This window comes from Babylonia areolata, chromosome 7 (assembly GCF_041734735.1).
Source record: "Babylonia areolata isolate BAREFJ2019XMU chromosome 7, ASM4173473v1, whole genome shotgun sequence".
NCBI lineage: Eukaryota > Metazoa > Mollusca > Gastropoda > Neogastropoda > Buccinidae > Babylonia > Babylonia areolata.
Window position 1 is genome coordinate 43,678,648 of NC_134882.1, and position 72,089 is coordinate 43,750,736.

The 72,089-nt window shown below is 40.8% G+C and overlaps 3 protein-coding genes across 5 annotated transcripts in view; 2 read left to right on the forward strand and 1 right to left on the reverse strand.

Annotated features, from left to right (window-relative positions):
* Positions 1–12,603, forward strand: part of LOC143284054 (H(+)/Cl(-) exchange transporter 4-like) — a 159,886-nt gene extending 147,283 nt beyond the window's left edge. For all 3 annotated transcript variants that reach the window (XM_076590661.1, XM_076590663.1, XM_076590662.1), the window contains 4 exons: positions 1,579–1,686; positions 3,093–3,214; positions 3,802–3,896; positions 4,482–12,603. In XM_076590661.1, the coding sequence (XP_076446776.1) occupies positions 1,579–1,686; positions 3,093–3,214; positions 3,802–3,896; positions 4,482–4,572 (416 nt within the window). In that variant the 3' untranslated portion in view covers positions 4,573–12,603. The remainder of the gene's footprint in view (positions 1–1,578; positions 1,687–3,092; positions 3,215–3,801; positions 3,897–4,481) is intronic.
* Positions 12,604–29,669: 17,066 nt separating this feature from the next.
* LOC143284055 (START domain-containing protein 10-like) lies at positions 29,670–49,492 on the reverse strand. Its single transcript, XM_076590664.1, has 5 exons — positions 49,189–49,492; positions 46,825–46,972; positions 37,097–37,200; positions 34,449–34,566; positions 29,670–31,477 (listed from the first exon to the last, which is right to left on the reverse strand). The coding sequence occupies exons 1-5, from the start codon at positions 49,348–49,350 to the stop codon at positions 31,206–31,208; spliced, it is 804 nt and encodes a 267-aa protein (XP_076446779.1). The 5' UTR covers positions 49,351–49,492; the 3' UTR covers positions 29,670–31,205.
* Positions 49,493–59,940: 10,448 nt separating this feature from the next.
* LOC143284056 (tyrosine-protein kinase Btk-like) overlaps positions 59,941–72,089 on the forward strand; it is a 50,614-nt gene continuing 38,465 nt past the window's right edge. Inside the window, exon 1 of the mRNA XM_076590665.1 lies at positions 59,941–60,024. The gene's annotated coding sequence lies outside the window, so the exon portion shown is untranslated. The remainder of the gene's footprint in view (positions 60,025–72,089) is intronic.

Genomic DNA, 72,089 nt, shown 5'->3' on the forward strand with positions numbered 1-72,089 from the left:
GTTTGTTCCTACAGACACTTGACAGGGGTTGGTATCTCTGTATAAGGTGTTTGTTCCTACAGACACTTGACAGGGGTTGGTATCTCTGTATAAGGTAAGTGTTTGTTCCTACAGACACTTGACAGGGGTTGGTATCTCTGTATAAGGTGTTTGTTCCTACAGACACTTGACAGGGGTTGGTATCTCTGTATTAGCTAAGTGTTTGTTCCTACAGACACTTGAAAGGGGTTGGTATCTGTATAAGGTGTTTGTTCCTACAGACACTTGACAGGGGTTGGTATCTCTGTATTAGCTAAGTGTTTGTTCCTACAGACACTTGAAAGGGGTTGGTATCTGTATAAGGTGTTTGTTCCTACAGACACTTGACAGGGGTTGGTATCTCTGTATAAGCTAAGTGTTTGTTCCTACAGACACTTGACAGGGGTTGGTATCTCTGTATATGCTAAGTGTTTGTTACTACAGACACTTGACAGGGGTTGGTATCTCTGTATAAGGTAAGTGTTTGTTCCTACAGACACTTGACAGTGGTTGGTATCTCTGTATAAGGTAAGTGTTTGTTCCTACAGACACTTGACAGGGGTTGGTATCTCTGTATTAGCTAAGTGTTTGTTCCTACAGACACTTGACAGGGGTTGGTATCTCTGTATAAGGTAAGTGTTTGTTCCTACAGACACTTGACAGGGGTTGGTATCTCTGTATAAGGTGTTTGTTTGTTCCTACAGACACTTGACAGGGGTTGGTATCTCTGTATAAGGTAAGTGTTTGTTCCTACAGACACTTGACAGGGGTTGGTATCTCTGTATAAGGTAAGTGTTTGTTCCTACAGACACTTGACAGGGGTTGGTATCTCTGTATAAGGTGTTTGTTCCTACAGACACTTGACAGGGGTTGGTATCTCTGTATTAGCTAAGTGTTTGTTCCTACAGACACTTGAAAGGGGTTGGTATCTGTATAAGGTGTTTGTTCCTACAGACACTTGACAGGGGTTGGTATCTCTGTATAAGGTGTTTGTTCCTACAGACACTTGACAGGGGTTGGTATCTCTGTATTAGCTAAGTGTTTGTTCCTACAGACACTTGAAAGGGGTTGGTATCTGTATAAGGTGTTTGTTCCTACAGACACTTGACAGGGGTTGGTATCTCTGTATAAGCTAAGTGTTTGTTCCTACAGACACTTGACAGGGGTTGGTATCTCTGTATATGCTAAGTGTTTGTTACTACAGACACTTGACAGGGGTTGGTATCTCTGTATAAGGTAAGTGTTTGTTCTTACAGACACTTGACAGTGGTTGGTATCTCTGTATATGCTAAGTGTTTGTTCCTACAGACACTTGACAGTGGTTGGTATCTCTGTATTAGCTAAGTGTTTGTTCCTACAGACACTTGACAGGGGTTGGTATCTCTGTATAAGGTAAGTGTTTGTTCCTACAGACACTTGACAGGGGTTGGTATCTCTGTATAAGCTAAGTGTTTGTTCCTACAGACACTTGACAGGGGTTGGTATCTCTGTATAAGCTAAGTGTTAGCCCCAGAGTTCAGAGTTTGGCCATTGTCGACACACTGGTGTGTGTTGTTTCAGAGCACACGCTACAGAGCACCAACCACAACGGGTTCCCTGTGGTGGTGTCCAGGGAGTCACAGTACCTGGTGGGCTTCGTGCTGCGTCGTGACCTCAACCTGGCCATCAGTGAGGGACTGCTCCTCTGCTGTCTGTCTGATTGTGTGTGTTAGGCGGGATGGGTGGGGGGTTGGATGTGTGTGTGGTAGGGGGGGTATGGTATTGTTGACTGCGTGTGGCTGTGGGTGTGTGTTGGGGGGGGGGGGGTTCTTGTGAGTGTGTGTATTTGTGTGTCTGTGTTGCGTGTTGTTATGTCATGTGTGTGGGTGTTTGTAGGTTTGTGTGCTGTGGTTGTGTGTTTTGTTGTCATCATGTGTGTGTGTCTGTCTGTGAGTGTGTTGTGTGTATGTGTATGTTTGTAAGTGTGTGTGTGTTTGCTAGTACATGCTTGCATTTGTTGCTTTTGTTGTAATGTGTTGTTGTTCTATTTGTTTGCAAGTCTGTGAGTGTGTTTGTGTGCATGCGTGCGTGCATGTACACATCTGTTGTAAGAGAGGTTGGTGAGTGTGCCATCACTGATGTCTCTGCTGTCTTTCAGCCAGCAAATGTTGTGTGTTGTGGCCCAAATGACTGATGTGTGTGTTGTGGCCCAAATGACTGATGTGTGTATTGTGGCCCAAATGGCTGGTGTGTGTATTGTGGCCCAAATGACTGATGTGTGTGCTGTGTTGTGGCCCAAATGACCTGATGTGTGCTGTTGTATTGTGGCCCAAATGACTGATGTGTGTGTTGTGGCCCAAATGACTGATGTGTGTGCTGTGTTGTGGCCCAAATGACTGATGTGTGTGTTGTGTTGTGGCCCAAATGGCTGGTGTGTGTATTGTGGCCCAAATGACTGATGTGTGTGCTGTGTTGTGGCCCAAATGACCAATATGTGTGCTGTGTTGTGGCCCAAATGACTGATGTGTGTGTTGTGTTGTGGCCCAAAGGACTGATGTGTGTATTGTGGCCCAAATGACTGATGTGTGTATTGTGGCCCAAATGGCTGGTGTGTGTATTGTGGCCCAAATGACTGATGTGTGTGTTGTATTGTGGCCCAAATGACTGATGTGTGTGTTGTGTTGTGGCCCAAATGACTGATGTGTGTGTTGTATTGTGGCCCAAATGACTGATGTGTGTGTTGTATTGTGGCCCAAATGACTGATGTGTGTGTTGTGGCCCAAATGACTGATGTGTGTGCTGTGTTGTGGCCCAAATGACTGATGTGTGTGTTGTGTTGTGGCCCAAATGACCGATGTGTGTGTGTTGTGGCCCAAATGACTGATGTGTGTGCTGTGTTGTGGCCCAAATGACTGATGTGTGTGTTGTGTTGTGGCCCAAATGACTGATGTGTGTGTTGTGTAGTGGGCCAAATGACCGATGTGTGTGTTGTGTTGTGGCCCAAATGACTGATGTGTGTGTTGTGTTGTGGCCCAAATGACTGATGTGTGTGTTGTGTAGTGGGCCAAATGACCGATGTGTGTGTTGTGTTGCAGCCAATGCGCGGAAGACGTCGGAGGGCATTGTCAGCAACTCTGTGGTCTACTTCACCTCCCATGTCCCAACCATAAGCCCCCACGACCCCGCCCCTCTCAAACTGCGCAAAATTCTTGACATGGTGAGTGATGGTGTGAATGTGTTACAGGTACACATTGGTCTGTGGATATGAATGTGTGTATTTGTATGGGTGAGTGTGTGTGTGTGTGAGGGTGTTGGTGGGGGGAGGGGTGTGAATGAAAGTGTGTGAATGAGAGTGTGTGCCTGTGTGGGTGTGTGAGTGAAAGTTTGTGCCTGTATGTGTGGATGAGTGAATAAGCTGGTGTGTGGTGTGGTGTGGTTTGTGAATGTGTGCGTGCTTGTGTGTGTGTATTGTTTCATTTCTTCAACTGATCAGACACTACCTGTTGAACATGGGAAAAACCTGTGTGTGTGGTGTGGTGTATGAAAGTGTGCATGTGTGTGCGTATGTGTGTAACACTATGCATGTGTGCGTGTAACACTCTGTGTGTGTGTGTGTGTGTATATAACGCTCTGTGTGTGTGTGTGCGCGCGCGCACAACGCTCTGTGTTGTTGTCTTCAGTTTAACGTCTTTCCACTATTAGAAACGCTCTGTGTGTGTGTGTGTGTGTGTATATGTAACACTCTGTGTGTGTGTGTGTGTAACACTGTGTAACACTGTTTGTGTGTGTGTCTCCCTGCTGCAGGCCCCCATCACCATCACAGACCAGACGCCCATGGAGACTGTGGTGGAGATGTTTCGCAAGCTGGGTCTGCGCCAGACGCTGGTAACACACAACGGGTCAGTCAGTCCTCTGGATAGGGGAGAGGGAGGGGGAAGAGGGCCAGTCAATCCTGACAGTACTGACTGTCCACAGACGGTTGATGTCCACATACAGACTGCCCACAGACAGTTGATGTCCACATACTGACTGTCCACAGATGGTTGATGTCCACATACTGACTGTCCACAGACAGTTGATGTCCGCATACAGTTGATATCTACATACTGACAGTCTGCAGATGGTTAATGTCCACATACTGACTGTCCGCAGACAGTTGATGTCCACATACTGACTGTCCAGACATTTGTCCACATACAGTCTGTCCGCAGATGGTTGACGTCCACATACTGACTGTCCACAGACAGTTGATGTCCACATACTGACTGTCCGCAGACAGTTGATGTCCACATACTGACAGTCCGCAGACAGTTGATGTCCACATACTGACAGTCCGCAGACGGTTGATGTCCACATACTGACTGTCCACAGACAGTTGATGTCCGCATACAGTTGATGTCTACATACTGACAGTCCGCAGATGGTTGATGTCCACATACTGACAGTCCGCAGACAGTTGACGTCCACATACTGTCTGTCCACAGACGGCTGCTGGGCATCATCACCAAGAAGGACGTGCTGCGACACATCGCTCAGCTGGACAACCAGGACCCAGAGTCCATCCTCTTCAACTAGACACACAGGCGGCCCACTCCCTGCCTGGGTTCAGTTCTCCGCAGACGTGCAGTCTGGTGCTGATGGAGGCAGTGCTGCCCGTTGCTTCAGCTAGCAGAGACTGTTGGAGGCGTGTGTCTGGGTGGAGAGACGGGTGTTGAGGGATGGTGTGGGGTGGATGGTGTTGTGTGACGACTGACTGCTGCTCCACTGCTGCCCGGACTGTGAAGTGGGGTGGATAAGTACTGGGAGTGTCGGGGGGGGGTAGTGCAGGACAGTGTCAGGGGTGGCAATGTGTCAGAAAGGGAACGGAGGTTTCATTCGTGCTTTGAAACCGGTGGGTGCCCTTCTGTGTGTGAGTGTGTCTGCCCATGTTGCATTCAGTGCATGGGTGAGAGCGTTGGTTTCTGTGTTTTACACTGTCTGTGGGTGCATGTTCATGTGCGTGTGCATCGCTCTTTCATGAGAACTCAGTATGCGCATCTACTCACAAACACACACACACACACACACACACGCACACACACTTCTATACTCAGCACAGTCATGCAGAGAACACACACTACAATACAATTTCTATTTCTTGAGCATCTCGCTTGTTTCTTTTCTCTTCCTCTTCTATTTCTCCTCCTTGAAAACATACCCACACAGTCTTCTCACACAGAACATTAGAACATGTATGCGCCTATTTTATCCTTTGTGCTGACACATGTCCACATCCTGATGCTGTTGTATCCCGGTCGCTGTGAGCGCCGGCAGTCCCATCCATTCATGAGAGGTATATGAAATTGTGTTACTCTTTGACCAAAGGACAGCCACCGTTCAGTGTGGCCAATCTGTTGTGATGGAACCACAGTTTGTTTCCACACAGTGTGGCGTGGTTATATATCATGACAGTGCTATTGTGTTTAGTATTCTGTCGTTTGTCACTGTCGTGGATTTTGGTTATGCTCAAACCTGATTGCATTTTAATATCATGTGTAAAGAGAAGTTTTCTGGATAGAGTGCTGTATAAGTACCATTTGTTATAAGTGTTAGTATTATCATCATTACATTTAACTGCATGTTTAGAGATTGGTGTTATTGATTTTGTGGTATATATTGTTCATGAATTCGTAGAGCCCCCTAGGATAAGTATTTTCTTTATATTGCATCTTCAACTATAGAACTTTTTTTTTCACTTTTCATCAAAACCAAAACCAACAAACAAAACAAATACAAAAAAAAGGGGGGGAAAACTGAAAAGATATTACAATTTCCTGATAAATTGATACATTGAATTGATTCACACTTTTAAATGCTTTGATTCAGAAGATGCTTTTTTTTTCTTTCTTTTTTTTTTTCTTTTTTTTCTTTTTTTTTTGAGAAATGTGGGCATGTTTCATTCTCATCTTGTTTTATGTTGTTAATTTGAAAAAGTGCGCTGAAGCATGGAGAAGCTATCTGTAGTTTTATATCATTATTTTTCAGGTTGTGTGGAGGGGACAGTGAGTGGATGCATGGAGAAGCTATGTGTAGTTGTATATCATTATTTTTCAGGGTGTGGGGAGGGGACAGTGAGTGGATGCGGAGGATGCAGTCAAGAAACGAATAATTAATAGAGTTATTTTACATGAACAAAACTGTATCTATGACTTAGTTTTCCACCCTCCATTTACATCCCTTTGCTGTGCTGTCAGTGGACAGCCTGAACTATAAAAAAAAAAAAATGATAAAATAGAAACATAAAAAGCTAGAAACCTGATGTACATGACATCGTCTGGCCTCTCAGTGCTTTCATAGTTTTATGAGGGATAGACTCAGTGACATTCTATCCCTTGATCAATCTTTTGAAGCAACATGGTGGATGCAGGTCCTTCAGTGAAAGGGACTCGCAGTCAGGTCACTCAACATGGCACTAAGGGTTATAGTATTCAGCATGTAATTTGGATGTTTAAGAATGTAAGGTTGTATCAGTAGTAGTATTCAGCATGTAATTTGGATGTTTAAAAATGTGTTCGTAAGGTCGTATCAGTAGCACAGTCATGACAACAGGATTTTATTTAGAAATAGTTGACATTTGGTTGGTTGACTTCTGGTTTGGTGTATGTGTGTATGTACTTCAGATAGATTATGAACTGGGATCTCTGAAAGCGTTGGGAACATTTAGTTTCATTGCATTTTTATGTCTGCACAAAAAGATATTGTTTGGTGTGTGTTACTGTGTGTGTGTGAGAGAGAGAGAGGTGGCAGATTTTTGTAGGTATGTACATCTGGTATTTATGGAGAGAGTACAACACTGAATGAAATTAGGGCATGCTTGCTTATTTTGACTTCAGCATTCAAGGTCTGTTTCCATGATTTTTCCTGTAATCGTTCCCAATGGTTTTTGGGCTTTGGGTTTTTTTGTTGTTGTTTTTTTTTTTTTGTTTGGGTTTTTTTAACAAAGTGACTGTGATGCCTATTTGAAGATTTGGTTAGAACAGTATTTGCTATTTATTTAATTGTAGTGTTGCATTGTATGTGATTAAAGTTGAATCATTTTCAGTCTCAAAAATACAAAAATAAAACATAAAACTGATTTTGAAAGAACAATATTTGAACTGTTTACAAGTACAACTGAAAGCTGATTGTCTAGATAACATTTGGTGAATCTTTTTTCAAGACAGCATTGGGAGGAAGTGAGGGCCCTAAATAATCTCTGAAATACATTGACTCTTTTTTTTTTCTTTTTTTTTTTTAATCTTCATCAGCTTGTGGCTTTTGTTTTTTTAAACAACGCAGATAAATACAAAGCACACTCAGGTCAGTCAAATGAGATGCCAGATTTTTTTTTTTTTTTTTTTTTTTTTTTTTTCTAAACTGGGATTGTTGGAATTGTGATGTCACAGTATGTGGCCAAAGAGCTTTACAGTTCTTTTTCCTTTTCTTTTTATTATTTTTTTTTCAAAGGAGTAAAGCAGTTAATGTGATAATAGATGTCTTGAGAGTTCTAGGGATGGGATTAAGATTGCATTGTTACCTCATAGTTTTTTGTTGTTTTTTTGAAGTAATAAGAAGAAAGGACTTGTTTTTGTTGCATGCATGCAGGTCGTCCCTAACATTGATTCAAACCAGAAATTGTCGGTTCTTATTGTCATAGTGGATTCAGAATTGAATAAGTATCCAGATGTCATTGTCATTGTGGATTTTTAATGGAATGAGTATCCACGTCATATCACATTGTAATCAATAAAATGACCTGACGGGTTACAAGGATTCCATTTGCCACTGTTGGTATGAAGTGTTCCTTTGGATCTGACGAAATAATGTTCACGTTTTGTGGACCTTCACAATGTTGGTGTCCTTGTGTTGTAGCTGGTGACACTGGTGTTGCTGTGTAGTGTGTAGAAGGATAGACTGAAACACCTGTGTTATTTAGACTGAAACACCTGTGGTGATTAGTCTGAAACACCTGTGTTGTTAATACTGAAACACCTATGTTGTTTAGACTGAAACACCCGTATTGTTTAGACTGAACTACCTGTGTTGTTTAGACTGAACTACCTGTGTTGTTTAGACTGACATAGCAGTGTTGTTCAGACAGACAGACCTGTATGGTGAACAGCAGTGATCTGATTGTTGAATGTGGACAGGTAGCATCTAGTCAGTGACACTCCCCTCACTGTTCCGTCAGTTATGAATTCTAGAGACTGTTGTTGATACAGGTGTGGTTTGAGTCAAAGAACGGGTAATGATAATTTGTGTGTGAGTAGGTGTGATGAAGAAGACGTCTCTTATAGAAGACCGACATTTAGTTGTGCTCCCTTTCCTTTTGGTTTTACTCTTTCCTCTTCAGGACAGGTTGTGTGTGTGTGTGTGTGTGGTTTTGTGGGAGGGGAGGGGAGTTTGATCTGTGCTACAGTAAGATTGAAATTGTATTGTCATGAAGTGAGAGTGAACACCGTATCTTTTGCTTGTAGTTTTAAGTGAAATAAGTTGACATGGTCTGTCGCTCCGGGTGTGGGTGTGTATGTGCACGGTGTGGTGATCTGGACACAAAAGTAGGTGATTAACTGTTCATGACTGATGTCACTGATTTTTCTTTTCTTGGCGCTGTCACTGATGAGACTGTTTAGGTCTTGTTGACTGCTCAGTACAGCTGTGGTAGTGCCACAGGTCTGTGGACTCACTGATGTTCAGCGTATGATATAATCAGTGTATCACATAGTGCATGATGATGATTTGACTGAAGCCATCATCATGATCATTTTGCTGGAGTCAGATGCTGGTTGTTTGGATAGTTGGTCCTGTGTTTCTTTCTCTCTTTTTTTTTTTGTCTTTTCTTTTTTTTCTTTTGTCATGCAGATTGAGAGAATGGGTTTCTATTCAACTGCAGTTGAAAACAAGTGGTGTTTGGATTCTGTGACCTATTTATTTTGTAAAACCAATCTCCAGTCGTGTCTAAATTGCATAATGACAGTAAGATATTAGACGTGGCTTGTGGTTTTATTGTGTGTGTGTGTGTGTGTAAATGTGTATGTGTGTGTGTGTAAATGTGTATATGCATGTGTGTGTGAGAGAGAGAGAGAGAGAGAGAGAGAGAAGCACTCACTTGATGTGATCCTCTAACTTCCCCCTCCCAACCCCTGCCTCCTCCCCCTCCCCCTCCCCCAGCCAGTGCATTACTCCTTGACAGGTTAGACTGGAAATGGTTTAAAACACACCCCGAGTCATGTCATGATCAGATCCAAAATGAAGTGGAAGTAAACCGTGTGTGGTTTGTCCACTTGTTTGTGTGGTCCACCTGTTTGTGTGTGGTCCACCTGTTTGTATGGTCCACCTGTTTGTGTGGTCCTCCTGCCTATGTGCCTGTCCTTTCTGTCAGTGTTGAATTGCTGCCTCCCTGCTGACCAGTTTTGTGTTTTTCCCTGTCTCCTGTGTTTCCAGAGTTTGTACAGCTGTGAGTCGTAGTACCTGTCAGAGCCATTCCACCACACGGGATGAAGGTGTTGGGCCTGCATGTCTGTCACCCTTTTCTTATTCCACGAGTTTTGTTGTTGTCGTTGGTTTTTTTCATGTACAGAATGTTTGGGTAGCAATATGAATTGATGTCTCAGACAAGCGATGTTGGTGATCACAGCTACACCATCAGTCCAGTTCTGACGATGAATGGCGTTGTTTTCTCCGGCTGTTTGTGGCTGAGAGACCAGAGATGAATCACTTACGGACAGGATTATTCAGGATTTCATGAGTATTTATCACACCTCAGTTATAGCTTCTTCTTTCTTTCTTTTGTTAATGTGGAAATGGAACAAATGTGAATATGTTTAATGACCATGTTGTTGATAATGAAAGCATGTTCTTTCTTTGGAGGTGCAGGGCTTTGTGGCAATGTATACGGTAATGTATGTTAAGTGTGCTTGAATGTTTAGAGAATAGTGTTACGTTGGTACAAGTTTCAGTGACATTTGTATTTACGTCTGTGCCCTGTGTTGTGTGTTGATGTCTGGGTTTCCTTGGGTTCTAATGTCTTGTGAAAAAGAAGTCAGTAGTTTTCTTATATAAAAAAAATATGAAAGATTTTCAAGCATGATGAATGCATATGTTATGCATGGACTGACAAGAAACTGCGCAATCTCATATCAGATGATTATGTTGCATGTGTGAACAGTGTGATTGTGTGTGAAAGAACATTTTGTACATATTCTTGTTGAAGCTATGTGTTGTTCCTCTGAAGGTTTCTGTTTGTTTTAAACGTGTATGTAGGAAATGCAATTACTCAGTGCATATATTGCAGTCAGTGTATCAGTGTATATTAGACTGGTGTTGAGTGATTTTTAAGAGTGTGTTAGTTTGTTGGAGGGGAAAGCTACCTGAACAAAATGTCTGTCACCAGTTTTATTTGTGGCAATACTGATATAGCATTCCATGCATTGGTCTCCGTGTCATTTTCCCCCCAGTTGAGTTGACACTGAGTTTGATGCAGTGTTGATGATGTGAACTGGCTGAGAAGTTGGATCTGCCGTCATGTTGTTGTTCAGCATGTTTTTCCTGCAGCACTGGGGCTCATTCTGAACTGTTGAGACACAGCAGCGTTAGGGGGTCTGGCTTCAGTCTTTTGACAATAGTTACCTGTGTTTACCTGCCAGTTGACAGTGTGTGTATTTGCCACCCCTTACAGTAGGAAGATTGGTGCGCTGATATCTTTGTGCCTGATGTTTTCAGTTGTAGTGTTGTCATTAACTGTGTTATCGTTCACAATGTATGTGGGTGACCAACTGCAGTCTCTTAGAATGCTGGTCATCTTGATCTGTCCATGCCTGATGAGGAAGTTAGTGGCATGTTTTCTGAGATTTACACGCACGCACACACACACACACACACACACACAGAGCTATATTTATAAAGCACCATTGTCTCATTTCAAAAGTCTGTACTCTAGTGGACTGTACAGTCAGGATGAATGGGTTTGATGCATATGTCTGGTTTATGCTGGGTTCCATGTGTAGGATTTAGAGAAATGAAATATCTGACACTGACAAAGGCTGGGCACTTTAATTTTAATTTCAAGAATACTGTCCAACGGCTTACAGAGATTCCCCATTCCTCAGCATTTTCTGTTCTTAATGTCCCTCCACCCCACCCCACACCTCCCCTGCTCCACCCCCACCAGTGAAAATATAGAATTACGAAACATTCTGAATCACTTCATTGTTGGAGATAGGGCAATTAACGAAAAACATTCCAGTAGTAGTGAACATTGGAAGATCATCGAATGTTGTAAGGGAAATGATACACAGTGAATACTGTACCTTGTGAGCACCTACTATCTAGTACAACCTCAACCCCCACTTTGGGTTAAGAACTGTACATAGGATGCCTTGTAAGTGCCCACACACTGCTTTGGGGAAAAATAAATAATAACAAAATAGATACATACATACTTTATATCATAACATTTTGTAATGGGAAAAAAACACCACCACCACCACCACCACCACACACACAAAATGAACAGAGGAATGTTGAAATAATAATAATGAGAAGAAGAATAAAAATATCCTGAACTGTTGATAGTTCACTTTGCCATTTGTGAATGTGTTGCTTCACAAAGCCGTGCAGGTTTTGCTGGAGATAGAGAACAGAACGGCTGTATGAGAATTAAGATGTCCATGTGTCATTGAACAACAGAGAAAGAGCATGCATCAGGCTGTGTCATGTGTCATTGAACAGTGTGCACCAGGCAGTGTCATGTGTCATTGAACAGTGTGCATCAGGCAGTGTCATGTGTCATTGAACAGTGTGCATCAGGCAGTGTCATGTGTCATTGAACAGTGTGCATCAGGCAGTGTCATGTGTCATTGAACAGAGCATGCATCAGGCAGTGTCATGTGTCATTGAACAGTGTGCATCAGGCAGTGTCATTGAACAGAGCATGCATTAGGCAGTGTCATGTGTCATTGAATAGAGTGTGCATTAGGCTGTGTCATGTGTCAATGAACAGAATGCACCAGGCAGTGTCATTGAACAGAGCCTGCATCAGGCATTGTCATTGAACAGAGTGCCTCAGGCAGTGTCATTGAACAGAGCATGCCTCAGGCAGTGTCATTGAACAGAGCATGCCTCAGGCAGTGTCAATGAACAGAGTGCCTCAGGCAGTGTCATTGAACAGAGAGTGCCTCAGGCAGTGTCAATGAACAGAGTGCCTCAGGCAGTGTCAATGAACAGAGTGCCTCAGGCAGTGTCATTGAACAGAGCATGCCTCAGGCAGTGTCATTGAACAGAGCATGCATCAGGCAGTGTCATTGAACAGAGCATGCATCAGGCTGTGTCATGTGTCATTGAACAGTGTGCATCAGGCAGTGTCATGTGTCATTGAACAGAATGCATCAGGCAGTGTCATGTGTCATTGAACAGAATGCACCAGGCATTGTCATTGAACAGAGCCTGCATCAGGCAGTGTCAATGAACAGAGTGCCTCAGGCAGTGTCATTGAACAGAGCATGCATCAGGCAGTGTCAGTGAACAGAGTGCCTCAGGCAGTGTCATTGAACAGAGCATGCCTCAGGCAGTGTCATTGAACAGAGCATGCATCAGGCAGTGTCATTGAACAGAGCATGCATCAGGCAGTGTCATTGAACAGAGCATGCATCAGGCAGTGTCATTGAACAGAGCATGCATCAGGCAGTGTCATGTGTCATTGAACAGTGTGCATCAGTCAGTGTCATTGAACAGAGCATGCATCAGGCAGTGTCCTGTGTCATTGAACAGTGTGCATCAGGCAGTGTCATGTGTCATTGAACAGAATGCATCAGGCAGTGTCATGTGTCATTGAACAGCATGCATCAGGCAGTGTCATGTGTCATTGAACAGTGTGCATCAGGCAGTGTCATGTGTCATTGAACAGAATGCATCAGGCAGTGTCATGTGTCATTGAACAGTGCATGCATCAGGCAGTGTCATTGAACAGAGCATGCATCAGGCAGTGTCATTGAACCGTGTGCCTCAGGCAGTGTCATGTGTCAGTAGTTGGCGTTTTGTTCTCACTTCCAGCCCAGCCAGTGCTGTATGGTTACACTAAGAGGAATGGATGGCCCCATATAGGGCAAAGTACCCAGTAAAACGCCAAGCAACCAGCTTTTAGTCAAGAGTGGTAACTCTCTCCATTCACTTGGTATACAATTCCAAGTCAACCAACTGTACCCAGTAAATGCCCAACAGCCAACTTCATGGTGATTTTTTTTTTTTTTTTTTTCAAGGTGGGGGTGTGCATTTCCAAGGTGTTTACAGTACTTACATGGACAGATCTGCTGAATGACTTTCTTGTCCATTCAGGGGAGGTTTGGAGGAAGGGTGGGTGGGTGGGTTCATGCATTCACTTCATTTGATTGGGGAAAGAATTGTCTGGCAGAATCAGTGTCATATGAATATCATTGGAAATCCATGCAGCAGACATATCACAAGTGGAATGACAATGAGATATTGTTGACATCAACAGAAAAAAAAGCAGTCTTGTTACAGATTGTGAAGTATAAAATCAAATGAACACTACTCGGTTTTCAAGAGTACATCAGTGAACTGTTTCAACGATGAATGACAAGCAAACTTAATTGTTCCAAATATTTAGTTATTAGGTTTATGACGAGGCTGACTGTTAATGATGATTCGGATTATTTCTGAGAGTGGAATGCTGCCAGTGTCCCGTATGTTTGCTCTCCCTGTTCTTGTTCTCCCCTCAGTGAATTAGTGCGAAGGGTGAATCATTAATACTGGCGACCAAGTCACATGTCACCATCATTTTTCTGTATACATATATATTCATGTCTTTAAAAAGTTTTGGGGATTTTGTGAGTGAAGCATCATTGACAAGGTTATAATGTTTCATTGACAGTTTGCTTCAGAGATCTGAACGATTGTGTTCATCAAATTAATCTGTACGCCTCTTTCCATTTTGTCCATACTTTCTTGCATTCCTAGTCAGTCTTTTGTCTCTTATTAGATTCATTGTTATTTGTCTCTTTTTCTTTTTTTTTTCCCTTTCTTTTTCTTTTTTTTTTTTTCTTTTTGTCAGTGAATGCTGTGTTGCAGCTTACTGTGTGCTTCAGTGAGTGTGGCTTCCTTCAGCAATTTCCCAGTGAATGCAAACCACAAGCAGAGAGATGTGCAATCAGGCCAATACTGTTTGAGGTGAACCTCAATTCTGTTGGCAGTGAACCTCAACATCGTTGGGGGTGAACCTCAACACTGTTGGGGGGGTGGAGGGGGGGTGAACCTCAATACTGTTGAGGGTGGGGGTGAACCTCAATACCGTTGGCATTGAAATCAAAACGTGAAGAGCCACAAAGAAGCAGAGGAGACCAAGGCAATGACCGCCAACCATTGCAGTGACTGTCCGGGTGTGGGAATGGACTGGTGTGTGTATGAGTGTGCCCTTTGTTACGAGCGGTGTTGTCGATGATGTGTAGGTCCCTAGGGGGGTAGACCCTGTGGCAGTGAACCGACATGTTGTCTGTCGTCACTGCAGTCAGTTACACAGCCTCTGCTCTTCTCAGGCTGTTGCGACTGAAAGTAGGATCCCTAATCATGTGATTAAAGTGTTTTCAGAAAACCAACATTTCGCTGTTTATTGTGATTTTGTCCTCTTCCCTGTACTGGCATTGCTAAAGCCTGGTAATAGTTGAGCCGTGTTTCACATGTGTGTCAGTGCAGAGATGTGTGTGCAGCTGAGGCACTGTTGTTCCAGGCAGTCTTCACTCAGTTTGTCGTCCAAAGCTTGTGTTCACCTGCTAAACAGCAAAAAAAAAAAAAAAAAAAAAAAAAAAAATCCTCAGTGTCATAACAGTTGAGTGGAAGGGTGGCCTAGTGGTAACATGTCTGCCTAGGAAGCAAAAGAATTTTTAAGTGCAAGGGATCGAATCCCACTCTCCAGAATTTCCTTCCCCTCCACTAAACCTTGAGTGGTGGTCCGGATGCTAATCATTTGAATGAGACGGTAAACAGAGGTTCCATGTGCAGCATGTAAAAGAACCAATGGCAACAAAAGGGTTGTCCATGGCGTAATTCTGAAGAAAGATCCACACCGACAGGAAAACAAACGCTTGCAGACAGAAAAAAAGAATGAAGCAAGGGTGGTGCTGTTCTGTGGCATGTGCTGTCACTGGAGAGAGCAGTAAATACAGCACGCTACAAAGGGTGGTGCTGTCACTGGAGAGAGCAGTAAATACAGCACGCTACAAAGGGTGGTGCTGTCACTGGAGAGAGCAGTAAATACAGTACACTACAATTTACACACAGGACACGATGCAAAATAAATCTGCACAATTTCTTCAGTGTTTCTTTATTGTTGTCTTTTTTCATTTTAAATTCTTCTTTTAAGAGAAAAAATACTTGGATTTTTTTTTCCCCAATAAACATACACAAGACCATATAAGATGTTACCAATGAAAGTGCAATGAAATATTTAAACTTACTCCAAAAAAAAAAAAAAAAGTTTGAAAAAAACATGCATATACTATGGCATTTAAAAAAAAGTTTTTACATCTGTCCTGTCCAAAAAACACCACCAACACTGCATGCACACTGCAATCTGAGAAGGTATGGTGACATGAAGAATGGAATTCAGTTTTCCTGCCTTTCAATTTGATAAATAGCAATACTTGTAACGTCTCATGATGAGGACATCCCAACTCACCAAGTAATATGAAATTTTCAAATGGTACTGAATTTGAATGATCTGATTGTGTGCTCACTCAAAAGGTATTTGCCTTAAGCATTTTTTTAAACAGTCTTTTGTAATTAGTGGTTTAGTCAATATTCAACAAGCACAAAACAAAAATGTTGCATGTTAATACATTTCATCTTTCATTTGAGAGCACACAAAAAATATTTTGAAAAAAAAAATTGCTAAATACTCTCAATGTAATCAAAATACAATACACAAAAATGTTCTCAAAATTTGACTGACAACAATCTTAATCCCATTATGAAGAAAGCAGGTTGTCCAACAACTGAATCTAACGGCAAAATGCAATCATTATTCCAACACCCCTCAAATGCTACGATTATGCACCATTTGTGTGGAAGACATTAAGACCACTTCAAAATCTTTTGTGACACACGCACATTTTTTTTCTTCTAAAATTTCTAAACAATAATAGCTTTTTGTACACATTTATCCCACAATTTATTCTGAACTTAAACTACACAGCCCGGCTACAGGAATATTGGGAAATATACAACACACTTTAATCAGGTACTGCACCAGACAAGTCTTATCACTGCCCTTCAAGTGTTTAACAATATGTGCCAGTAAAATGTAACAATAACAATTGAAAACAGATCTGTTGTGCCCTTTTCTTGTGAAACAAAATGGAAACCAACAATGCTGAAACAAAAAGAAGCCAAAAAAGAGAACGCAAAGCTAGCTAGCTGAAAGCAGAAACGAAGACCAGATCTCCACGCCCAGGCAGGTGTTGTGTCCCTCAGGAGGACCTGGAAGACTGGCATCTTCAGCACCGTCCAACAGTAAGACCCCACTGTCCAGATGCCCTGTCCCCAGAACACACTTATCAACAGGAGTCCCAAAGAGTCGCTACTGAAGAGCATCATCCATGAACTTCAAACACAATTCTAGACCTGTTGCCAATGCTGATGCAAAATTCTGAATAGTGATTTTGGCCCAAAACCATCTCCAACACTGACCCCCACAAAAGAAGCTCCATGCTGAGACATCAGCACTCAGGTTGAGAGAAGACAGCGCTGGACAGGCCATGTCCTCAGTGTGTCACCAGATGCACCTCCAGTGGTAAACCTTCACCAGACACATGATAGAAATAGTGTCAGGAAGACTTCAGGAGACACAGGCCATGTCCTCAGTGTGTCACCAGATGCACCTCTAGTAGTAAACCTTCACCAGGCACATGATAGAAACAGTGTAAGGAAGACTTCAGGAGACACTGCAAAGGAAAGTTACAAGAGGAGGAAGAGATTGGCTCAATGTGGGGACAGCTAGCTGAGACAGTGCAGACAGGCAGCAATGGAGACCTGGAGGGACAGCTAGCTGAGACAGTGCAGACAGGCAGCAATGGAGACCTGGAGGGACAGCTAGCTGAGACAGTGCAAGACAGGCAGCAATGGAGACCTGGAGGGACAGCTAGCTGTGACAGTGCAGACAGGCAGCAATGGAGACCTGGAGGGACAGCTAGCTGTGACAGTGCAGACAGACAGCAATGGAGACCTGTGGGGACAGCTAGCTGAGACAGTGCAGACAGGCAGCAATGGAGACCTGTGGGGACAGCTAGCTGAGACAGTGCAGACAGGCAGCAATGGAGACCTGGAGGGACAGCTAGCTGTGACAGTGCAGACAGGCAGCAATGGAGACCTGTGGGGACAGCTAGCTGAGACAGTGCAGACAGGCAGCAATGGAGACCTGGAGGGACAGCTAGCTGAGACAGTGCAAGACAGGCAGCAATGGAGACCTGGAGGGACAGCTAGCTGAGACAGTGCAGACAGGCAGCAATGGAGACCTGGAGGGAAAGCTAGCTGAGACAGTGCAGACAGGCAGCAATGGAGACCTGTGGGGACAGCTAGCTGAGACAGTGCAGACAGGCAGCAATGGAGACCTGGAGGGACAGCTAGCTGAGACAGTGCAGACAGGCAGCAATGGAGACCTGGAGGGACAGCTAGCTGAGACAGTGCAAGACAGGCAGCCATGAAGATCTCTGGTGGCAGTCTTATTTTTAACAGGGCAAGAAGTTGATTAACTGACTGACTGACTAACGATTAAAAGAAAATATCCGATAACAAAATATTCCCGCTTATTTCCTCTGTTGTCATCAGGATTGTTCTTCCAGCCTCTTTGTTCCAACATAGTCATGCATCTACAAGCACTAGCATATGTACACTGCAAGAGAGTGGGGAGCTAAAAAAAAATAAAACGCTTCTCTGTCATAATTCAGAAACTGCAATCCAAACTGCTAGTTGACCTTTCGCTTTGAGCCAAATTGATTATAAAGATCTAATATCAGGTCCAAGAACTTCTGGCAAAAAGTGCACGCCAACCATCCCAATATGTTCCCATAAACACCAACAAATCCGTCAACATCACATCAAAGACTTCAGATATGAATCTTTCAATTAATGAAATGTCCAAACTGTTCCACTTAACCAATAAAGACTGATCTATAGATAAACTCAAGTTATTCTGATGGAGCCAGCCATTCTGCTTTATTTGATCTAATCTCTGATTTTGTAAACAGTAAAACATGGAGGGAAAAAAGCCAAAATTAAAAAACCATAAAGGTAAAGATGATGCAGAATGGTTACGCAGAACCCACAATACCCGCGGTATCATCTCAAGAACTGCTAAAGGAGGTGGGGAGTGGGGGGAGGGGGGTTTCTCGAAAACACGCTGGTCAAATTAACAGCCTGTAAGGCGGACTTGAAAAGAAAAGTGAGAAGAAAAAAAAGTTTTAATGTCAAACAGAACAAACTGTCAACAACACAGCAATATCATTTTAAACTGAAACATGCAACCAAGTATTCTTGAAAGGAACTAGAACTACAGGGGGTAAAATGTGAAATATGTTTTTCTTTCAGTACCTTCTACAAAATAATACAAATGCAATGCGGTGCCTCTTTCTGTTTCCATACAGTTTGCTACTGTCCATAAAGGCACCAGTCTGGACTTCTATACTGTAAACGTGGTGGAGATTTCACTTACACAGTACATAGTTTTGTAATAAAAACATTCCCTCAAAAGTTATCATATTTTAGCACATAAATATACACTGACAGTCATGTTATTCTTGTTGCTTAAAGTCCAGCCGACCGCACAGGGCCATATCAGAACTGTCAAACCATACAAAGGCTCAACCGCGTCAACACAAAACTCACATTTACAAAAAAAACACTAGGACAAACCCACAAAACACAGTTCATGACATAGTATCCCAACCATTTAGCTCTTCATGGCAAGTAAGACTAGGCCATGCTGAGGACACCAGCCATTCCGCTTAATTTATCATCCCCAGATTACAAAAAATCGTAAAAAAGAAAAAAAAAACAATACTTCAAAACCAAACAAAAAATACATAAAAAAGGCCATACAGGCAAATAACACTGCAGAATGGACAGCTGGTGCCCATCCCAGTGTTTACAATCTCACTAAACTAATCGCCAAAGCGTAACAGCACAGATAGTACATCATAGACTGCGGAAAAGAGAAAAAAGTGTCAAGGCTTGCTTGTAAAAAGAAAGGGGAATGGACTGGGAAGGCGGAAAAAGGAGACAACAGTGAAGACAGAAAAAAGGCAGAAACAAAGAGAGTGACAGAAAAGAGGACATTTCTAGCACAGAATTTCCAGAAGGCGAGTATGCTATTTTTCTGAAAGACCCCCAGCATCCCCATGGGGGGGACAGTCATGTAAACTTAAACACTTTCCTGTGATTTTGTACTATTCATACCATACTGTTCATACCATAGTTTAACTCTCTCCATACGAATGGCGAAAGAGACGACGTTAACAGCGTTTCACCCCAATTACCATCATCAAAATATTGCAAGCGGAAGGCTCTTATACTGAAGAGGTGAATGTTGACAAAGAATACCACAATTCTGACGACGGAAGCTAAAGGTTGGGTCATTCAGACACCCACAGGACATCCGAGGGGTCTGTGTAGAGGAGAAGAGAGGACTGGCAGTACTGAGTGAGTTAACAACCCATGAAATGAACGAGGTGATATAAAGAAATATTAGGGAATCCCTTAAGGGTGAGATGATGACTATATATATGAGGGTCATTCAATAAATAAGGTGAATTTTTTGGTATAAGGACTTCTAATACAGATAGAAGCTTACTTTTTTTTTTCTTTTTTTTTTCTTTTTTTTTTCTTTTTTTACTTCTTTTTCACATGGATTTAATTTGTTTTGCAGATTAAAAAAAAGCTTTGAGAGTTTTGGCGATTAACAAAGATGGCTGACCAAGAAGCATGCTCCAGGATTGAACAGCGGTCAGTTATCAAGTTTTTGGTTGCTGAAGGGTGCAAACCAATTGAAATTCATAGGAGAATGTCAACTGTATATGGTGCCACATGTTTCAGCCAAAAAAATGTCTACAAGTGGGCTAAATTAATTAAAGGAGGACGGAGCAGTGTTGAGGATGAAGACAGGCCTGGAAGGCCTACAGAAGTGAGGTCTCCTGAGGTGATCGAATCAGTCAATGACCTCATTCAGTCTGACAGAAGGGTGACAGTGGATGACATTGCAAGGACTTTGAGCTTATCTGCTGGGACAGCACACAAAATTGTCCATGATGACCTTGGCTACTCGAAGGTCAGCTGCCGGTGGGTGCCAAAGATGCTTACTCCAGAGCACAAACAGAGGAGGGTCGAGTTGTCCCAGCAGTGTCTCTGCCGCTATGAGAAGGATGGTGATGAGTTTCTGAAGAAGGTGGTCACATGTGACGAGACATGGGTTTGGCACTATGAGCCTGAGTCCAAACGGCAGTCCATGGAGTGGAAGCACATAGGCTCTCCAGTGACGAAGAAGTTCAAGTCCTAGCGGTCCACGAGGAAGGTGATGCTCACCGTTTTTTGGGATATGCAAGGCCCAATCACCATTTCATTCCTTGAGAAACGAAGCACTGTGAACATGCCAACTACTGTGAACTGCTGAGGCAGATCAAGAAAGACATAAAGAACAAACGCAGGGGTCATCAGTCAGAAAGAGTCATCTTGCATCATGACAACGCAAGGCCTCACACAGCAGCCCGAATGGTGCAGACCATCAACGAGCTGGGCTGGGAACTGCTCCCTCATCCCCCTTACAGCCCAGACCTTGCCCCTTCAGACTTTCACCTGTTTGGTCCCTTGAAAGCGTTCACGAGAGGCACGAAGTTTGAAAGTGACGATGAAGTCAAAAGTGTTGTGAGCGACTGGCTGAGACATCAGTCCAAAGATTTTTACGCTGAGGGAATACGGAAGCTTGTGCACAGATGGGAAAAGTGTGTGACAGTGCTGGGAGACTACGTTGAAAAAAAAAAAAAAAAAAGTAAGCTTCTATCTGTATTAGAAGTCCTTATACCGAAAAATTCATCTTATTTATTGAATGACCCTCATATTTAGCTGGGGTTTTTTTAATACTGTGCACTGCTTAGTGAACCACAAACATGAGTCTCGTTCCTTGACTGGAGTGCGTTATAAAATGAGTATCTGAATGACAATGCAACAATTCAAGATGCTGCAAACAAATCTATTACCAACAGCCAAAAACCTTGTAAATGCATACAGAAATAAATAGTGATGACAGGTCATCTTTCCTTAGTGACAAAAAACTTGTAAACGCATACATAAATAAACAGTGCTTATAACAAATCTTTCCCTGCAAACAAAACCTTGTAAATGGATACATAAATACACAGTACTTATCAGTCATCCTTGTTTCAGACTTTAAAAAATGATAATAAAAAACAACTTTTAAATGCATACAAAAACAAATTATGCAATCTTTTCCTGGAGACAATGCTCATAACTTTCCAAACAAACAAAAACATTACAGGAACAAGCTGCACTGATCAGCAACCTTCCTTTCCTTCATCCAGGTTCAGAGATGGATATTCCAGTAACCAAATAGGTAGGACTACAATATCTGTTGGACAGCTGTACAGAATACTCTTTGTTCAAAGCCTTCTACACTATCAGGAATTTGGTATGACTGCCAGAGGTGAACAGAGCACTCTATTTTAAAAGCCTTCTACATGCAAATACTCAACCAAAAATACTAGTGGGAATTTGTACATGTATTTCTCTGCACCTCCAACATGTCAGTGAGGAAGCCAACAGCAAGAAGCTGGCTACCCCAAGTCTGAAGCTGAGAACACACCTCACCACACCAGTTCACTGTAATGGGAATTCACTTAAAGCTTCGTCTTTTGTGAAAGACAATGATTCTCAAACTAGGAGGCAAGATTGTACTGGGTCTTAGTGCCACAGCCTTGGAGCTAGTTGGCCTTTGGAGACCACCCAAACACCAACTGTCCTTGGCCGAGAGAGTGGGAATGTAATCTGGGCAAGATAATTTCCACTATGATCAAATTCTAGCCCAGGGTAGTTGGACAGATGTTGCATCCTCTGCTGTTCTGGTCATTGTCGGACATATCTATCAGACTACACCTGTTCATCATTTCTTATTTTGGCACTCCCAGCTACTCTTTAGTTTCTATCCGGTTTCTTCAGCCTGAAAATCTATTTCATTCAATAACAAATAGGCATTTTGTAAAGGTTTGATTTTCCAAATGATCACTTTCATTCACTTTGTTTCAATGAAACAAGGAACTGTACGTCGTCTTGCAGCTGCTGTATGCAACCGAGTGTCAGGTTTATCTGTTTTTATGTTGTGCTTCATTTCAAACTTTTTTCTTCTTTTCAAGTGGGCAATCCAAAATGGAAAACTAGACACACCCAAATGAATGAGACAGAAAGTGTTTACCCTGAAAGCAGCAGCAGCAAAGTAAGCCAAACCAAAAGCAATAAACGAATTTTTTAAATAACTGAAATACATGTGACAAGCTACAAGAAGCAGCAAACAAAAAGACCAACTGATTTCTCATTGGATGAGTAACAGTCTAGTAAACATAAGTGATTTGTCGTTAGATAAGAGACAGCTACTACAAAATGCTTTATCACTGAACAAGAGACAATCTACTTCTCAGAAAATTATTTTTCAATGAATTAGAGGCAACGCACAGAAAAGGATTATCACTGGTTAAGAGACATTTTTGTCATTGTCAAAGAGAATATCTACTCTTCCAATGTTTTAGACGGCTGAAAAAATGTGAATGGATGTGACAATCACAATCAAGGTCACTAAAAATGGACAACTCATCTTAATTATGACAATGACCAGTCAACATCAATTCATCCACATCACTCACAGTAAAAGAAAACATCTGAAGATAAACGGATCTGGATTTATCTTTTTTGAAACTACAGTTTGCTCCTCTGCCTGACTGCTCATTTATCTTTTTACACACACGCACAAACGCACACATGCACGCACGCACGCTCTATGAGATAATTTGACAATTCTGCAAGAAAAAGAAATCGAAAAAAATGTAGTCCAATCATACCACGAAATACATGAATTAATCATTTCTTTAATCATACAACACTGAAATCTGTCAAAGACACAATCAGAAAGGTACAGAAAATCATCTCAAAACTACAAACCACTGTCAGTACAACTGCCATGACAGTTTTCTTAGTACAATTACACAGACAGTGCTACAGACCAATTGTGTTGACACTCCATAACAACTATGATACAATGGTAGGCACTGGAGTTTCTCTACACCATTATGGCATGGCAACTATGTTAACAACCTATGGCAATCACAAATCACCAACAGCTGAGTCAAACCAACACAGACTTCCCCAAAACATTCAAAGGTACCGTTTACAGCTTTGTGATCATGGCTTATGGCCAACTTCAAATTAATTAATTTCACAAAGTCCTTAACAAGACCAAGATAACAAAACAAAGCTGTCCAGTGGGCTCTGATGATGTATTTACCGTTCCAAATGTGCAACCTTAGATTGACATTCCAAGGTACTGCTCTGCTTACGGTCATGGGTCGTCATCACATGCCCTAACTGTGAATTCAGCTTGTGGTCGATTTTTTTTTTTTTTTTTTTTTTTTCAGTTTAATTTCACGAAGTGCTCAACATGACAAAGATTGGATCAAGGTTATAGTTAATGATCCCATAGCATTTTGCAGCCATTGGGGCAGAGGATTTTTATCCGCCTTGTCTTGGGATCGGCATAGGTAGGCGGGGCCCAATCCTCTCCATCCCCATGACCGAGATATCAAAACAACAGTATCAGTATCAGTAGCTCAAGGAGGCGTCACTGCGTTCGGACAAATCTATATACGCTACACCACATCTGCCAAGCAGATGCCTGACCAGCAGCGTAACCCAACACGCTTAGTCAGGCCTTGAGAAAAAAAAAAAAAAAAAAGATGTCTAGTGGTCTATGATGATGAATCAACTGTTCCAGTTGTGTGACCTTAAGATAGCTAGAAGTGGTGAGAAACAGGAAGTGGAGCAGCAAGTATTTTCTGTCCTTTATTTCCCCTTCTGAGAAGCCTTTCTGCCTGTGTTTTCTGTGGGAGTTTTTCACTGCAGGGTCTGTCTGAGGGAACACTGTCTCTGCTTTTTGTCTTCCTTCCTGTTGAGCCCGCCACTGTCTTCATTCTGTCAGCAGCCCCTTTTTTTTCCTTCACTTCATCTACTTCTTTCAGGAGATATCTGTCTCGATGCCATCAATTTCCAAACTTGATCTTGTCAGTGATTTTTTTTTTTTTTTTTTTTTTTTTAAATATTTTTTCTCCCACAAAAACTGTTCCAACAGCTTCTTTGAAAACAACTCTCCGGTTGACAATCATATGAAGTTACTGCCATACAGCAAACAGTTACAATGTGTAATACCAGGACACACGCACACACACACACACACACACACACACTTCATCTAACACCTTTTATTCTGCGCTTTCAACCGTCATCTCTTCACATCTCAAGTTTGCATCATTGGGATTTGAAAAGAATTAGCCAATCATGTGAAAAACATGAGTGAACGATTTGCATATGATCCACACTAGTGGGAGGCTGACAGACATCCAGACAGCAGTCGCCATCCTGACAAACCAGTTGTCCCCACACGTGGTTGACACACACACCAATATGACAGCAACATCTCCCACACAATGTTACAATGCAAACAGAAATGCATCACATTAAAGCAGCAATGTTGGAAGCAATGATTACTCGGTTGGAATTCAGTTAAAGCCATACACACAGCAGCACAATGGGAAATTGTTGAATCAACAAATAACCCCACAATGTTGAGTCAGAACCCCACAATGTGGAGTCAGAACCCCACAATGTGGAGTCATAAACATCCTTCATCATCAAAATTAAACCCAAGATGCTACCACAAAAAAAAGCTGATCTACAACCTCTAAAAGATGAAAAAAAAAAAAATTCAGGATGAAGTTCTGCAACAAATTATAATCATAATGACGACCCAACAGCACATAACACAACTGTTGATTCAATCCCTGGTTTAAAAAAAAACAAAAAACTTTTATACTGACCTGACTCAAAATGATGTTGTGGCTTCTGAGAAAGCAATTACTGCAAAATGTTTAATGGGCAACCAAAACAAAAGGAAATATTATTCTGTCCTCTCTAGAATTAGCAGAGGTGGATAATAAAATATGGTTCAACACACACACAAAAAAAAAAGAAAAAAAAAGAAGCTACCATGAATGTATATTACAATGCAAGCTGGAAACTGTTTGTAGTAGTTTTTTGTGACCTCTGAAAACAACTGCAGATCACACAGTCCTCCACTCCTATTTTCCTCTGAACCACTGGGAAACATCTGTTACATTGTAAGCGATTGAACAAAGCATCCAATCTCTACCTTTAACACTCACATTCTTCAACAACCAGACCTACCTTTAACACTCACATTCTTCAACAAACACAGACCTACCATTAACACTCACATTCTTCAACAACCAGACCTACCTTTAACACTCACATTCTTCAACAACCACAGGCCTACCTTTAATACTCACATTCTTCAACAACCAGACCTACCTTTAACACTCACATTCTTCAACAACCACAGACCTACCTTTAACACTCACATTCTTCAACAACCACAGACCTACCTTTAACACTCACATTCTTCAACAACCAGACCTACCTTTAACACTCACATTCTTCAACAACCAGACCTACCTTTAACACTCACATTCTTCAACAACCAGACCTACCTTTAACACTCACATTCTTCAACAACCAGACCTACCTTTAACACTCACATTCTTCAACAACCACAGACCTACCTTTAACACTCACATTCTTCAACAAACACAGACCTACCATTAACACTCACATTCTTCAACAACCAGACCTACCTTTAACACTCCCATTCTTCAACAACCAGACCTACCTTTAACACTCACATTCTTCAACAACCACAGACCTACCTTTAACACTCACATTCTTCAACAACCACACACCTACCTTTAACACTCACATTCTTCAACAACCACACACCTACCTTTAACACTCACATTCTTCAACAACCAAACCTACCTTTAACACTCACATTCTTCAACAACCACAGGCCTACCTTTAACACTCACATTCTTCAACAACCAGACCTACCTTTAACACTCACATTCTTCAACAACCAGACCTACCTTTAACACTCATATTCTTCAACAACCACAGACCTACCTTTAACACTCACATTCTTCAACAACCAGACCTACCTTTAACACTCACATTCTTCAACAAACACAGACCTACCTTTAACACTCACATTCTTCAACAACCACAAACCTACCTTTAACACTCACACTCTTCAACAACCACAAACCTACCTTTAACACTCACATTCTTCAACAACCACACACCTACCTTTAACACTCACATTCTTCAACAACCACAAACCTACCTTTAACACTCACACTCTTCAACAACCACAAACCTACCTTTAACACTCACACTCTTCAACAACCACAAACCTACCTTTAACACTCACATTCTTCAACAACCACAGACCTACCTTTAACACTCACATTCTTCAACAACCAGAACTACCTTTAACACTCACATTCTTCAACAACCACAGACCTACCTTTAACACTCACATTCTTCAACAACCACAGACCTACAAATTAGTTATTTCTCCACTATATATATACACACACACACACTGTATCATGGTGAGGATGATGCCGAAATGAATACGAACACAATGAATATCAAAACGAATGTGCCAATGTAAGTTTTATGAAGCAAATATATGTATTAAAAATGTCCAATTGTTAGGAAGAGACTGATAAGCCAAAAGAAATGAACACAGGAAGAGATCGATAAGCCAAAAAAAGTGAAAACCACAATGGATCTACCCCAACCACCAAACACACAGGAACACTGCAGTATGGACAACACTGCAGTACGGACAACACTGCAGTAAGGACAACACTGCAGTATGGACAACACTGCAGTAAGGACAACACTGCAGTATGGACAACACTGCAGTACGGACAACACTGCAGTATGGACAACACTGCAGTAAGGACAAGGATGTTGATCCAAGCCTCAGGGAAGAACACAACGTCACAGACTGTTGGTGTCACTGGTGATGATTAAAGTGAAAATTGCCCACAATGAACATCTACAAGGAGTATCACAGTTCTGCTCATTGCTTCCACACAAGGATTCCGTCCAGCATGAGTGACATGACTCAATAACAATTGCACACACACACACACACACACACACACACAGAGCAAAAAAGCAAGCCTGCTGAGACCACTTCTTTTTTTTTCCTTAAAAAAGTTTGAATCTAAAGAGAGCAAACAACTGGTAAAGTAAAGCACAAGCTTTGAACAATAACCACGAAACTCAACACACCCATCCACATGCATCATGCATGCTGGTCTTTTAGTGCGGCAAAAAGCTTGTTACAAACTTCATAGTGTCTATGAACAAGTCCACCACAATTCTTGTCCATTTCAGTTTTTTCACTGAATTATGATGACCCTCAAAGTCAATGCTTATGTTCTCCAGCTGACCCCATACTTTTCCAAGTCACCTCTGTTCTCACTCACCTATGTGACTCCTATGTGACAATTACAGTCTACCGATGCAACTATTATATAATCAATTATATAATCAACTATAACATTTAACTCTATAATTACAGAATTACATTAATTTTCCAGTACAGAACATAACGGTAGCCTGTGCAGACAGACTTAACTTGTACGCTCCCAAACAGCACACAGACCTGACCACCTGTTGTGGACGACGCAGCCAAAGCCACCAGCTGACATGGTGTTCACTGCTGCACGGTCAACAGTTGTGCCTGTATTAGGTCATCAACATTATCACGGATACACACAGTGCATGCTGCTTTCAAACCCCAAACACACCCACATCTCGAACTGGTTAAATCTCATCAAAGCAATTTACTTTCAATACTTTCAGAAGGGCACAGGTGTAGGACCTGCAGCTGGTGTTAAGTGCAATGTTTAAATGTTTTGCTTTCTTTTTTTAATTGACTAAAGCACAGATTGCAATATGGTTTGGGTTTTTTTAATTGGCTAAAGCACAGATTGCAATAAGTTTGGGTTTTTTAACCAGCTAAAGCACAGATTGCAATAGGGTTTTTTTTTTTAAACCAGCTAAAGCACAGATTGCAATAGGGTTTTTTTTAACCAGCTAAAGCACAGATTGCAATGGTTTCTTTCTAATTGGCTAAAGCACAGATTGCAATAAGTTTGTTTTTTTAACCAGCTAAAGCACAGATTGCAATAAGTTTTTTTTTAACCCCTAGGCTGCCTGCATGACGAGATAACTCGTCATGGCAAGCATGTATGCTTCGCTGCCTGCATGACGAGATAACTCGTCATCGAAATATTCTGACTTTTCCCTGCTTTGCATTCAGTTCGTTGACAAAAATGCTGGTAGCTTTAGCTTGGGGAATCTTTCTGGATTCTATTCATAGCTAGAAACACCATCTGCGTCATAAGGCAGTCCTTTATTTGAACGTTTTGGTTGGGTTACTGGCCGCAGTCTTTGCCTGGCTCCTCTCCTCGCTCGCTCAACAAAATGTCGGACTGACTCCGTGCTCAAGACATGCGCTCGTGGCGAACTAAATCAACCAAGGTTACTTTCTTCAACTAATGCTCAGAAAGAATTGGAGCATAAATTCGAAGGAGAAGACAGTGGTGAACATTTATAGGACGATTTGATAGAAAATAAAGGGAGCAATCAAGAGAGTGGCCAAGATACAACTATCAGTGAGTGATGCAGGCTGTTCAACTCTAGCAGACGAATTTTTAGCAGGGCACCGTATGAGCTATTTTCTTGGCACTCAGCCAACGCGGTCTGATGAAGTGACGATGTGAGAGGGGTGAAGAGGAGGGGGGTGGAGACTGAGGGGGCGTGGCCTCACATCCATATTATCACTTGCAGAAGTCACAATGCATCTATTTCTTTTTTCAGTTTTTTTATATTGTGGCTGTTCTAGTATGATTTTGTGTGTGCAGATATCCATTTGTCCAGAAAATGATATTTTTGTGCAAATTAACAGACTAATGTTTGTAATGAACAAGTTGAAAATGTGACAAAAAACAAAACACTGATTTCAAAACAACAGCATGTCACTTAAAATGCATAAAATGGGAAAACATCATGTGTTTTGTATTCTTTATTCATTTCCCTTTCAGAAAATATATACTTTTATGGGTCTTTCTCCAATAACAAAGAGCACAGAATTTTTTGAAAATTTATACCCGTTTTTTGTGAAAAAAACCTGGCAAATAGATTTCACTTAAATCTTATTTTCCTGGCAGCGAAAGGGTTAACCAGCTAAAGCACAGATTGCAATAAGTTTGGTTTTTTTAACCAGCTAAAGCACAGACTGCAATAGGGTGTTTTTTTAACCAGCTAAAGCACAGATTGCAATAAGTTTGGTTTTTTTTTTTAACCAGCTAAAGCACAGATTGCAATAGGTTTTTTTTTAACCAGCTAAAGCACAGACTGCAATAAGTTGTTGTTTTTTTAACCAGCTAAAGCACAGACTGCAATAAGTTGTTGTTTTTAACCAGCTAAAGCACAGATTGCAATCACCAAAACCAGTGTGAGAAACAAACAGCAAAAAGAGGAAACATGTTAAGATAAACAAACTGTTGAAGCAAGGGTATGACTATTAGCAGATCACAGAATACAACCAGCAGTGGAACATTGTAACAGCTTGGTTTTAAACATGCACGCACACATGCACACATTTACACATGTATACACACAGACAAACAGACACACACACACACAGTCACACACACACACACACATTCAAATTCACAACATAACACACATATCTATACCTAATTGAAAAAAAACACACACACACATATTCATGCACAGACCTCATGCACCAGCCATCGGTTCCATGAGTACATGCACACAAGTCACACACCTGTGGCCACTTGAACAGTTGTGCTTTACAAACATGATTTCTAATAAATTCTATACTTCCAGTTGAAAGAAGAAATTTCATCCATGAATGACACAGCCTTATTAGCCAACCGAATACCATAGATATGATGAAAACATTACTTCAATATATAACAAATGTTCAACACAAAAAAAAAAACACAAAAAAAACAAGTGTAAATGCAAACTAAAAACAACAAATAAAAAAAACATGGACTTGAGAAAACAAACTTCAGGTCAAATTCACATCAAAGAGAGAAAAAATCAGCACATCACTGTGACAGTGTGACACAGCTTGACAGCTTTAATCACATTACATCACACGGGGATGACAAACTTGAAACACACCATCTACGTCACCTTCAACCCACTCAGGATAAAAACTTTTAAACAGATCCCTAATGGCATTTCCATTCTCTAATGGCATTTCCGATGATATTCCTAATGATATTCCCAATCCCTAGTGACATTCCCATTCCCTAATGACATTCCTAATGACATTTCCTAATAACATTCCCCAGTCCTTACTGACATCCATAATTACATCTCCAAGTTGAATGTGGGACCATTCAGATGACAAACAATCAATATACTATAATGCACTTACCAAAATACCCAATAATCCCACCACAACAAACATAACAGACAGAAAGGATGGTCCTCTCACTGACTGAGAAATTCCCTTTCATTTCAAATGACCTGTCATCCTAAGTAAGTAATATAATATGGAAAATTAATCGGCATGTCGGCCGGTCAATGCTCCTCCCAACCACAAACTGCACAACTGTCCAGCAATGTTGTATAATAAATTATTATAAAAAAAAAAAAAAAACACCACCTCACAATCAATATCTAAACCAAATGACAAAAAAACAACAACTAAGTATGGTCCCAAAGTATGCACACACACACACACTTTTCAACAACGGCATCACAAAGTACCAGACACACAAACTCCCACCCCCTCAAAAAAAAAATCATATTGTTACTCAACATGATCAAAACAAACACCAATTTCAAAAAATACCACATCACTCTTAAAAAAAAAAAAAAAAAAAAAAAGAAATTAAAAAAAAAAAGAGAACATAACAGTAACGCTATACTGGGTTTCATAAATCGTCATCCTTCACATCTCCCTCTTGCATCTCTCCCGTCTCTTCAAGAGAGTCTGACGAGGCGGCCATGTCAAACTCCTCGATGTCAGCAGGGTCGTACCTCGGCAGCTCTGACATCATCTGCTCCGGAAACAGCCAGGGCTTGTACTCGGGTCGATTCTTCTGCTTCCAGGTGCCGTAGTTCTTGGCGGCCTTGTAGATGCGGTTGATGACCTTGGGCGCCATGATTCGGGTCAGCTTGTTGATGGCCCAGGCGGGGAGGTTGCCTGAGAAACAGAGGTTGCTGTGTAAAGTGGACATACAGTCTGTAGAGAAGTGCCACACCACAGTGCCTGAGAAACAGAGGTTGCTGTGTAAAGTGGACACACAGTCTGTAGAGAAGTGTCACACCACAGTGCCTGAGAAATGGAGGTTGCTGTGTAAAGTGGACGTACAGTCTGTAGAGAAGTACCACAATGCCTGAGAAACAGAGGTTGCTGTGTAAAGTGGACGTACAGTCTGTAGAGAAGTGTCACACCACAATGCCTGAGAAACAGAGGTTGCTGTGTAAAGTGGACATACAGTCTGTAGAGAAGTGTCACACCACAGTGCCTGAGAAACATAGGTTGCTGTGTAAAGTGGACGTACAGTCTGTAGAGAAGTGCCACAATGCCTGAGAAACAGAGGTTGCTGTGTAAAGTGGACGTACAGTCTGTAGAGAAGTGTCACAATGCCTGAGAAACAGAGGTGGTTGTGTAAAGTGGACATACAGTCTGTAGAGAAGTGTCACAATGCCTGAGAAACAGAGGTTGCTGTGTAAAGTGGACATACAGTCTGTAGAGAAGTGTCACACCACAGTGCCTGAGAAACAGAGGTTGCTGTGTAAAGTGGACGTACAGTCTGTAGAGAAGTGTCACAATGCCTGAGAAACAGAGGTGGTTGTGTAAAGTGGACGTACAGTCTGTAGAGAAGTGTCACAATGCCTGAGAAACAGAGGTTGCTGTGTAAAGTGGACATACAGTCTGTAGAGAAGTGTCACACCACAGTGCCTGAGAAACAGAGGTTGCTGTGTAAAGTGGACGTACAGTCTGTAGAGAAGTGTCACAATGCCTGAGAAACAGAGGTGGTTGTGTAAAGTGGACATACAGTCTGTAGAGAAGTGTCACAATGCCTGAGAAACAGAGGTTGCTGTGTAAAGTGGACATACAGTCTGTAGAGAAGTGCCACACCACAATGCCTGAGAAATGGAGGTTGCTGTGTAAGGTGGACGTACAGTCTGTAGAGAAGTACCACAATGCCTGAGAAACAGAGGTTGCTGTGTAAAGTGGACACACAGTCTGTAGAGAAGTGTCACACCACAATGCCTGAGAAATGGAGGTTGCTGTGTAAAGTGGACATACAGTCTGTAGAGAAGTGCCACACCACAGTGCCTGAGAAATGGAGGTTGCTGTGTAAAGTGGACATACAGTCTGCACAGAAATGCCACACCACAGTGCCTGAGAAACAGAGGTTGCTGTGTAAGGTGGACATACAGTCTGTAGAGAAGTGCCACACCACAATGCCTGAGAAACAGAGGTTGCTGTGTAAGGTGGACGTACAGTCTGTAGAGAAGTACCACAATGCCTGAGAAACAGAGGTTGCTGTGTAAAGTGGACACACAGTCTGTAGAGAAGTGTCACACCACAGTGCCTGAGAAACAGAGGTTGCTGTGTAAAGTGGACATACAGTCTGTAGAGAAGTGTCACACCACAATGCCTGAGAAACAGAGGTTGCTGTGTAAAGTGGACGTACAGTCTGCAGAGAAATGCCACACCACAGTGCCTGAGAAACAGAGGTTGCTGTGTAAAGTGGACATACAGTCTGTAGAGAAGTGTCACACCACAATGCCTGAGAAACAGAGGTTGCTGTGTAAAGTGGACATACAGTCTGCAGAGAAGTGCCACACCACAGTGCCTGAGAAATGGAGGTTGCTGTGTAAAGTGGACACACAGTCTGTAGAGAAGTGCCACAAAAGGCAGGGTGCGTAGCCCGCTTTCATGGTGGACTTTTCATCGCTCACAGAGCAAGAAGTAGGTCATATGATGACATGCACAGCTCACCACCATACTGGGTTCTCTGGGTGTGCACTGCTTTTGTTCAGACAACTTTTCAGCAGAGTTTATAAATGGATCAGTTCAAATACGTAATGGCAGATACATGACAAGTAAACACAGAAGACAAAAGCAAATAATGGGTGTAATTACGAGCCTATAAAACCAAAAATGGCTTGTAAACTTGCAAAAACAGTCACCGAATATGTTCAAAATTATTTCATCAGAGCTGCAATTTCCACGGCAAAATTTTTGCCTTTCGGTGACCTGGAAAAAAAGGAAATGGAGATGTGCATGCACACACGGTTCTCTCTAAAAATAGCCAGGGAACCCCAATGAAAAACCGATGAAAGCAGGCCTGCACACCTTCCCTAATGCCTGATAAACAGAGACTGCTGTGTGAAGTGGACATGCAGTCTGCAGAATAATGGCACATGGATGAACAGTCAGCAGAGTAATGGCACAATGCATGAGAGACACAGGTTGTTGTGTAAAGTGTTGTTGAGTTGAGAAGTGCCACAATGCAGGCCTTGACAGGCCTGATGAACACAAATGTACCTTTCAATGCACCAACACACACACACACACACACACACACACACACAGAGACTGACACCTACACAGACACAGACACACACGCGCACACACACAACACACACTCACAGACGCACATACAGACACGTGCGCACACACACACACAGATGCACACAAAGACGCACGCACACACACACACACACACACACACACACATGCAAACCTGAGACTGGGTGATTACAGACTTTTGTTAACACACATGAGTCTATAAATAACATAAGTTTCCAGCCTCAATTACCCTTACCCACACACCCCCCCAAAAAAAAAACCACACCCCCACACACACACGCGCGCACACGCACACACACATGCACACACACACACACGCACACACACATATACATATAATCAAGAGCTAGCTCTGACAAAGCAACGAATTACATGTGGCTTTGTTCCTGTGAAGTGAGAGACAGACACAAAAAAAAAGGGAGGGAGAGACAGAGAGAGAGAGAGAGAGACAAAAACAGCAGTCAAGACACCAGGCTGTGGGTTCAGTTGGTGACAGGCGACTGATTGATATCTTGCCTGAGCACTCCCCTCGCTCCCCAGATCCCCACAAAGAAACACAACTCACCTTTGGGGTCTGACTGGGTGACGTAGGTGAGCTGACAGCTGTGGTCGTTAATGTGGCGGATCAGGTAACCTGTCAGGAAGGAGATGCCTCGAATCATCCCCTTCTTCACCGGCCGCTTCTGCCAATATAAAAAAAAGGCAAATGTGTGTCTGTCAATGGAGTCTTCCCTACCACACACAAAAGGTTAACTCTCTCCATACGAATGGCGAAAGAGACGACGTTAACAGCGTTTCACCCCAATTACCATCATCAAAACATTGCAAGTGGAAGGCTCTTATACTGAAGAGGTGAATGTTGACAAAGAATACCACAATTCTGACGACGGAAGCTTAAGGTTGGGTCATTCAGACACCCACTGGACATCCGAGGGGTCTGTGTAGAGGAGAAGAGAGGACTGGCCGTACTGAGTGAGTTAAGTACGTCTCCATCAATGGAGTCATTTCTGCCGACACAAAACTTCAGGCTGAACAGCCTCTCACGTCAATGGAGTGAAAAGGCTGATGCAATAAACAGATCGTATGTAAAAGAAGATGTCTGAGTGCTTGATCAGTGTGTGAGCGTTCAAGGGTTATTTATTGTTCTGGTGTGTGTGAATAAGTGTCAGTGTGTCACGTCAATGGGGTCAAAGGGTGATGCAATAAATAGGTCATATGAAAGAAGGCTGGGTGCTTGATCAGTGTTCGATCATGTGAGTGCATGTATTTTTTTATGATGAGTGTGAATGTGAGCGTGTTGCATATGTTGCATATATTTATCCCACGCTTCAAAGTCTGTTGAACAGTCTCACAGAAATAAGACTAAGAGGCAGAGCTTTTTGTTGTCATCCTTGTTGTTTTCTGATTTTTTCGCTTTTTTGTTTTGTTTTGTTTTGTTTCGCTGTGAGTGTGTGTGTGTGTGTGTCTGTTGTTTTGCTCTGTGTGTGTGTGTGTGTGTGTGTGTGTGTGTGTGTGTGTGTGTGTGTGTGTGTGTCTGTTGTTTTGCTGTGTGTGTGTGTGTGTGTGTGTGTGTGTGTGTGTGTGTGTGTGTGTGTGTGTGTGTGTGTGTGTCTGTGTCTGTGTGTGTGTCACTGTCTGTGTCACTGTCTGTGTGTCTGTGTGTGTGTGTGTGTGTTGTTTTGCTCTGTCTGTGTGTGTGTGTGTTTGTGTGTGTGCGAGTGTCTGTGTGTGTGTGTGTGTGTGTGTGTGTGTGTCACTGTCTGTGTGTGCGTGTGTGTGTGTGTGTCTGTGTGTGTGTGTGTCTGTGTGTGTGTCTGTGTTTGTGTCTGTGTGTGTTGTTTTGCTGTGTGTCTGTGTGTTAGGTTTTTTGTTGTTGTTGTTGTTTTTTTGTGGGGGTGGTTTGGTTGATATGTTGTTGTTTTTTTATACTGTGTGTGTTCCAAATACATAAGGTGTTTTCACACACACACACACACACACACACACACATTCAAATATACAACATAACACACATATATCCATATTTAAAAGCAAACACACACACATATTCATGCATAGAGACCATGCTACTGCCACTAATTCTATGAGTACACACACACACACACACACACACACACACACACACACACACACACACACCCCTCCAGCACCTAAAGTGCCCATCCTACCCTCCCATCCCCACCCCCACCCCCACACACCAACCCATTTTTTCCCCGCCCTGTCCCCAGTTGACAATTCTGAAGCAAGAGCCAGCCAAGCAAGCTGCTGCCTGCCTGCTGTTCTGTGGAGACCACGAACAGGACTGTACACATACCTCCACCCCACTTCCTGTCACAGCTGTCACTGCACTACAAGGGGAGGGAGAAAGAGGGGGAGAGAGAGAGACACACACACACACACACACACACACACAAACACACACACATGCACACTCACACACACACACACACACACACACACACACAAACACACACACAGACATACACACACAACACATGCACACTTATCCATAAACACATACACACACACACATGGACGGACGCACGCAAGCACGCACGCACGCACGCACAAGAACAATGCATGCAAATGAGCACATACATGGGCACAGCTATTTCCCCCACCACCACCTCACTCTCAACTGCACACCCGTACCCACACTTCTTTTCACTAAACACTGCCATTCACAGCTGCATACCTGTACAGAGAACTCCCACTCACTCACTCACTCCCTCTCCCTCTAAGATTCACCCTGATCAAAATTAATAAGTCATAACAAAAACAAAAAAAATGTCATAACAACATACAGGTTTCTGATACTCACAGTATGAATGACAGAGTGATTGAAGATGATTTTCTCATTGCCTCTCTATATATCTCTCTCCGCCCCCCCCTCCCCCCCTCCACACACACACACACACACACACCCCTCTCTCTCTCTCTTTCTAAGATTCATCCCGATAAAAACTAAATAAGTCATAACAAAAACATTAATGAGTCATAACAACATAGACTGGTTTCCAATACTCAAAGCATCATTGACAGAAAGGTTGAACATGATTTTCTAGTTGCCACTCTCCCCCCCCCCCTCCCCCCACACACATACCCCCCCACCAACCCTCTCTCTCTCTCTCTCAGATTCATCCTGATAAACAATAATGTCACAACAACAAAAATTATAAGTCATAAAAACATACACAAGTTTGCAATACTCACAGCATGATTGACGGAGTGATTGAAAATGACCTTCTCGTTGCCCGTGTCTAACCAGGACCGCTGCGTGACAAAATCTCGGTTCTTCAAGGGGGGTGGACATTTGACTGTGGAAGAGACAAAAAAACATATTAATAATGAACCTCCAATATTCCTCAGATGGGGGTTTTCATTCTTGGGCAGCAATGTGTAATTGAATATGTTGTTCGTCCGTCAGCACAACAAGGACCATTTCAGTCATCCTGGGGATGGGGTTGTTGTGGTCAGTGTAAGCACAGATGGCTGGTTAGTAACCACATATCATGATCTACAGACAGGCTCTTTTGTGTGTGTACAGCTGTTTTTACTTTACTTACTTTTTACTGGCAAACTGATTTATACAGCCTCAGTCTGTGCTTGTTATTATTGTTGTTTGGGGGAAACTGTGTTTGTTTTGCAGCCATGGTCTATTAATCTAATGTTGTTGGTGCTATAACTGTTGGAAAGAGACGGGTGTATTTGTTTTGCAGCCATAGCCCATTGTTGTTGTTGTTCTAACTGGGGGTGATAGAGGGGTGCATGCAGGGAATGTCCATGTTCCAATAAGCCAAATACACACACATGGATTTCAGGATCCTTGCTGCAAGTATCACAGCTAACATGCATGCTTGCAGTTTGGTCAATACATTCTCATGGAGGGGTAAGAAGTCCCCACACGTTAATATTGATCTGGAAGGCTGCAAAAAAGAAAGAAAAGAAGAAGAAACTTTCCATCATTCCCCCAACATGAACTGGTGAAGTCACACCACAGATCCTACAGAGCAGTGTGCTGACAGGGCACCACTGTGACTGACCATCCAGCTGTCCCTTATCTCTCTGACCATCCAGCTGTCCCTTATCTCTCTGACCTCATCAGTGCTTACACCCCCTCAACAACTCTCTGCTCTTCCTCCGACTGCTACCTGCTGAAAATTCCTCTGTCAGTACAAGAAACTATGGTGAATGCTCTTTCCTCTTTGCTGATCCTCATATCTGGGGGGTGGGGGGGGGGGGAAACAAAAAAAAACTTTCACATCATATCCGTTCATCTGACCCCATCTCTACCTTTCGGTCTCAACTAAAAACTTATCTTTTCAAAACTTACATGTAAGCACTCTGGGTTTTCTGGTTTTCTACTTCAACCCTACCCCATACCTGCCAACTTACTTTGCATGTATAAGGAATAAGACGGGGTGTGGGGGGTGCAGGGAGGGGGTGCAGGGGGTGGGGGTGAGAGAGGGAGAGAAGACAGAGAGTGGTCATGAGGGGTTCATGTAATTTGTGACTTTTTCTTTCATGTAAAGCCCCATGAGCTCTTAGAGAGAAAGAAAGCTGTACAAATGTATAATTATGAAAGAGCGCTAGACAAATGTATATCAATATCATGATTATGATTATCATTATTCATTATTATCCCCACTACCAAATGATGACAATTTAATCTCTCACTGAAATGTCTGTTCCACTGTCACAGGAGGTAACTGGATGCTGGATGGCTGCTGTAATATTTGATCTCATTGCCCATCAGTCATATCAACCTCAGAGACACAAAGTCTGACAGTACTCAAACTCCAACTTATTCCAACCAAATCTAGTCACTTACAATCCCACTGGAGACAGTCATCCCCAAACCATTGTACTACTGATTTCTTATTTTGAACTCATCATAATATCATACCTAAAGGCTCCCTCCCAACCACACTCTCTCTCTGTGACTATTCTTTCTTTTCTCTTTCTGATGCGCTACTTTCCGAAGAAAAAATAAAAGGCTTGAAACCCAAAGCAATGCAAAGACACAAGGACCAACCCTTGCACACTCATGCTTCTGCTGATGCATACAAAAACATGTGCATGCACACATGCACGCAGGCACACACACAAACCATCAAATATCACTTTTAATGGAATGATGTTAAACTGAAGAATGAACACATACTCACTCACATCAAGCTCTCACATTCAAGCATGCCCCCCCCCCCCCACCCCCCACAAGCCTCCCCCCCCACTCCACACACACACACACACACACTGCCTCTAGTGTCAGAAGCAAACTAAAGTAATCAAAACATTTTTTTTTTAAACATAAATAAAAATAATAATAAGACAGAAACCCAATGTGCTGCAATGAGAGGAACCAACATACAGACAGAGAGCGACATTTTCTCCAAAGGCCTGTCGTGACTGAACAACTAACAGCAGCACACTCAAAGCACACACACCAAGTCCACATCAGTCCTTGGGTTGGGTTTCACATAATCACCTTTTTTTTTTGTGGGGGGGGGGGGGGGGGGGGGCTTGGGTGTTTTTTTTCCATTTTCTCTGTGTGTGTGTGTGTGTGTTGGGGTTGTTTCTCTTTTGTTTGCTTTTGATTTTTTTTTTCTTTTTTCTTTTTCTATCTCTTCCTCACACATTTTCCCCAGGGTATCCCCACTTGCCCCACTCACTCCCACCTCACAGAAATGTTCAACCTCTGCCACATGATGGACCCAAATCTCTCCACCATGCTCTGAGCTGCAGTCCTCGCCCTAAGTCACAATCACCAGTCACAGGTGATGCATGCCACACAATGAAACAGTCATCGCTGTTCTTCCCATCCAAAATCCATTCATAATTCATCCATTCTCTCTCTGCCACCCACAACACTCCCAACCCATCCCCCCTATTTCCACTCCCCGCACGCCCCCTCCGCCCCCCTCACACTCACCCGTCCCCGCGACATGATTACCCTGAGGGCAGGATCAATACAGCTTGCACACGTTTTTCTGCTTCACCGTGCACCTTGCTGCATAAACATCTTGTCATTTTCCACATCGACAACCCGGCAACCACCCTGACCCACATTATAAAACAAACTGCAATTTTTCTCCAAACAGTGTCTTCATTCTAACTGGGCTTCAATAAAATGTAAAATAAATACATGATGATATGATTCTTTTCTTTCATACAACCTCCCTCTTGCCCCTCCACCCAACAGAATTATGTTTATTACCTGAGGAAATATAGAATACCATCCATTCAAAAGTGGGCATGACAGATGTCATCATCAACACTCCAGTACCAGAAGAAAGTGAAGAGCAGAAAGAAAGTGTACACTGGCTGGAACATCTGTCTCAGAGGTAGGCCACACTGTTTATGTGTGACAGTTTTCATTACCTGGATTTCAACTGTGCATTGCAAGTGTTCAATGCTGCTGCTTCTCTACAGACTTTCTACCCAACAGTACAGTGTTTCTTGAGGGAACATTTGGCAAGCTGAAAACAATGTATGTGTACCTTTTTCGTGTGTGATGTGAGAAGGGGTGATGAAAGGGTGCGAGCATGTGTAGAAATGGAGGGACAGGGGTGTATGCATGTTGGTTTGTGTGCTGCAGTTTTTTCCCTGGATTGATTAAATTTCTTTTCAAAGAAAAAAAAGATGTCAAACACTTGGGGACTAATTCAAAACTTTAAATCATGAATGTTAATGTTTCATAGAGAAATATTTAGTCTCTTTCCACTGATTAAGCATGTCAATCTATATCATTCACTTGTAACTCTAAGGATGAATGGAGCTGGTGAATTAAATAACTGAACTACCTCCCCCTCTCTCTCTCTATCCCTTTCTCTCGTTCACTTGATCTCTTATTTTCTCTCTCTCATGCTCTGGTGTATGGCTCATGACACCCAATACTAACTTTGCACAGAAGCACTGACTTTCCTTTACCCTGATGTCATTTCATCCGATACAATAGTATCTGGGCTAGAATGTGATTATAGCGATGAGTGTCTTGCCAAAGTTACATTTCCCCTCTGCTGGCCGAGAAGGCTTTCAGACAGACAGTGTTGGGATGATCCCCAAAGGCCAGTTAGTGCCCAAGGCTGCAGCACTGTGGTATTGCAATCTTGCCTCCCAGTTTGAGAGTCATACTCCTTCACAAAAGACTGAGCTGTAAAGGAATCCTGTGCTCTTAAAACAGTCTTCCCAGAATGGTAGAGAAGCAGTAATTGGGATGAAATACAAATGCTCAGCAACAAAGAAAGACTCTTCCAAGAAACAGTAGAATAACTAACTAGCCCACACAAAGGCTGTATAACCCATGGCCTGACTGGCTGCTCTCCCACACAGCAGACAACAGCACCCAGACCCAGGAAGTAGTGCTCTGGACTCCACTCCAGTGGGCTGTGACCTAACATTAACAACCCACTTGAAATGGTTCTGACAGCTATCTGTGCCTGTACCCTCTGACATTTCATGTGGGCGCTCATTGTCTGTAGTGTCACTGTCCCAGTCACACCCCATGCCTCCGGAAACCCCAATCACTGAACACTACAAGTGCCTGTGAACGGATCTGTGCCAAAGTCGAGTGGATCAGCATAACCATGGAGATGTGTCATGTGCACACTCTCTGCTCTTACTGACAAACATACAATACTCTTTTCGTCCACCATCATTAGCAGTATTATACAATATCACAGAGTCCAACTCCAAGTACCGTTGATAGGCAATGTCCTGTTTGGAATTTCATTTAATGTTCCGTCACACATACTGCTGATTACAGACCCTTAGTTAACTCATTCAGCCACTGACCCTAGCAAAGCTCTCGTGTTGAAAGGTTTCTATAATTCTACACACACACACACACACACACACACACACATAACCTGCAAGCAAAAGAAACTGACTTCTACAGTATTTCCAGCTGTGTCCACACGAGTCATTTTGGATGAAACAATGGCTGATTTCAGCGTATCTCCTATGTTTCCCTTCAGTATGGCAGCAAGCCCGCTGAGGCTGTAAACCCCCAGGGGTGAATGACAAAGTATCAATTTTCACATTTCAATGACATCATTTAAAAATAAATGAATTAGAAAGGAAGGAGAGGAAGGGGAGTTGTATAGTGAGTTTGTGGAAACAGGGTATAATTATGGAGGATGGAATCGATGATGACTTTATATATATACTGAATAACAGAATTACCATTAAACTAAAGGAAATTATTTAATGGACTTCATAAAAGGGAAGTTGTTAACTGAACAAGAGAAACAATTGATAATGAATGTAAAAAGAGGACATCAAGATTCCAAGTGGCTTTAGAGAAAGGGACACAAAGATTAGCTATTTTTATGCCTGTCTACAAGCCAAAAGACATGATGTATTAGATATCAGCACAAAGTGATGGTGCTTTTGCTTTCTTGTTGGTTTTCTTGCTTTTGTTGCTTCTGTATGCATCCTGTAAGTTAAGTCAGATAGCTCAAGTTTACATTCAACACATGTTGTTTGTGTAACTGATACTGGTGGTCGTTATAAAAGCTACTGCTACTACTTTATCATTGCTGACTTAATGCTGTCAATATTCTCACACTTTGTACCTACTACTAGTACTAGCTATCCTTAGAAGTTATCAACCTTTATCACAAGGACTCCGGTAAGAAAAGGCATGATTCAACATGGTCAAAATCAGCATATCTTGCTGAGCTCATTGACTGTCCACCACCTGTTGACTTAAGGGATCAACTCGCGCTGTGCTCATAGCAGTAGTTCCAATCACTCCTTGCAGTAATGGTATTATCAGTATTACTGTATTGTCCGGACTGATACACGGCAGTGCTATCAGCAACACATGGACAATGGGTAATGATTTGTTCACAGTTGTTCTGACAGTATAGCAGCCAAAAGCTGAAGCGTGTCTATAATCAGTGCAACTCAGTTTAAGCATCATATATAGGTATCCAGTAATAGCATTCTACTGTATAGCAGAAGGATAACAAATGTAAATGATTTTATCATATCTTCAAGTATATAATACAATAAAAGATTAAAATACAATACAATACAATACAATAAAATACCTCTATTTTTTTGTTGAGCTTCATATTATCATATGGGTATCCATCAATGGCATTATACCAATATTCATGTATCTAAAGTCTAATATCATCAACTTGTGTGAACAGACATGAAGTAAATTAACCAACAACAACAAAAACAAAAACAAAATAGCTACCTAACTTTTGACAGCCTGCTAAATAAGTTTAGAAAAACCTTGAGAAACACCTTTTTTTAAAGTTTCATGTATCAACACAATAACACGATCTCTCCACCTTCCTTTTCAGGTTTTGCAAGCATGTACATGTGTAATGGAATAACGTAAATACTATCATCACCGTAACATCTTCATTTTTTAGATTCCAAGTTTCCATGCTGTTTCACTATATGGAAAGTACAGGTAAAAGAAAGGGCAAAATCATTTCACTTGACAAAAGAAGCTTTCTCAAAGTGGCATATGGCGAACTGGTGACAGTGATGAATCTATTCCAAATGACGTCATTACTGGAAAGACAACCACAGGACAATGAGACCCACACCAACAGCCCTCCAATGTAACAATCAATCAATCACACGCCTAGCCTCCCTGGCTCCTGACAAGTCTCACTCATCAAAAAGATCTCGGTTTGTCTGCAGTCGCTAGGTCACACGACCCTTCCGTGACTGTGGGCTCGTGATGACTTACGATGTTTTGTTGCTAATTTTGCTCACAATTCAGGACATAATTTCAAAGGGCTCAGGGATTCAGGAAAGAGACCATATATGTATGTGTGCGCGTGTATGTGCGTGAAGAGAGAAAGGCTAAGATACTGAAACACACATACATAGTGACACACACACTAACACACACACATACATACACACACACACACACACACACACACACACACACACACCAGGCACAATTTTCTCAAACTGAAATACCTGCCCCTCCCCTGCCCCACCACACCTTCAAATCCCATATAATGATATATATATATATATATATATATATATATATATATATATATATATATATATATATATATATATATATATATGTATGTATGTATGTATGTATGTATGTATGTATGTATATGTATATATATCTATATATCTTTTTCTAGCTCCTACCCCTATCAACACACCCCCTCCAAGAAAGTGTTTGCATGGCAAAAACTGAGGCTACAAGTGCATTTTATCATCAAAGTTTTTTTTCTTTAATTTCATACTTCTTAAAACACACAACCACAAACATGCATGTGCATACACACAAACACAGACACACACACATAAATGCTGGTTGTACAGCAATGACTCTCGAAGAAGATATGACTGTACTGTCAGTGTTAGTCACAGAAGTCAGGGTTCAGGGACAATCTTGGCTGATGTCATTAACTTGCTTGAACTCAAACTTTTATCTTTGACACAGGACAAGACAATCTTTTAATCACTGATAAAAGATTCTTCATTTTCTGGTGCTGCTTTTCTGTAACAGACAGCTAAACAATATTTCACTGATTAGATTTAATCAACACTGAGACAGCATCAAAACAATACGGAGAGAAAAAGAAGGAAAGAATGCCGAGGCACAGGCATAAGCCATACGACAACAGTCGATGGAACTTAAAAGATGACTGTATCACAGTCATTTTCATTGTTGTTCCCTTAATCTATAGTGACATGAATCGTTATCATTACCTGTATGATAACAGAAAGTGCTTGTTCTGCTGTCAGCGGCATGGTACATGGTTGTTGAACTTGTTCCCTTACATAAGTCAGAGTGATACAGGCAGTGACTGCACCGAATCAGCTCATCACTGTATACTGGGTTGTTCGGATACAGGTTGGCCAGACACAGATTCCCCATTTAATTGAACAGTAATGTCTTGGTCAACATTCAGCTTATATCAGAGATTAACATAAGCTCACAGCAAAGAGAGAACTGTATGATCAATAGCTTCTAAACTGCTACGGGAATTTGTTTACAGCTCAGTCTTTTGTGAAGGACTGTGACTCTCAAACTTGGAGGCAAGACTGCACTGACTCTTAGTGCTGCAACCTTTGGGGATCATCCTAAAGCCCTCTTGGCCGAGAGTGGGGATGTAACTTGGGCAAGACACTCTCCGCTATAATCAAATTCAAGCCAAGACAGTCGGGACAGCAGCTGCCTCCTCTGCTGTTCTGATGGTCATGGTCGGACATGACTGACTATGATACATAATGGCCAGAGACAAGTACCCCATTTAAATAAACCATCATTCAGTGACAGCAGAAGTGCTGATCTCATTCAACTTCCAAGAAAAAAAAGAAATTGAGAAAAGAAAGTAGTAAAGGAACAAAGAAAAAGAATTAGGAAGGAAGACAGAAAGGAATATAAAAAAAAAATTCAAGTCTGGAGTGTGAAGATTGTTATGCGAGTGCAGGTGTTTTGAGCATGCACTAAAAAGCCAAAGAGAAGAAAAAAAACAATAAATGAAAGAAAGGAAAAGAAAGGGAACAGAAAAAAAAGTTTTCTGTGTGAGCAGGTGCTTCTGGGGCCAGACAAAAGACTGAAGAGAAAGGAAAAGGGAGGGGTAGGGGGGAGGGGGGCCAACAGTTACCAGGAGCCAGTTACATTGCTCAGACAGAAGAGCCTAGTATGGTCATAACCCGCTACTGTGTGTAGTATGGAACTGACCAATGGCGTAGTTCGGTCAACGTAGGCATTTAGTCACATGTAACTGTCAAACAGTTAGAACCAAGCAATGTAACTGGCACCAGGAGAGGGAATGGGACAAGGGAATCCACTTGGGTAATATTTCTTACAACATGGGCCAGTGACCATTCATTTTCCTCTCTAATCCATGGTCACAAGGCTTCAATGCCAACCTGAACACACACACACACACACACACACACTGTTCTGGCTGTTGAGGGCCAGAGCAGGTCCAGCCTGTGTTTCCTGTCCACTGCACACAGGCTTTAATGAAAAACAAGCAGCCTGCTACACATCACTTTCTTCTTCCCGGCCTGCAGTCAGGGGATTAACTCCCTTATGTGCACTTATTCACACAACAACAAGTGGACTTCTGTACATACATGTGTAAAGGGATAATTTTCCTACCAACATTTGGGCAGCCTTGTAGACAGGGCTTTTTTTTTTCTTTTATGACAATCCACTGTATGCTGACACCGGTTTAATGTGTTCAAACTTCTGCAGTGAATGATCAACTGAAGGGGTACACACGCTCAAGCTGGCTGTACATTGATGTCACTTGTCCCTCCCCCATTCTCCCCTCTCTTAAAACAATCAAACAATCAGGCAGCACATAGCAATCCATTGCTCTCCCCCTATGTCTATCTCTCTTAAAACTTTCATGATGAAACAAATGAAAACTTTTAAAGTTTTTTTCCTCTCATTGCTTCTCTTTACACTTTTAACACTTGAAATTTATCCATTTGATTCTGTGAATGAGTGCATGCGAGCATTTGTGCATGTGTGCCTGTGTGTGTGCATGTGTACAAGCATGAAAATGTGTGTGTACAAGTATGTATAACTATAAGACTACGTAAGAGCATGCACTGAAATTTACGGTTGAGATTAAATGTTCCCTTCCTTCTGGGAATCTCAGGCCATTTTCTTCTCTGCATAACTTTGTAACAACAAGTTCGAACAACCCTGAAACTTCACACAGGAGATATCTGAACAATCTATCCTTCACCAGTACAACATAGTCATCTACAATTTTTATCCAAAACTTGTCTAATGGAAATGTAAAGTACAAACCACTAAACTTTCACACTCATGATAAATATATCCACAGTTCTGTTGTTGTTGTTTTTTTAAGTAAATAACTTCCACACAAATTGCGAAAACAAAAAAAACAAAAAAAAGAACAAGAATTGAAGCTTTTTATACAAAACCCAAACTGGAAAGATGCACTTACTTGCATAGTAACCAATGTCATTGTTGGGGTTGATGACACATATCTCACAGCCTTCAAGCATTGTGTGGTCCCAAGTCTTGCGATACAATGGATCATGTATAACATCATACATTACTGAGGCCGGCAAATCGTCAAACTCTGTTCTGATCTGAAACATCACAAAAAAACTCACATAAAGGCCATTTATCTGGAAGTCAAACTTCACTGAACTATGCACTGGTTGCTGACCACTTATCTAATAAGGCAGGCATGGACTTTAACTGAAACTTTACCATGATACGTGCTTGATTCAATACAGGAATCATGGAAGAGAGTGAAAAAAAGGACCCTGCAATATGTTGTAACCATGGCAAGTCACTATGACAAGTCTGAAAACAAATGAAAACTGGCTGAGCTCTATCAAGCTTGTAAATTCCATTCTGCATGGTCATGACCATGTCCTTTGATTTCTCATCCCATTTACCATATCATCATAAATGGTATGTCAGGAAAACAATTCATAAAGTCTCTACCATCACACACACACACACACACACACACACACACATGTGCGCGCACACACACACACACACACACACACACTCACACACACACACACACACACACTCACACACACACACTACTTCACAAGTGTAAAACAAACACACGATTCTGTTGTGTAGACAGATTATACCACCAATCTGACATGACCTTGGCTCAGTAGAAAGTTAGATGACAGCAAAGTTTGTATGCAGCAAAGTCACACAGATCAATCCAGTGAGGAAAACTATGCTCATGGTGGGTGTATGAGGGAGGGGGCAGGAGGTGGAAGGAACTGTCTGCTATAAGGAGTATTGCATCACAGGACAGTGGGTGAGGTTGTCTGGCACATCTTTATCTACCTCTGGGAGTCACTGACATATAATGGCAGATGTCGGAAATTGAAAAAGTGAAACCTTGATGGCAGACCCTGACTGAAAGTGAAAGTTTGCTTTTAATTCAACATGTTATGGTGCCAGCAATGTTCCTATAATCCATTAAAATAAAATATGTTTTTTTTAATTTCATGATTCACTCTTGAAAAGCCAAACTGGCTCAACATAATAAACATGATGAATGGTTAAGGGCTCAAAGCAATGCAAAATAGTACATTTTTTAACGAAAAGTATGATCAGCATCACACTTAGCCTAACTAATACTTTGAAAGGAAACAGATCATGAGATGGTACAGCTTAACTAATGAATGTTGAAAAAAAATCTTTTCCTTGTGGAAACCTTTAGACAAAACTCTCTCCCTCTCTTATCTATCTATTCATCTGTCGACAGATTTATAATACACTTCTCTGCTCAGAACTCTATTCTGTAAAAAGATAACTTTTTGTTTTGTCTCTTTATATACTAACAATTTTTTTCAAATTTATGGTCATGTGAACTGTAAGAACAATCTACACAGTTTTATGTTGTTTTTAATTGTAAGAAACAATCTTAACAATCTACACAGTTTTATGTTGTTTTTAATTGTAAGAAACAATCTTCACAGATTTTTGTTTTGCTAATTTCTGAAAAAAGCTTTTCTTTTCATTCACGCTACTAATAACTGTACAATATATATCATACTAATGAAAAGTACACTTCTTTTGCAATCTGAATCTCTTCACAAAAACAAGGAAGTGAAAGTGTGTTAGAGTGGGGGGTGGGGAAGAGGGCAGGAGAAATGTATAATTTGTAAAATGAGAAAGCTATGGGTACACTATACAGTACATATATGTAAAACCCATTTCAATTTTTAAACATCTTGGTGTAGTCTGCTTGAGGCAAGTAGGGGCAGAAGGGAGGGACTGGGAGATGGACTTGTGAGAGTGCATGGTTATGATTTGTTTTATAGTTCTTCAGTTTAACTTCATGAATTATGTTAATTTCAAGCTGCAGGTTTTTATTACTTTTTTCAAGGATTTTAATGGTTATTTCAATAAAAAAAAAATTTAAAAAAAGCACTGTGGGCTCTCTCTCTCTCCCCCTCTCTCTCTCTCACACACACACACACACACACACACACAATTACACGAGTCTCTCCCTTTCCTCCCTTGCTTGGTGTGAAAGAACATGACTCAGACCCATATGCGGGAAGCAACAGATGATTGGGTTTACAGTCTAAAACTTCGCCACACAGTGCCTAAAACTGAGGTTGCTTAGCAAAAGGTTTGGTGTGTCGATCATGTCAGTGGAGCGAGTATAACTCACTACAAAGATTCAAAACTTTCGTTGAAAGAAACAACAAAGACAAATAATGCCACAAACAAACAGGGGGGTAATGTCCCACTTTAGCATCCTAAATTCCTTAAGGGTAAACAGCAACTGAAGCCAGGCACATGGCGAAACACCTACCTTGACCATGTTGAAATCTGACAAGTCGTTTGTCTTGGTCCACACCTTCGTTCTCTGTTTGTCGACTTCCAGCTTCCAGCCTTCGTTTCCATCACATACTTCTTTAAACCGTCTAAAATCTGAATCCTCTGCAACTTTGACAGTCCCCACTGGCATCGTCATTGTGAACTGGTCTGTGATATTTTAAGTTATGCTTTCCACCTCGCGTTTGCAACAGCGAGCCACGAGAGATGTCGCAATCGTAGGTGTTTGTCGTGTTCCCTGGATATCGACTCCGTCAGTCGCTAGCCTATTGAAAATCAGCCACGCCGAGACCGCAAACCGTAATGTGTGGGTTTACGACACATTCTTTTGAGGGAGAAAAGTTCTGATTACATTCAGTCTCTCTTTGAAATAAAGATAGCAATATAAATAGATGTTTTAGTGAAATGGCGGTAAATTTGGTTATATCCGTTTCAAACGGTCAAATGTTTAACGACTTACACCCACGTTAATCTCCGGTCTCTCAACTTTGACCTCATGTCACTCCTTCAATGTTTTTCCGCAGTTCTTGTGCAAAGGTCAATAACTGGAAAACCGTAGAAGGAAGGGGGCGGGGATTAGCTGAGCTATAAATAGATTATATCCCACTGCTCAGTGGGGTATCTCCATGGTCATATACATTATAGAGATGTTTTTTTTTTGGGGGGGGGGGGGGGGGGGGGTTATCTCTCAGTGGGTGTCTCACAGACAATGTTTTATTTCAAACCTATTGATGAATGTCAGATTCAGCTGGCTGATGGTGTGGCCGGGTTCGAATCCCGCTCTCGCCCTTTCTCCCAAGTTTGACTGGAAAATCAAACTGTGTCTAGTCTTTCGGATGAGACGATAAACCGAAGTCCCGGCGTGTGCAGCACGCACTTGGCGCTGACTAAAAAGAACCCATGGCAAGGAAAGTGTTAGTCCTCTGGCAAAATTATGTTAAAAGAAATCCGCTCTGATAGGTACACAAATATATGAGCATGCACTCAAGGCCTGACAAGTGCGCTGGGTTATGCCGCTGTCACAGTCAGGCATATCTGCCTAGCACTGGCAGATGTGGTGTTGACGGAGTGTACTGATGGATTTGTCCGAACGCTGTGACGCCTCCTTAAGAAACTGAAACTGAAACTCAGCTGGTGCAAACATTGCAAAATTCGATTATTTAGATAAAATACACAGTCGTGTGATTTTGATCTTATTTCAAGCCCGACTGAGGCTCACCAGGTCAGGCAAACAGTTGACTTTGATTACACTTATTTCTACCCACAGAGAAAGATTTTGTTGAAACATGCCAGCTGTTATCACGGGGGCGGGGGGGGGGGGGGGGGGGGGGGGGTGGAGTTTAAACAGAGCTTTCTGCGATCGAGTCTTTTTGACCCGCACTCAAAACTCTGAACTTTTAGACTTGTTTCAAGTAACTTGAAAAAAAAGGTCACAGCCTGGACACATTTTACGTGAATTTCAATGATTTCTACTGAGTTATTTTTCCTTCTAATTTTCACGCTGTTTGTACAGTTGCTACGGCGGGTGGGAAATCTAATGTTATGCCCCAGCCCTTCCCTCTAGGAAGTGTCAATTTCAAGGAGTTGTCAAAGCTTGTGGCCTCAGTGATCCATATGCGTTCACCACAACACCATGCAACTGGTTACGGTCAATACATCTTCTTCTCTGGCAGTTTACATTCATGATAGTTTGAAGCACGCCAGACCAGGAACATGTAACTTTTGTTTGTCAACATCTGTCGATTACTTTAAATAGTTTCAAGCGAGAATATCAGACTATTCCTCCTGTCACAATTACCTTCAGACAAGATCACCAGCAAAACTGTGGTAACTCGACAGCCGATCAAATCATAGACACTAATCTCAGAAACAGCTGTCTTAAGGGACACAACTAGTCTGGCGACGCAGTTCCTTGTTTATTCATGTGATGATAAGTTGTCTCCCATGAATTATTTATTCACCATCAAACCTTTTCAGTTTCATTGACTTGGCTTCGTTTCCTCTCTCTCTCTCTCTCTCTCTCTCTCTCTCTCTCTCTCTCTCTCTCTCTCTCTCTCTCTCTCTCTCTCTCTCTCTCTCTCTCTCTCTCTCTATTTTCTTCTTTCACTAAAATGTGAACCGGCCGCGTTTGTACTAGTGTTCTGACTCGGATTCAGTTCTGGACACACTGGCACACACACACACACACACACACACACACACACACACACACACACACTTTTTTTTTAACACACATATGTTTGACTATTCTCTCTCTGTCTCTGTCTCTCTGTCTCTGTCTCTGTCTCTCGGTCTCTGTGGTCTCTCTCTGTCTCTGTCTCTCTGTCTCTAGTCTATGTCTTTGTCTCTGTCTGTCTCTCTCTCTCTTTCTCTCACTCTCTCTCTCTCTCTCTCTCTGTCTCTCTCTCTCATGATGACTCTGTAGGCCTGACTACTAAGCGCCTTGAGTTTCGCTGCTGGTCAGGCATCTGGTTAGCAGATGTGGTGTAATAATCTCGATGTTTGGAGTGGATACTAATTCTATATTTTTAACTTTGGGGGCTTCAGTTTTTGCATTGTTCGTTCCACCAAACATTGCGGCCCGACTCTTTTTTCGTTTCTTTTTCTAATCATACTTTAGAATCTCATATCAAAGTCATATGACCTTGAATTATCATATGTAGTGATGACAGTCGGTAAATGGCCAATGGACAGAGCCAGTGTTCTCGATGGTATCCCACTCCCATTCCAAAGCAATTACAGGGGAGATTGTACATATGGGTCTATAACTGTTGCTTTATGTCATGATATACCAAGAATTCTAGTTACAGTACCATATCATATGTACAATCAAAAGATGTGAAGATAAATCCTCTACATTTTCAACTGACAAAGCAACTGTTGATGCCCATTTTGCAGTCTTTGTCCCGGGATGGGGAATGGGCATTAAAATCACCAGTTATTAACTTATATATATATAAGTTATATAGATATATCGTGTCTGGGTTTGTTTGTTTTTTATTGTGTGTGCGGGAGAGGAGGGGGGGGGTGTCGTGCGAGGGGGTTACGGTGTTGGGGGTGTAAAATGTGTGCGGGATGAAATGCGTAAATCAGTCGTACCGTCGGTCCAGCTATGATATTGCATACTCACTGTGGTACAATATAAAAGTTAGGCCTAGAGCATGTTGCCATCTCATCTGACAGAACTATCATGTTCCTGGTTTTTATTACACCGAGTGTTACGGTTTCCAATAGCACATTTATCATTAGAGTACAATGAAAAGCACGGGTCACATGGTACTCTAAGCATGATTTATACAAACCCACCCCAAAATGAAACAAAAAATCTCATCTCTTTCTTTCTGCAATGTTCCCGCCACTCGATCGTATTGTATCATGTCTGTGGCGGACGAGAGTGAAGTTGTCAACCCAAGGAACTATGCATCTGATTACAGATACTCAGTGTTATCGAAAACAGCCAAAGTACGATTTAGGAGAAGGTACAGTGTCTAAGCCTTTATTCTACATTTTTGCATTTCACCCTTATACTTCCATACTAGCATACAAAAGAGAAGTGTTGAATACTTTATGTCAAGTGGTAGATCTCTCCTTACTTTGAAATCCCAGTGTGTTAAATATATAAATCACATTCAGAGTCAACACAACTGGAAACACAATGTACCAATGGCACAAAAGCTTAGTGCTAGTGTGAAAATAGTGTCTAATTCAGCCGGATGTTAGAAAACGTCATTCCAAAGATACACTGATTTTGCGTCTCAGGTGACAAACTACAAACCCTGTTGGGTCCTGCAAGTGACAAATAATTATTTATCCAGCAATCAGGGAACACGAAGGAAACAGATTATCCGGACATTTCTATTTCGTAATGATTATGTCCCTTGTTATGATAGAATGCGCTTTTCATCACACGACGCTCAGATTACGTGACCCTCAGAACAAGGAGTTGTAATTGAAGTCACTGAAGATAACTAATACGGTTTAGTGACCCGTAACTCAAGCTGAACATTGCTTCTCATTCTCTGTGTGTGTGTGTGTGTGTGTGTGTGTGTGTGTGTGTGTGTGTGTGTGTGTGTGTGTGTGTGTGTGTGTGTGTTCTTCATCGAGAAAAAAATGTTTTCGATTTCAAAATTACTCATTTTGCAAAGCAAATATCTGATTATAACTCTGCAATTAAAAAATCAATGAATCCATTAATGTTTGAACTTATTCCTAAACGATTGCACAGATTGTTTTGATGAATTAGAGGATTTTACGTTGTATTTGATCCATGAGTATTGTATTTACAGTTAGTTATTAGTTTTTTCAATGTTTATTTTGTTATTTGTTTGTAATCCTCCATACCCCAAAAAGGTCATAGGATACTGAATATTGAATCTTGGATCTTTTTATTTCGTGGGAAGGCCGCTCGTGCTTTTTAACTGGTTTGGTTTGTTATGACTCTATTGTGTGAGTTTCTATTCTATACGTTGTATGCCATTTTTTTCTGACATGCTGATAATCTGCATGTGCAACAGACCTGACCGACGTACATTCCAGGCTTCATTTACAAGATTCGTTTGACCCGATGAAAATAATTTCTAAATTCCAGTGTATGCTCTTGTCCTGATTCAGTATCCACTGTTCAAGTTCATTCGTTTTCAATGCTCCGTTCTAAAGTATTTTTCTGAATAATCCCAGCACCATTGAAAGCAGAATCTCTCAAAAGATATAAGACAGACCTGAAAATCTGCAAATTCAAATGTAATTTTTTGTTCTGGTGATCTATAGTTTTGTAGATAGTTGAATGTTCGGATACATTTTTTCTTTCTCTGTGTGTGTGTGTGTGTGTGTGTGTGTGTGTGTGTGTGTGTGTGCGTGTGTGTTATTGCTGTTGTTGTTGCTTGTTTGTTTTACGTCTAATATCACTGAGAATCAAACAGACGTTACGAAATCTAATACAAGAACAGCCGCTCACGCATACAACGTGACCATCTCGCCATACCACTACCACCTGATAAACATTAATAAGCATTTACCTTTTTTCTACTGCCTGACTTTGGGCAACAGCTAAAAGGTAAAAAAAGAAGAACAGAAAAGAAAATGTTCTGCAATTGGTTTATGTGTGCACGGCGCAATGTACTGAGGTATGTCACGTGAAATCATCTGGATCTCAAATTCATCAGAAACTGCATACATGTTGTACAATCAACTGATCTGTAGCTGAATAAAATCATTGCATGGCTATTGGCTAGGTAATGACGGGTGCAATAGCCACCAGGTGGTCAAAGCGGTGTACTTTCAATCTGGGGGTCCTGGGTTCGATCCCGGTATCTGCGCCTGGTAGGGTCGTGGTCTGACCCTCGATCATGTATAACTGAATGTGCAGAATATCAAAGAAGCATGTCACGTTAAACATCCTGTACTCAATGTTAACGTTCGATGGGTTACAGAAATACGAATACACCCAGAATACCCACCCACACCTCCATCCCTGGAGAAAAAATTGTCAAGTTCCAGATTTTCACACGGAAGCCTGATACTGTCTTTTTCTTCGTTCTTGTAAGATTCTTTTTATCATCATCAGAAGTAAGATAACACTGCATTTGTCACAAGTTTCAGAGGAATAAATTGCGCTCATATTACGCCGCACAACCGCGATTGTTGTTCGTTTACCGTCGTTACTTTATTTCTTTATTGCCGGCACGGTGCGCACTAGGTCACAGAGAGAGAGAGAGGGGGGGAAGAAGGAGTGTGAATGTTTATTCAGATCACGCCGTAGCCCTGTCTGAATGGGGAATTACATAATCGTAAACAAATGATATTTGTAATATGAGCGCACTACGTCTTACCAAATATTCATTTTAATAACCAAAAGTCGAACAAACGAAACACAAGAATACATCTAAGTTGTACTAATATACAGCTGACAGTCTCAGGGCTTTGTAGACAAATAAACCCATGTTAGTTAATATGTTTTCATTTCTAGATGCCATAAGTAAATGGGATCTAAAAAGACATGGATTTTGATAGTACTTACGTTCAATCAGTTTTATCCCCAAAATTTAATCAAGCAGAACAGGGCAACAACAAAAAATTAATAATAATATAGATTTCGTTTTCTACTTCAGCTGCATTACATAAACGACATGAAATATTAATAGAACTTTTACGCTTGTATCTGAAACGATGACAGGCAATATCCGACACACCAAACCTGAGTTTAGATAACGCACTTCTAACATATCGGTTCATATCGATTAGAATATAAGGTTCCACGTTATTACGAGGGTCATTCAATAAATAAGGTGAATTTTTCGGTATAAGGACTTCTAATACAGATAGAAGCTTACTTTTTTCTTCTTTTTTTCAACGTAGTCTCCCAGCACTGTCACACACTTTTCCCATCTGTGCACAAGCTTCCGTATTCCCTCAGCGTAAAAATCTTTGGACTGATGTCTCAGCCAGTCGCTCACAACACTTTTGACTTCATCGTCACTTTCAAACTTCGAGCCTCTCATGAACGCTTTCAAGGGACCAAACAGGTGAAAGTCAAAAGGGGCAAGGTCTGGGCTGTAAGGGGGATGAGGGAGCAGTTCCCAGCCCAGCTCGTTGATGGTCTGCACCGTTCGGGCTGCTGTGTGAGGCCTTGCATCTTTGGCACCCACCGGCAGCTGACCTTCGAGTAGCCAAGGTCATCATGGACAATTTTGTGTGCTGTCCCAACAGATAAGCTCAAATTCCTTGCAATGTCATCCACGGTCACCCTTCTGTCAGACTGAATGAGGTCATTAACTGATTCGATCACCTCAGGAGACCTCACTTCTGTAGGCCTTCCAGGCCTGTCTTCATCCTCAACACTGCTCCGTCCTTCTTTAAACAATTTAGCCCACTTGTAGACATTTTTTCGGCTGAAACATGTGGCACCATACACAGTTGACATTCTCCTATGAATTTCAACTGGTTTGCACCCTTCAGCAACCAAAAACTTGATAACTGACCGCTGTTCAATCCTGGAGCATGCTTCTTGGTCGGCCGTCTTTGTTAATCGCCAAAACTCTCAAAGTTTTTTTTAATCTGCAAAACAAATTAAATCCATGTGAAAAAGAAGTAAAACAAAAAAAGTTAAAAAAAAAGAAAAAAGAAGAAGTAAGCTTCTATCTGTATTAGAAGTCCTTATACCGAAAAATTCACCTTATTTATTGAATGACCCTCGTACAAGTCTTAAAAATCCTATATACTAAGAACCTACCATTAGTCTGGATATGATCGTGTCAATTTTTCCACCTGCAATCGATCATTCTTTGTTTAAAACGTCCTGATTATCCCTCACATGAAATGCAAATCCGCATGTACACATTTATGTACGTCTTTCTACCATTAATATCTTAACGTAACAATATTTCAGATTATGTTTTGCAAGGTAGTCTGTTACCATCCATCCTGGTTAATCTTAACCGATAACATTTCCATACATTTCACATACGAATTCGAATTAATAGGGTATCTTCTAAATTCACCATAGACAAAGTCGTTGGGTGTTCGATCATCAACATTAAAAAAACAACAACAAACAAACAAACAAAAAACACGTTTCATAGCAAAAAGATTTTTTTTCAACGTCATTACCATTTTCAAATGCCCACATTTCGGCACCATACTGCAATATCGGTTGTACTTGGAAAGTCAAAAAGCCTTGTACATGATAACTTGGAGAACAATCGATGCAGCTCTCCTTGCTCTGTTTATTAAATCTTGACAAGTAAAACTATAACTTAACCTAGTTGAATAGAAAATACCATGATGCTTGTATGCATTTACTAAACTAACTCTTTCGTTTCAGTAAGTCCATGATTGGTTTCTAGACAGATACCCACACTTACGAAATGCAAAAATATTAGTTTTATCCATGTTTACAGACACAGAGAGAGTTTCAGTTTCAGTAGCTCAAGGAGGCGTCACTGCGTTCGGACAAATCCATATACGCTACACCACATCTGCCAAGCAGATGCCTGACCAGCAGCGTAACCCAACGCGCTTAGTCAGGCCTTGAGGAAAAAAAAGGTGAATAAATAATAGATAAGCTTACACAAATAAATAAATAAATAATTGCAATATAAAAAAGGTAGTAGTAGTAGTAATAATAATAATAATAATAATAAAATAATAATAATAAATAAATAAATAAGATAACAATGATGATAAATAAGCAAATAAATGTAAAACATGAAGACACACATTCACACATACACCCACACATGCATAACAGATATGCACACACACACACACACACACACACACACACACACACACACACAGATGAACACTTACTTGTACGAGCACACACACATATGCCCATATCTCCCACCCGCAACCCCACGCTGACATATATATATATATATATATATATACGTTCCAATATCCTGTTGCTCACACAGTGTAGGCATGCATACACTCACATACCTCATCCTCTACCCCACCTCCCCCCGCACCCCCACCTCCCCCTCACACACACACACACACACACACACACACACACACACACACACACACACACGTGCACAGAACTCTCCTGACACTTGTGTACACTTACACTCTCGCGCATGCACAAACGCACTCAAAAATACAGACCCACACATGCACACAAACACACACATACACACACGCACAGAGACTGCCACTGATTGGCCGCAAGAGGGATGGGAAAAGATCTCTGATGCCAAGAACGTGGCGTCTAGTGTGTTGCTCAGTCAATTGTATTTGGAAAAGCCCACAGAGACTCTGTACAGAGTGAGACTAGAGAGAGAAAGAGACCGTTTGACCAACCGACAGACAGACAAAGAGAGAGGCTTTTGACATTTAACACTTTAATGTCACTGGCCATGAGGTACCCACCCTCACGAAATACAACAATATTAGCTTTATCCATGTTTACAGAGAGAGAGACAGAGACAGAGACAGACACAGACACAGACACAGACATAGGCACAGACACAGACACAGACACAGACAGACAGACAGACAGACAGAGGCTTTTGACATTTGACACTTTGATGTCACTGGCCATGAGGTTCTTATATGACATGGGTGAATGCGTCATCATATTTTCATGACGAAGCACAATATTAGAGTACATGAATGAATATGGTTAATACAAATACTGAAACAAAACGAAGTTCTTTCTTTGAAGAAAATGGCAGTAACCATCACATTCAACACATAATAACTCCGTTCATTCATCCATCAATAAAACGGATTCCATCATTGGTTGTAGAAGAAAACTGATGTCAAATCTATCTGACCATGCTGCTGTGCTGCTGGCAGCTGTTTGGAGTGATTACAAAGCTTCTGATATGAATTTTGCCATCACGTTTACCACGTTTAACCCTAAGTACTTAAACGAGTTGATATATAACTTTCCGTTCTACCGCCATTATCATATAATAACATTTCTGACAAACAGACAAGCAATTTTCCTCAGTTGCGAAAAATCACAACGTTTGCTTTATAAATCAAGATTCAAAGTGAAAAACAAACTATCTGCTTCTTTTTTTAAAACTATTTAACCAATTTTAAGTCCCAAACTTGTTCTAGACAAACGAATCACATCATCAGCAAAAAAAAAAAAAAAAAAAAAAAAGTTTCGACAGCATTGGCCGTCCCGTAATCATTCAGTTAGTTGAATACAGTGTCTACCTTCAACTCTGCTAATTCCCTGATGAAACAAAAGATTAAATATTGTTTTTAAAAAGTGGGGTGTGGGGGGCATATTTGGGCTTAACAAACACCCTTGCTTTACTCCACGGGGACACGAAAAATGAGCCACAAAAGGCACACTGATGCACTGAATCATCTAGTACTCGGACACCCCTAAGAGATTTATACAACTTGCCACTCACACCATATTTTCGAAGAACATTCCATAATATATTGCAGTTAACAGAATCGAAGGCTTTTTTTTTCTTTCTTTCTTTTTCTTCTTTTCTTAAAGTCTTGATTGACAAATATGTCTGTGCTAATGCAAACGATGTGTTATCAATGATATTATTATCAGCGGCTCTAAATCCTGCTTGTTCTTTTACAGTTTTTTCTTCTCTGTCTGCCCACTTAGTTTATCTACACTTTACCTATTTTCTACACTTTACCTGTTATACTTATTAGGGCTATACCACAATAGTTGTCACAGAGAGAACGAACGAACGAACGAACGATATTTTATTTTACGAGGGTAAAGGAGTAAGCACAAAGTACTTTTTTACATCCAGCCCTCTGGGCATAAATAATAATTGGAAAAAAAAAAGCAACAAAGTAACAAAAAAAACAACAACAAAAAAAACAAAAAAAGCGAGAGTCAATTCACAACACCAACGTCAAAATTGCATAAGCATGTGCAAACATAAACATAGAACTTATGTACAATACAATATCGCGATAGATGAATAACAACGAGGACAATAGGGTAGGAGCGTGGTGGAGAGCGGAAGGAAGAATGGACAAGCGGAAGAGTAAAGAAGGCAGGGGAGGCTGACAACAGACAGATATAGTGACAGTGACAGTGGAGAGACATAGAGACTGACAGGGGAGGAGAGAGGCGTATATATATTGACAATCTATACATGATTTTTTGTTGAGAGAGAGAGAGAGAGAGAGAGAGAGAGAGAAGCTGTCTCGGCAATCCAAACGTAAACAAAGTTCGCATCGTAGGAGGCCTCCAGCCAAGACCAGAAGATAGGAAGTGTTCTCGCAGCAGTCACAACTTCCTGGTTGGTTAGTCATGTCATCTTGCTAAGTACTGCTTGCCGTTTGATGTGCCGCACTGGATAATACGCAGCATCTGGTAAGCGTTTTGCTGTTCACATCACTCTTGGTTCTTCACGGATATCAGATCCGACAAACTTAGGCATCACGAGAGGCTAAGAAAGTGGGTTGGGAATGCGCTGAAAGCACAGAAAGGGTAATTTGATACGACACAAAAATGGAGAGAGCACTCCCCAGGGTTTTCTGCAAGGAGAGATTGTGTGTGTGTGTGTGTGTGTGTGTGTGTGTGCATCTGTCTGCAATCTCTATTTGTATATCGGACTTTCTTTTGGTATATGGTCAATCAGCAATCTTTAAAAATCCAGAACGGAAAGGACGACACTGAACGCAGTGGAATATTTGGGGAAGCAGACAATAAAATTGTTAGGCGCATTCATCTGACCTGTGATAAAGAAGTAAACACGGCACATTTTTGTTGACAAAGAAAGGCATTTTATTGGTTTAGGAAACATCTGTTTGGAACAAGAAATCCCGGTTAATTGTTTCGTCAGTGTCTTGTCTTTTTTTCTTTTCCTCCTGATTAATATTTTCCCGCAGAATGTTCTGCGAATAATAATTCCAGTTTGTCAATAGACTGCACACGTGAAATAAAATATTGACTGTAATCACTTAAAGTGTAAGGTGAAGAGACAGATGGAAATCATATACAAGACAAGACAAGACAAAATTATTTATTTCGAGGATAATAGTTAAGCACTGGTGTGCGTTTTTACATCCAGTCTCTGCCCTGAATAGGGTCTACACAACACAATACAAAATAAAAATAGAGCATGGTGTTAGAGAGAGAGAGAGAGAGAGATCAAAATGAAATTGTGTGAATAACTGAATGAACATTTTTAGACATGAAAATAATATATTGACCATATATATATTACATACATATATTGAAAATAAAATGCTCCTGTAGTGCTGTAACTTAGTGCAAGTGTCATTATTCATGATTGCGCCTTTGAGCCACACATGTTGCACACATGAATAATATGTTTAAATGGATATCAGTTATCACATACACACACACACACACACACACTTCACTGTTATATATATATATATATATATATATATATATATATATATATATATATATACACACACACATGCACACAAATATACTGTTTTGCACAAGAACTGTAAAATGTTAATGCCAAATAGATTCTCAGTGTGTTAAACCTCAACCCACAGTTGAAGTGCCAGTGATAACATTGAACTTTAGAAGCAAAATATAACCATATCATTAGTTCACATTTATCTTATGTTGTATTTTTTAAGCAAAAATGGAGGAGGCACTGACAACGTTTTTTTTATCAAGAAGTATTTGACAGAGGAGTCTGCTTTTGTAAACTTTAAATGAGTTTCCAGGGAGAAGAGGAATTGACTTTCATTGATCTTCTTCTTCTTCTTCTTCTTCTGCGTTCACTCGTATGCACACGAGTGGGCTTTTACGTGTATGACCGTTTTTACCCCGCCATGTAGGCAGCCATACTCCGTTTTCGGGGGTATGCATGCTGGGTATGTTCTTGTTTCTATAACCCACCGAACGCTGACATGGATTACAGGATCTTTAACGTGCGTATTTGATCTTCTGCTTGCATATACACACGAAGGGGGTTCAGGCACTAGCAGGTCTGCACATATGTTGACCTGGGAGATCGTAAAAATCTCCACCCTTTTACCCACCAGGCGCCGTCACCGTGATTCGAACCCGGGACCCTCAGATTGACAGTCCAACGCTTTAACCACTCGGCTATTGCGCCCGTCCATTGATCAAAATGGCAATGGATTTTTTTCCTTTTTATGTGCTTGGGATACATTGAATAGAGGGGTGAAAACTTTGCTTGTGTAAACCTAGTTTTAATTACACATACTTAACCATGACCCAACTAGTGCAGACTCCGGCAGGGGTCTGACATTCCTGTCCTGTGCAAACTACTATCCGTCTATGCGGAGAAAATGTTATTCTGATACTGTTATCTGATCTTGTGTTAACTGGACTCCATTGTAAATCTCTATGAACCATAGTTTAAACCATGTTGATTTATTTTAAAATTAAGTGTAACAAATGACTGGAATAATTTTGTATGATTTGTTTTGTAAACTGAAATTACAGTGAAAGTGTGCTGGCCACGCTTCATATGGTATTAATCTGCCCTTGATCAAGCTGATGTAAAGGCCACAATGTATCGGTGGTGTGAAAATACAGTAAATCCATTGTTTAAAGATGAATAAACTTAGTCAATTTAAGAATGAATATAAACTAGCAAACAAAATGATGGACATTTTGCATGTTTTGTACGTTCTGTTGAAGCATTAATACACATTCTTGGGCCCCCCCCCCCCCTTTTTTTTTTAGATACATAATTTCTTTCCTTTTTATATTTTAGATTTTATTCTTTCTTCTTTTTTTTTCCTTTCTCTTTTGTCTTTTTTTTTTGTTCCAATCAAGAATTTCTCCACTTATTATTAATGAAACAAATAAACCAGTAAATAAGATAAAAATGTTTGCTAATTAAATCTAAAATTCAGCTTCGTTACATTAGAAATGGAGCATGAAGACCAGTATGATGTGTAGCCTGAATATTCAGAGATGGTTGGTGATTAGGTCCTCGGCGCTAGTGCCAGTAGTGGTACCTTCAGCGTCTCAGAAAATGTTGTCCCTTAGACAAACGTTTTTTTTAAACAGATAAATATGACAATTGTTTCCTGTTTTGTTTTTTTTGTTTTGTTTTTTGTTTGATTTTTTTTTTTGCGAGACCACAATGCAGTTTCTCATGTGAGATGATAAAGTAGTCTTGACTGGAAACAGAAAGGCAGTACGGTTGGGTGAAACTGGGACCTGCAAAGCTCATGGTGGTGGTTAGAAACTGTGTGAAAGGGATGGACGGAGACGGGAGGGGGAGGGGTTGCCCTGGGTGGGGCAGTGAGACAGGTAGTGCATTATAAAATGTCCCAAACATTCCAGGATCTTAAAACCTCACCTAATAGGGTGTTAGGTGACATGTGTGTTTCTGTCCGTCTCTGCGTTGCTTTTTTGTGCTTGCTCAGTGTGTGTGTGTGTGTGTGTGTGTGTGTGTGTGCAAGTGGGAAAAAGGAAGTGAAGTGCATGTGTGTACTGTAAGAGAGAGAAAGGGAGAGACTGATTCAGAGCACACATACTGAGTTTGAGAAAGTGGGTAAAACAAACAGACAGAGAGAGGGAGAGAGTTGTATGAATCATGAGAAGGTGGTTTGTATAGTACAAGAAGAAAAGACAATCAGCATGTGATATGCTATATAAATTTATATTTGAATTTGATATTTTACAAAGGTAAAAGAAAGAAGCAGGAAAGTACCGGTATTCATTTCATAAGAGAGTGAGTGAAGGAGGCATCTTCACTTGATCCTTTCCTGATTCCACAGCAGGAAGCGAACTAATAGTAATAAAAACCACCATGAAGTTTTCAGCAGTGGTGGTGCACTTTGAAATGATGACTTTTACACTCATCTCAGAGTTGAGAACCTACAGCAGTTGGTTACTGTGGAAACCATTAAGCTAAAGCCCTCTCATCAGGTGCCATGTTATGAGCAGCACCATATGTTGAATGAATAAAATGGGTGTTGGAACACAGACCTGTGGCCTAATGGTGGTGGGTTCCAGCCCTCTCTTCACTTTCAGCTTTTATTTTTAAACAACATAAAACTTCTTCTGCAGTTGCTACAGTTGAGCCAGGCATTTCAGTGCGCTTCAGTTGAATGTGTGTGCAGACTTAGACACAAGTCAGAGCAAGGCGTATCCTCTGTGTGTGTGTGTGTGTGTGTGTGTGTGTGTGTGAGTGAGAGAGAGAGAGAGAGCATGTGATGATCATGTATACAAGTAAGATACCCTGTGTTGTTACAGTGGACTTAATGTCAATAATTTATAAAAGTTTAAGTTTGATTATGTTGTTTTTGTTGTTATTATAGTCAGTTATAAGTTTTTGCATTCTGTTGTTTTTGGTGTTGTTTTTGTTTTTGTTTCTGGTTGGGTTTTTTTTACCATTATATACTTATAGAACCTAATGTTGTGCTTAGTATTGTTTGTGTTCATGCCAGTGTGTGTTCCCCACATATTGAGTGAAACATATGGAAGTGGCTGACACATTGTTCATGGAGAGAGAACAACAAAGGATGTGGAAAATATTCTGGCAGTGACAGTCCCCAAGTGTGTACACATGTGCTTGCACACAGACACAGTCATACACACAGACAAACACACTCAGTCACAGACACACACCATTCAGACACAGATGTGCCACCAAATATGTTGTATAATCACTCACACTCACACATGTACACACAGACACAGACAGACGGACACACACACACATCCACACACATCCACACACACACACACACACACACACTCACATGACATATATGTATATATGTGTGTGTGTGTGTGTGTGTGTGTGTGTATAGTCTAATATCACTCATAGTGAAAAGGCGTTACAGGGAGAAAGAAGCACACACACACACACACACACACACACACACACACACACACACACACACACACACACTGACTGACTGAAACCATTTATTGTCAGATTAACTGTTTGTTGTACTGACATTTTCGCAACCATTTGAATAAAATATTAACTGAGCAACACAAGGAAATTCTGATTTGAGGAAGGTATGATTTAAAAAAACAAACATATTTAACAAATCAAGGTACCAAATTTCATTAATATCATTAACTCCAAAAAATATTCTAACGCACCCACATACTCACATACGTTTCTCCCTCACCCTCTCTCTACATACATCCATGCATGCACACAAATGCCCATTATAATTCCCCTACCTCATTCCCCTGCCCACTCACTCACACACACACACACACACACACACACACACACCCTCACACTGTCTCTCACTCTTTCTCATCAAATTAGGGTTTCGTAATGTAATCAAGACGACATATTACATGTTAGGGTCGAACAGTTCCACTAATTAGAATAATGGGAACTCTGCTCTACAAGTAAATCTGACGCTATCACCCAAAACGAAACACTACTGTGGATTAAATAAAACAGAGGGGAACCTCTGCAACAGAAAGGGGATGAAACAAATTAGAAAAACCGACCAATTGGATGGCTCTTAATTAGGTCAACTGCGGTTTTTGTCAGAGACCAACCATTTTCTTTGCTAGGGTGAAAAACGCTGGACATGACTAATGGAAGATTAAAGGATGTAATCATATCATGAAGGGGTTTGAAATGTAAATGTGTATCTGGACATTCGAGCAAAAAATGTGGGATGTCAAGGGTCTTACCACAAATACATAGTGGTGACGGTTTCAAAAATCTGCATAACCATGCATTAGTTCTTAGCCTGTGTGTCAAGTTTCTTGTGGAAATTGATCCTGGGGGGTTAGTGCCTTTTCTTGCTGGAAGAGAGAGATCCCACCAGAGCTTCTTTTTTGAGTTTTCTAAGAACTGTTTCTGTCTGAAATTCCAGATATATGTTGAGAGAATAGTACAGGCTTCAGAAACAGAAATAGGAATATTGTGATTGATTGAATCTGAATTGTTCGATGCCGCTTCCTTGGCACAAAAATCGGCCATTTCGTTGCCACGAAGATTAGAATGTCCAGGAACCCACAAGAGTGAAATGTCGGAGCCTCGCATAATTAACTGGTGAATTAAATACAAAATTTCGTACATAATATCTGCTCGTTCAGATGAAGATTGATTATTTAAAGCCATCAATGCTGATTTTGAATCAGATAGTATAAGGATTTTTGCAGGCACAAGAGGCATATCACTAAAAAAGGTGAAAGCCATCAGAATTGCAAACAATTCAGCAGTAAAAATTGAACAACCTTTAGTTAAGTGGAATCTCTTTTTAATGTTAAGCTCGGGGATTACAAAAGCGGCTCCAACTTCAGAGTTACTACTAACTGATCCATCTGTGAAAACACGGAGGTAATATTTGAAACGTGTATTAATTAGTTCTTTGGCCCGAGAGGCAATAATGAGTGGACTGTCACTCTTTTTTAATTGTCCATATGTAAAAATAATATTTGCTTGCTCAGTCAGCCAAGGCGGATGAAAACAATGCGGAATTTTCGCAATCTGGGAAAGGGGCAGACTGCAACTCTCAAAGACTGACTTAGTAAAATCGAACAAGGACGTGTATACAGCTTTGTTACGAATTTCTCTACAGGTGTACGTTTCTTCATCAATTTCAGAGACAACCGAATTTGGAACAGCTCTAGCCCTTACCATGTAGTTACAGGCACATAATTTCCTGTGTTCAGGTAATGGCAAAACACCAGCTTCTTTGTATGTTTTGTCGATTGAAGCCCATCGCGGTAACCCAAGTGCAATCTTAAAAGCTAAGGAATCAATACTTGTCAGTTTATGAAGATCAGAGTTTGAAGCAGTGAAATAGATTTCCTGACCATATGATATAATTGAGCGGACTAGTCCCATTGCAGCATTGATCAGATTATTGCCACAATTTATAACAGGGATTCCAGAAAGCACACGTAATAGAGCTATTTTCTTCCTCGCTTTCTCAATAAGGTAGTTTATATGCTTAGTCCAAAAAAGTTTATAATGGAAGATAACACCGAGAAATTTCACCTGTTTATTCGGATATATGATAGTGTCATTTACCTGTATTTTAATAGCATCCCTACCTTCAAATTCAATCAACTTTTTAGTAAATATGACGAAAACAGTCTTTTCAGCAGACAGGAGAAAACAACTTTCTTTCATATATTCCACAATGTTGTCGATGGCATCTTGAAAATGCTTAATAATTTTATTTCGTTTTGATGTATTTTTTGTAATATTACAGTTTACATTCTTCCAGAGAGCTATGTCATCTGCATAAGCTACTAATATGGCACCATTTGTGTTGATATTTTTCATATCATAAAGCATTAGTGAAAACAGAGTGGGAGAAATCACACTTCCCTGGGGAACACCCATATTGACGGACCTTGATCTGGATAATATACCCCCTAATCTCACCTGGAATGTCCTCTGGGATAAGAATGACTTAAGAAATTTTAGAAATCGACCTCCCAACCCTACTGTATTTGCTTTATGAATCAATTTATAGTGCCACACAGAGTCATAGGCTCTATGAATATCAAAGAAAGTTGCGACCGTGGAGTGACGCTTTGTGAGTGCCTTCTTAACATGAGAAGTTAGATGGACGACATGATCAGTAACACCCCTACCTCTTCTAAAACCAGCCTGGAAAGTAGGTAAAATTCCTTTCTTCTCCAGAAAGTGTTCTAATCTAGTTTTCAAAATTCTCTCAAAAACCTTCCCAAGATGGGGAGTTAACGAAACAGGTCGGTAACTGGAAGGGCTAGATTTAGGTTTTCCTTGTTTGTGAATAGGTACTATGGTTGCTTTCTTCCAATCAGTTGGAAGGATACCAGAATTCCAGCAAATCTGAAAAAAATCTAACACTCTTTTTAAAAAGATATTTGGAAAATGTCTGATCATGTTGTACGATATTGGATCTGAGCCTGTCGCAACTTTCCCTGACTTAACAGCATTGAGAGCACGGTATAGATCCCCCAGCGTTAGGTCTGCATTAATGTAAGATGCACTGCTATCATTCTTATCCATTTCACAGGGGCAGTTCATATCTTCAAACTGTTTCCTTCTCTTTTGCTCATAGGATGGCAAGTATTCTGTCTGACTCATTTTTGCGAATGTATCCGCAAATAACTCCGCTTTCTCTTCCCTAGTTTTATACACAATATCATTTTCATACAAAGGAGGATCAGGAAGATTATAGACACCCTTTATTTGCTTTATTTCTCCCCACAGTTTTGAAGAGGCAGTTGGGTTGCTAGTACAGTCGTTAATCAGATTTGTGTAGTACATCTTTTTGGCAGCAGCCACTGTTTTATTACTAAAACTATTAGCCTGTTTATACTTGTTGTGCAGTTCTGATACTCTTTCTTTGGATTCAATTTTTCGATACCTATGCCAGTTTTTGAAAGCCTCTGTTTTCTTATTGACTGCTATTTCACATGAGCTGTTCCACCAAGGATTACCAGACCGTTTTGGATTGGCTATATACTTTACTTTTGGAATTGAACCATCAGCAGCCTTCAGAATAACATTCCTTAGAGACCGATAACAAATTTCTAAATCTTCTTGTGATGTAACATCAGTGTTGAAATTTAAATCAGCAGAGTAATAAGCCAGCATATTACCAAACAGATCCCAGTTTGCTTTCTTTTCATTATATTTCAACCCCATATTATCTTTAATTATGATCTCATGGTTTACAGATAATACCATTTCAACTGGAAGGTGGTCACTCCCCAGTGGTGTTTTGAGAACTTGCCATTCACAGTATGGATTTATATCAGTCGACACCAAAGAGATGTCTATTGAAGAATTTTTTTGATCTGCCCGATCAGCGATTCTTGTTATTGAACCATCATTTAATATAGTTAAGTTAGAATTAACTATGGTATTCGCTAGATATTCATTGTTGGTTGTGAATTCGCAATTTTTGTCCGACCACAAGGCATGGTGCGCATTAAAATCCCCTAGAATTATCCAGCTATGAGATAAATCTAAATCCATTAACCAGTCAGCTTCACCTCCTGAAACTCCATCAGGGTAGTAACAGTTAACTACAATTAATGTTTTATCTAAGACAGAAAGCTCTATAGTTGAAGAATACAAACGTTTGTCTATACTATGACATGGTGGTTTTCTAGCTTTATATATGATTGAATCTGAAATATAGGTTGCAACTTTAACTTTTCCTTTGCGCTCTGTTTCATCAATAACTGGAGGGTAGAAGTAACCCTCTAACTTAGGGAGATTGCTTTTATAACAATTGAGGGACTGGAGGGCAATTATATGAAAGTTGTGATCTTGCAGAAAATGGATCAAATAGTCAAAATTACATTTACTTCTACAGTTCCATTGCAAAAAGCGAAATAGGCCTGCGCCACACCCATCATCATTACATCCTGCTGTCTGCATAAGTGAATAGATACATAGAATAAAGAGTATCTGTCTAATGTACTTCAGGAAAAGAAAAAATAAAGACACATTTACCTTACATACATTCATTTGGAATTCACACGGCAATTTGACAATATTGATTTCAGTTCAGAGATTGAGGACGTCATGACGCCCGTTATGTTTTTCATGATGCTGACAAACTGATAAGAAAGGTTTTCCAAAAACGTGATTATACTTCCAAGTACAAAATCAGAAGGATCGGAAATTGCAGACACTGGTGAGATTGATTCTTTTCTCTGATTGGGGTTGGTCTTCACAAATGTTGGTTGACGTGTATTGACAGGGGTTTTGCAGGATGGTGTTGATTGTTCTGAACAGCTTGATGTTTGATCAGATGCAGACTGCTGTGAGCTGATATATTTCCGTAATGGTGTTGACTGTTCTGAACAGCTAGATGATTTGCCAGATTTGTTATTTTCTTGTGTGTTGTCAGTTCTATCTTCCAATGTAAACCTGTCCTTGTCTGTCTTGTCTGTCTCCAACGGGTGTTTGGACCCATGTGGTAATTTTCCATGCACGTTCTTGGCAGTTACAGATGGCGGGATAGCCCTGACACACACAGAGGCACACAAAGTGCATGTGAGCACTTATTTTATACTTTAATCAGCAGGTATTTAAAAAGATATCTTTACAATTACTTTTTCCTGTTTTATCGCCACGTTCACATCTTGGTTCATAAAAAGTTTACTGATCTTAAACAATTACTTCATCACTTTATCACTTTATGATGAAGCGATCAACCCCTTGACTTTATGTTGCAGACTGGACATTCTTGTTTGTGAATACTTACAAGCAGGAAGCCCATGCATGCAGTTGTTGACATGCATAGTGGATGAACAGGATTTTTTATCTTTTTTTTTTTTTTTTTTTTTTTTTTTTGTAACCAGAAGAAGAAAAAACGTTTTTGAGAATATATGTGTGCGTGAAAAGAGGAAGTAATTTAATGTCAAAATATATTTGCTTTCAAGAATAATAGAATAGTTTACTTTTTTGTTAGATTGGGCAGCTCACGTGCACAGTGATTAGTACATGATGTAACATTATCTTTTTGTTTGATTTCCCTAATTAAGACGCATGAATAAAGAATAAATTTACAAGATATTAACTATTAAACAATCAACATTTTTATATCAAATTCATTGGACCACAACTTCCTTGTGGTTTAAATTTTGATATTTAAGTATTTTTGATAACTGACATTTCCTTTCCGTCCTTTGGGATACTGAGGTTCCTTCACTCCAAACAGAATGTCAGTAACTGACAATTTTAACGTAATGTTTGTTTCCAGTTTAATTTTCTGTTGAATAAAGTTCCATAGGTTTCGGACCAAAGGGCACTCACAGAAAAAGTGCTCATTGAAATCAATTTGGTCTGAGCAGTATGAGCATCTATTGTTTTCTTTAACTTGCATTTGATTTAAGAGAATATTTGTGGGATATATATTGTGTAGTATTTTCCAGTGAAGTACTCTTAATCTGGTTTCTGTTGTAGTTTTTACAGGTCTTGACAAGGCAGATTTATCCAGATTATGATTAAATTTTCTGATCCAAAAGTTACAAGCTGTTGGAGTAATTGTTTGCTTATTTTTGTTTAACATTTCATTTATAACACTCTTTAGATTTAAAATATAAATGTGCGTCGAAATATAAATGTGAAGTCAAAATCTTGTCCTCTCGCAGATGGTGAAGCAAAAATTTTTTAAGTCGAAAAATAGAAAACTCGGCGTGCAGAGCTAAGAAAAAGCGTGACTGCTCACCACAAGATCAGCTCACCAAGTCTTTTGTTGTTTGTTTATTTGTTTTTTTGTGTGTATGTGTGTTCTCCATGAGAATGGAAAAAAAATGAATAAAGTAAATGAAACATGTGAAAATTAAATTTTGAGAATGAAATAAAGGAACTGAAAGTTGAGAGCTGTTTGTATGCACATTGCATTTGTACAAGTGGCAAGAGAAGATGAAGTGACAGGTTTGGACCCTGATGTCATCTACAGACTAAACAGTACAACATACAAACCAAAACAGGTACAGACACTATACTTCTCAAGGGATGTGTGCTCCAGTTTTCCCTGTAGAAGACCCTCATTTGATTGTCTTGTTTCGTGTTGCTATCTGTGTTCTGTGCCTGTTTGGTGTACACAGTTCTTTCAATTTTTTGCAGCTATTTCTTCCTAACCTGCAGTCATTTATTACATTCAGCATTTCTTGAAATATCTGCCTTGTGCTAATCTGTAGACCACAGATTGTCCCCAGGCATACTGATTAAAAAAAAAAAAAAAAGGTGAAATGAAGACAATGGCACTGTTGGTGTATGATTCTGATCGTACATCATTTCCTTTACACGACCAGCCTATATATTATAGTTTTGTTTCCAGTTGACTCATCTTGGGTAACTCACCAACTGACAACAGGAACATAATGCACTATAGTTTTATCCATCAATGAACTTCATTATATATACTGTATTGTCATGTCTAACAAAAAATCATAGCATTTCAAATAATCAGCAGATCTAACCAGCAGAAGTTCGGTGGCAGTATCATTGAGTAAACACTGGACATCAATTTTGTTTTAACAACATTTGATTCTGATTTATATTTTGACACCCTTTTCTCCATTATATTTTACCTGCATGTAGAATTTGTGTTTTTGGCAAGTGTTCACGATCATTACTTGGTAGTTTACTGGCATAGTGTGAATGAGCTTGATTTGTATAGAGAGTGAAAAAAGGTAGGTTGAGTGTTCACATCGCCATCCACTCTCAAACACACATGGACAAAACCAACAAAGATCAATCATATGCTTGCCTAACAGACAGCACACACACACACACACACACACACACACACACACACACACACACACACACACACACACACAGGATTTAGAAAGTGGGGCTGGGAGTGAATGACTTTGGCTAACATTGGAAGTAATATGTTTGTACTGCTTTTTGTAAGAGAGTAAGGTGAGCCGTTTCTCTAGTGTTCCCAGGGATCTAATTCCAGAGAAGGAGCAACAGACCTGAGGGCTTACTGACCATAATATTATCATAG

What these genes read in the sequence shown, in the direction of transcription:
- LOC143284055 (XM_076590664.1), bottom strand. Translation starts at nt 49,350, where the DNA reads ATGACGATGCCAGTGGGGACTGTCAAAGTTGCAGAGGATTCAGATTTT. An exon ending in TGACATTGGTTACTATGCAA is followed by an intron (nt 37,201 to 46,824) that starts GTAAGTGCATCT and finishes TCTCTTCCACAG; the next exon opens with TCAAATGTCCACCCCCCTTG. An exon ending in CACCCAGTCAGACCCCAAAG is followed by an intron (nt 31,478 to 34,448) that starts GTGAGTTGTGTT and finishes TCTGTTTCTCAG; the next exon opens with GCAACCTCCCCGCCTGGGCC.